This window comes from Balaenoptera acutorostrata, chromosome 9, assembly GCF_949987535.1.
Source record: "Balaenoptera acutorostrata chromosome 9, mBalAcu1.1, whole genome shotgun sequence".
Lineage (NCBI taxonomy): Eukaryota > Metazoa > Chordata > Mammalia > Artiodactyla > Balaenopteridae > Balaenoptera > Balaenoptera acutorostrata.
Window position 1 is genome coordinate 90,512,553 of NC_080072.1, and position 72,089 is coordinate 90,584,641.

Below are 72,089 nucleotides of genomic sequence, written 5' to 3' on the forward strand. Positions count from 1 at the left end.
TGAACACTTTCAAGGTTTTATTACAACGAGGCTCCTTTTTTCTACACAAACGAGTGATTGCAAATGAATATTTGGGGGTATATATGTGTGTGCTGTTTATTACTAACTCCACAAGATGGACTTGTACATGTCATTTGAGACTCCAGGTACGTGTAACTTGCCAGATTTTGTCTCAGGGATGTGTGTGGCTTCCAGCTTCCTTACAGGCTGTGTGCAAATCTTTCACACACACCACAGTATTTTCTTGGTGGTTGCGAGTGTATCAACATCCTTTAGGAATGAAGTTCTTTATTTTTTTCAAATTTATTTATTTATTTATGGCTGCGTTAGGTTTTCGTTGCTGCATGCGGGCTTTCTCTAGTTGTGGCGAGCGGGGGCTACTCTTTGTTGCGGTGCATGGGCTTCTCATTGTGGTGGCTTCTCTTGTTGCGGAGCACAGGCTCTAGATGCGTGGGCTTCAGTAGTTGTGGCACATGGGCTCAGTAGTTATGGCTCACGGTCTCTAGTGCACAGGCTCAGTAGTTGTGGCACACAGGCTTAGTTGCTCCGTGGGATAGGGGATCTTCCTGGACAGGGCTTGAACCCGTGTCCCCTGCATTGGCAGGTGGATTCTTAACCACTGTGCCACCAGGGAAGCCCAGGCATGAAGTTCTTTACCTGAATTTGTAGACCCCAAGGGGATCCATAAGTAAGTACCAGGAGTCTGTGATTGTTGTTCTCTAGACACTCATGCACTTAGAGTATATTTAATTGTAATATTGCTCACTAAATAAAGTTTTGGTCAGATGTTCATGATGTTCCTAAGTTTTTGAACACAAACTTTCACTGTTATTTATCATTCTTTCATTATAGTGATGGCTGTTATTAATAAATACAAGGTACTACCTACTTACTTTTAACTCCTTATTCTATCTTAAAGATACAAATGGGACTGCCTTTAGTGGTTATCAGGATTTATTTCCTTTTGCTAATAGGCAAAGTGGTGCAGTAGACTAAGAAATCTTACACCTGACTAACAAATGGTGTAATCATGGATCATTTAATTAGTCTGAGCCCCATTTTCCTTCATTACAAAATGAGATTGGACTAGATTATCTTTAAATTTGTGAAGTTATCTAATATCAGATAACTTCAGACACTTTTTATTTTGTGGGGGAAATAAATAGTACATAAATCATATCAGGGAAATTTTAAAAAGATAAATTAATTCTAATCCAGTCTTCAGTGTAGCTGTGAATCCTCGTTTATTTTCTAGAGGCTTCTTCAATATAGTGTAATCTATTCAACTAATTTGGCCTAACTATATGTTAATAGCATCTTTTAAAAATGCACTGGATGGGGGACCTTCAAGATGGCGGAGGAGTAAGACATGGAGATCACCTTCCTCCCCACAAATACATCAAAAACACATCCACATGTGGAACAACTCTCACAGAACACCTACTGAACACTGGCAGAAGACCTCTGACTTCCTCAAAGGCAGAAAATCCCCACATACCTGAGTAGGGCAAAATAAAAAAAACAGAGGCAAAAGAATAAGGACAGGACCTGCACCTCTGGGAGGGAGCTGTGAAGGAGGAAAAGTTTCCACACCCTAAGAAGCCTCTTCACTGGCAGAGACGGGGGTTGGGCAGGAGGGAAGCTTTGGAGCCATGGAGGAGAGCACAGCAACAGGGGTGCAGAGGGCAAAGAGGAGAGATACCCGCAGAGAGGATTGGTGTCGACCAGTACTCACCAGCCTGAGAGGCTTGTCTGCTCACCTGCCAGGGCGGGTGGAGGCTGGGAGCTGAGGCTTGGGCTTTGGAGGTCAGATCCAAGGGAGAGGACTGGGGTTGGCTGTGTGAACACAGCCTGAAGGGACTAGTGCGCCACAGCTAGCTGGGAGGGAGTCTGGGAAAAAGTCTGGACCTGCCTAAGACGCAAGAGACCATTGTTTCGGGGTGTGTGAGGAGAGGGGATTCCTTCCCTGTCTGCCCACGGAAGGCAGAGCACCACCTAAACGAGCTCCAAAGATGAGCGTGGGCCACAGCTATCAGCTTGGACCCCAGAGACAGGCATGAAATGCTAACGCTACTGCTGCAGCCACCAAGAATCCTGTGTGCAAGTGCAGGTCACTATCCACACACCCCCCGGGAGCCTGTGCAGCCCGCCACTGACAGGGTCCGGTGATCTAGGTACAACTTCCCTGGGAGAACACGCAGTGTTCCTCAGGCTGTTGCAAAGTCATGCCAGCCTCTGCTGCCACAGGCTCGCCCCACCTTCCAATTATGACTACCGTACAATTCCCTCCCCCCAGCCTGAGTGAGCCAGTGCCTGCTAATCAGCCACTGCTTTAACCCTGTCCTGTCTGGGTGGGAACAGATGCCGGAGGGCAACCTACATGCAGAGGCGGGGCCAAATCCAAAGCTGAATCCCAGGAGCTGTGTGAACAAAGAACAGAAAGGGAAATTTCTCTGTGCAGCCTCAGGTGCCGCAGATTAAATCCCCACAATCAACTTGACATACTTTGCATCTGTGGAGTACCTGAATAGACAATGAATCATCCCCAAATTTAGGCGGTGGACTTTGGGAGCAACAGTAGACTTGGGGTTTGCTGTCTGCGACTGATTTGTTTCTGATTTTTATGTTTGTCTTAGTATAGTTTTCAGCACTTGTTATCATTGGTGGATTTGTTTATTGGTTTGGTTGCTCTCTTTCTTTTTTATTATTATTAAAAAATTTTTTTAATTTATTATTTTTATTTTTTATTTTTTTCCTTCTTTTTTTCTCCCTTTTCTTCTGAGCTGTGAGGCTGACATGGTCTTGGTGCTCCGGCCTGGTGTTAGGCCTGAGTCTCTGAGGTGGGAGCACTGAGTTCAGGACACTGGACCACCAGAGACCTCTCGGCCCCATGTAATATCAATCAGTGAGAGCTCTCCCAGAGATCTCCATCTCAACAATAAGACCCAGCTCCACTCAATGACCAGCAAGCTCCAGCACTGGACACCCTATGCCAAACAACTAGCAAGACAGGAACACAACCTCACACATTATCTGAGAGGCTACCTAAAATCATACTAAGTTCACAGACACCCCAAAACACACCACCAGACGTGGCCCTGTGCACCAGAAAGACAAGATCCAGGCCCACCCACCAGAACACAGCCACCAGTACCCTCCACCAGGAAGCCTACACAAACCACTGAACCAACCTTACTCACTGGGGGTAGACACCAAAGATACAGGAACTACGAACCTGAGGACTGCAAAAAGAAGACCCAAACACAGTAAGTGAAACAAAATGAGAACACAGAGAAATATGCAGCAGATGAAGGGGCAAGGTAAAAGCCCACCAGACCAAACAAATGAAGAGGAGATAGTCTACCTGAAAAAGAATTCAGACTAATGATAGTAAAGATGATCCAAAATCTTGGAAATAGAATGGAGAAAATACAAGAAACGTTTAACAAGGACTTAGAAGAACTAAAGAGCAAACAAACAATGATGAACAACACAATAAATGAAATTAAAAATTCTCTACAAGGAATCAATAGCAGAATAACTGAGGCAGAAGAACGGATAAGTGACCTGGAAGATAAAATAGTGGAAATAACTACCACAGAGAAGAATAAAGAAAAAAGAATGAAAAGAATTGAGGACAGTTTCAGAGACCTCTGGAACATTAAATGCACCAACATTCAAATTATAGGGGTCCCAGAAGAAGAAGAGAAAAAGAAAGGGACTGAGAAAATATTTGAAGAGATTACAGTTGAAAAGTTCCCTAATATGGGAAAGGAAATAGTCAAGTCCAAGAAGGGCAGAGTCCCATACAGGATAAATCCAAGGAGGAACATGACAAGACACATTTTAATCAAACTATCAAAAATTAAATACAAAGAACAAATTTTAAAACTAGCAAGGGAAGAGCAACAAATAACATACAAGGGAATCCCCATAAGTTTAACAGCTGATCTTTCAGAAGAAACTCTGCAAGCCAGAAGGGAGTGGCAGGACATACTTAAAGTGATGAAAGGGAAAACACCTAAAACCAAGATTACTCTATCCAGCAAGGATCTCATTCAGATTCGACTGAGAAATTAAAACCTTTACAACAAGCAAAAGCTAGGAGAATTCAGCACCACCAAACCAGCTTTACAACAAATGCTAAAGGAACTTCTCTAGGCAGGAAAAACAAGAGAAGGAAAAGACCTACAAAAACAAACCCCAAACAATCAAGAAAATGGTAATACGAACATACATATCAATAATTACCTTAAATGTAAATGGATTAAATGCTCCAACCAAAAGGCATAGACTGGCTGAATGGATACAAAAACAAGACCCATATATATGCTGCCTACAAGAGCCCCACTTCAGACCTAGGGACACATACAAACTGAAAGTGAGGGAATGGAAAAGGATATTCCATGCAAATGCAGATCAAAAGAAAGCTGGCGTAGCAATTCTCATATCAGACAAAATAGATTTTAAAATAAAGACTATTACAAGAGACAAAGAAGGACACTACATAATGATCAAGGGATCAATCCAGAAGAAGACATAAAAATTGTAAATATTTATGTACCCAACATAGGAGCACCTCAATACATAAGGCAAATGCTAACAGCTATAAAAGGGGAAATCGACAGTAACGCAATAATAGTAAGGGACATTAACACCCCACTTTCACCAACGAACGTATCATCCAAAATGAAAATAAATAAGGAAACACAACTTTAAATGACACATTAAACAAGATGGACTTAATTGATATTTATAGGACATTCCATCCAAAAACAACAGAATACACTTTCTTCTCAAGTGATCATGGAAAATTCTCCAGGAGAGAGCATCTTTTGGGTCACAAATCAAGTCTTGGTAAACTAAAGAAAATTGAAATCGTATCAAGTATATTTTGCGACCACAGTGCTATGAGACTAGATATCAATTACAGGAAAAAAACTATAAAAAATTAAGACACATGGAGGGTAAACAATAAACCACTAAATAACCAAGAGATCACTAAAGAAATCAAAGAGGAAATCAAAAAGTACTTAGAAACAAATAACAATGAAAACACGACAACCCAGAATCTATGGGTCACAGCAAAAGCAGTTTTAAGACGGAAGTTTATAGCAATACAATCCTACCTCAAGAAACATGAAACATCTCAAATAAACAACCTAATCTTACACCGAAAGCAATTAGAGAAAGAAGAACAAAAAAACCCCGAAGTTAGCAGAGGAAAGAAATCATAAAAATCAGATCAGAAATAAATGAAAAAGAAATGAAGGACACAATTGCAAAGATCAATAAAACAAAAAGCTGGTTCTTTGAGAATATAAACAAAATTGATAAATCTTTAGCCAGACTTATCAAGAAAAAAAAAAGGGAGAAGACTCAAATCAACAGAATTAGAAATGAAAAAGGAGAAGTAACAACTGACACTTCAGAAATACAAAGGATCATTATTATAGCAACTATATGCCAATAAAATGGACAACCTGGAAGAAATGGACAAATTCTTAGAAAAGCACAACCTTCCAAGACTGAACCAGGAATAAATAGAAAATATAAACAGACCAATCACAAGCACTGAAATTGAAACTATGATTAAAAATCTTCCAACAAATAGAAGCCAAGGACCAGAGGGCTTCACAGGCAAATTCTATCAAACATTTAGAGAGGAGCTAACACCTATCCTTCCCAAACTCTTCCAAAATATATCAGAGGGAGAAACACTCCCAAACTCATTTTACCAGGCCACCATCCCCCTGATACCAAAACCAGACAAAGATGTCACAAAAAAAGAACTATAGGCCAATATCACTGATGAACATAGATGAAAAGTCCTCAACAAAATACTAGCAAACAGAATCCAACAGCACATTAAAGGATCATACACCATGATCAAGTGGAGTTTATCCCAGGAATGCAAGGATTCTTCAATTTATGCAAATCAATCAATGTGATACACCATATTAACAAATTGAAGGATAAAAACCATATGATCATCTCAACAGATGCAGAAAAAGCTTTTGACAAAATTCAATACCCATTTATGATAAAAACTCTCCAGAAAGTGGGCATAGAGGGAACCTATCTCAACATAATAAAGGCCATATATGACAAACACACAGCCAACATTGTTCTCAGTGGTGAAAAACTGAAACCATTTCCACTAAGATCAGGAATAAGACAAGTTTGCCCACTCTCAGCACTATTCTTCAACATAGTTTTGGAAGTTTTAGCCACAGCAATCAGAGAAGAAAAAGAAATGAAAGAGTTCAAATTGGAAAAGAAGAAGTAAAAGTGTAACTGTTTGCAGATGACATGATATTATACATAGAGAATCCTAAAGATGCTATCAGAAAACTACTAGATCTAATCATTGAATTTGGTAAAGTAGCAGGATACAAAATTAATACAAAGAAATCTCTTGAATTCCTATACACTAATGATGAAGAATCTGAAAGAGAAATTAAGGAAACACTCCCATTTACAACTGTAACAAAAAGAATAAAATACCTAGGAATAAACCTACCTAAAGAAACAAAAGACCTGTGTGCAGAAAACTACAACACACTGATGAAAGAAATTAAAGATGATACAAACAGATGGAGAGATATACCATGTCCTTGGATTGGAAAAATCAACATTGTGAAAATGACTATACTACCCAAAGCAATCTACAGATTCAATGCAATCCCTGTCACACTACCAATGGCATTTTTCACAGAACTAGAACAAAAAATTTCACAATTTGTGTGGAAACACAGAGACCCTGAATAGCCAAAGCAATCTTGAGAAAGAAAAATGGGCTGAAGGAATCAGTCTCCCTGACTTCAGACTATACTACAAAGCTACAGCAATCGAGACCATATGGTCCTGGCAGAAAAACAGAAATATAGATCAATGGAACAGGATAGAAAGCCCAGAGATAAACCTACGCTCATATGGTCACCTTATCTTTGATAAAGGAGGCAGAATATACAATGGAGAAAAGACAGCCTCTTCAATAAGCGGTGCTGGGAAAACTGGACAGCTACATGAATGAAATTAGAACACTTCCTAACACCATACACAAAAATAAACCCCTTAATGGATTAAAGACCTAAATGTAAGGCCAGATACTATCAAACTCTTAGAGGAAAACATAGACAGAACACTCTATGACATAAATCACAACAAGACCCTTTTTACCCACCTCCTAGAGAAATAAATAAGAACAAAAATAAACAAATGGAACCTAATGAAACTTAAAAGCTTTTGCACAGCAACAGAAACCATAAACAAGACCAAAAGATAACCCTCAGAATGGGAGAAAATATTTGCAAATGAAGCAACTGGCAAAGGATTAATCTCAAAAATATATAAGCAACTCATGAAGCTCAATATCAAAAAAACAAACAACCCAATCTAAAAATGGACAGAAAACCTAAATAGACATTTCTCCAAAGAAGATATACAGATGGCCAACAAACACATGAAGGGATGCTCAACATCACTAATCATTAGAGAAATGCAAATCAAAACTACAATGAGGTATCACCTCACACCAGTCAGAATGGCCATCATCAAAAAATTTACAAACAATAAATACTGGAGAGGGTGTGGAGAAAATGGAACCCTCTTGCACTGTTGGTAGGAATGTAAGCTGATACAGCCATTGTGGAGAACAGTATGGAGGCTCCTTAAAAAACTAATAATAGAACTACCATACGACCCAGCAATCCCACTACTGGGCATATACCCTGAGAAAACCATAATTCAAAAAGGGTCATGTACCACAATGTTCATTGTAGCACTATTTACGATAGCCAGGACATGGAAGCAACCTAAGTGTCCATTGACAGATGAATGAATAAAGAAGATTGTGGCACATATATACAATGGAATATTACTCAGCCATAAAAAGAAACAAAATTGAGTTATTTGTAGTGAGGTGGATGGACCTAGAGTGTGTCATACAGAGTGAAGTAAGTCAGAAAGAGAAAAACAAATGCCGTATGCTAACACATATATATATATAGAATCTTAAAAAAAATGTGGTTCTGATGAACCTAGGGGCAGGACAGGAATAAAGATGCAGATGTAGAGAATGGACTTGAGGACACGGGGAGGGGGAAGGGTAAGCTGGGACGAAGTGAGAGAGTAGCATTGACATATATGCACTCCCAAATGTAAAATCGATACCTAGTGGGAAACAGCTGCATCACAGAGGGAGAGCAGCTTGGTGCTTTGTGACCACCTAGAGTGGTGGGATTGGGAGGGTGGAAGGGAGATGCAAGAGGGAGGGGTATGGGTATATATGTATACATATAGCTGATTCACTTTGTTATATAGCGGAAAGTAAAAACATTGTAAAGCAATTATACTCCAATAAAGATTATAAACAAAATAAAATAATATAAATGCATTGGATACTAGTGGCTTCTTACCATATGTATTATCTACTAATAGAAATAGAAATTTTAAACTCTTCCTCTTTGTTCTTTTAGTGGTCTGTATAATTGGCTAAGTTACAGATCATAAGAAAAATCTTCACAGTTTATTAGTAGACTCTAAATCAATTTTGAACAAATTCATAAGTTGCTTGCATATTTTTGAGATTAATCCTTTGCCAGTTGCTTCATTTGCAAATATTTTCTCCCATTCTGAGGGTTATCTTTTGGTCTTGTTTATGGTTTCTGTTGCTGTGCAAAAGCTTTTAAGTTTCATTAGGTTCCATTTGTTTATTTTTGTTCTTATTTATTTCTCTAGGAGGTGGGTAAAAAGGGTCTTGTTGTGATTTATGTCATAGAGTGTTCTATGTTTTCCTCTAAGAGTTTGATAGTATCTGGCCTTACATTTAGGTCTTTAATCCATTACAAATTACGTAATTTGTAAATATAGAAAGTGTAAATATAGAAAATACTTAATATTCCTGCTGTGGAATTAGCAGTTGGAGTTCATCTCAACTATTGAGAAATTTATGCAGGATGGATTTAAAAAAGCATTATAAATTAATGAGTTTGTCCTTAGAGTTTAGTAAGCACAAAACTTATTTCAAATTAATATGGTCAGTTGTCTTTGATTTTTAATGAAATTCCTCTCTGAGGCTGATTTATTCATGAAACCACTACCAGGCCCAGGGTGGTGGGCTCCCTGGTGGTTGGCATACTTGCTTGTTTGGGAAGGTCCAGACACTCGCTTGACAAAACAAGCAACACTAGTGAGGCCTGGAGCTCAGTATATAGTCTCTATTCACTTCCATCCTTGTGGACATGAGATCTAGGATTGGCGGGGGGGAGTGTTTGCTCTGGACCACAGCTCAGCTACCCAGAGCAGAGAGCTGTTCTCAAGACAGTGTTTCCGAAACTTCCCTGATGGAAAGAATAATGGAAGGTGCTTGGAAGACAGATGGCTCCCCAGGCCACTGTCCTGCAGGGTATGGGTTGGGGCCTGGGAATCTGTATCATTAATGAGAACTTCTGGTAATTTCTTTCATCAAGAAGTTTGGGAAAACATTTTGATACATGTCCTCTTTCTTCCTTTTTTTTTTTTTTTAACTCCTATTACATTTTTCTAAATGTCATAAAACAACTACATGATTATTGCCATCAGTGATGCTCTTACTTTCTGAATATCTCCTGAGTCGCTGCCCCCACATCCACCATTCATTTTACACACCATCACCAGTTTATTCTTCTGGAAATTCAGTTCTGATCACTATTTTCCTGTTCAAGGAATACCTAGGCTGCTCTTTGGCCTGTAGAATTATTTCCAGATCCCTCAGCCTGGGACTAATGGAACTCTGTAATTTGTTCCCAGACTGTCTTTACAAATTCTTTCTTACCAAGTTCCTTTATATACTTTAGGATTCAGGCAGGTGTGGCCATTTGATTTCCGCTATACACATTCTTTAATGCCCTGGCTCTTTGCCTTGGCTTATACTGTTCTCTCTGCCTGGAATACTCTTCTTATGTATGTATGTCCATATCTTATCTATCTTTCTGGGGCTCAAAAGTTACCTCTTTTCTGAGAGTGACTTCATTTCATCAGTCAAAGAATAAGAATTTACTGACAGTTGACTGTACATAAGGCATTGTGCTGAGTTCTTTATGTGTTTGTCTCATTTGATTCTCAAAATAAGCTCATGAGAGAACTTTCCCTCCTCCAGACCTCATCCCCACAGTAGAGTTGCTCCTGATCTCCTTGGATTCCATATTTGCGAATTCACCTACTCACTCACATTTATTTCTAACCCCATAACCAGTACTGGTGGGGATTTCGAGGTCATTTTGGGACATGTGTGGAGTGGTGGAAAATTCTAATTGCTCGACATGCACTTCCCAGCTGACGTCAAACAAGGAGATGCTCTGCCTTCTTGTTTCAGGCCACGTTTCTCACATTTTTGTTAGTAGTTTTGCTCTTTAAAATGGTCCCAAGCCTAGTGCTGAAGTGCTGCTTAGAGTTCCTACGTGGAAGAAGGCTGTGATGCACCTTATAAGGAAAATCCGTGTGTTAGATGAGCTCTGTTCAGGCATGAGTTACAGTCTGTTGGCCATGAATTCAATGTTAATGAATCAACAATACAGTCCATCCAGAAACAGGAAGGGGAATTTCACTGATCTGTATATGAGACTGCTCTGGAAAGTGCTAAAGTAATGGCTCCGTGTGTGATGAAGTTATGGAAAAGAGAGAAAAGCAGCTAAATTTATGGATTAATGAGATGATGACCCATAAGAAAAGCATAGTGGACGGCACTGTTTTGAGGCTGAAAGCCAAAGAGATTTATGGTCCCCTATGGTCCCCCAAGGGTTAGGCAAACATTAAACCCTTCTTGCTAGTGTTGTCTTGGCTGGCTCACACATTCCAAAGGCGATATGGCATGAAAGATGTTAAACTTGCAGGCAAGGCAGGTTCTGCAGATCAAGAAGCTGCAAAATAATTTTAAAAATTCATGCTAAGTATTATACAGGAAAAGGATAAAATGGAAAAGCAGATTTTCAATGCTGATGAGACTGGCTTGTTTTACAAGGAAGTTGGCAAACCTATATAATGCAAATGGCATTTCAGTTGATGAAAATGTGATCTGAGCCTCCGGGGATCTAATCCTGTATTTCTCCTGGGAGCCGTAGTTTAGTATTTGCTAATTCAGTGTTCACAGAGACTTTATAGAACGTAGTTGCTGTGAATAATGAGAAGCATTGTAGTTTGTTTTTAACTTCCTTTATAAAATTCATAACTTTCTACCTTGTATTATAGATTTTATATTCTGTACCAATTCCCCTATAGTACCATTTTATAAACTCCTCGTGGGGAGGATCCAATAATCATTCTATCAGCAACAGTTTTGGAGTGTCCATTATGAGTCTACAAGAGGCAGTGGATAAGATTGCATCCCTGCCCTGGGTTAGCTTGTAGTCTAGCAAGAGAGACAGACAAGTCAACAGATGGTTGTCGCAATAATTCAGAAAGGCACAGGAGGCTGGCTGTGATTCAAGGGAAAACATGTAATTTAAAAGTCTAAGCATTGAATGAATGGGTCTGCCATCTAAATATCTTCTTAATGTATGCTTTACCATTATTTGATTAAGTCTTTGCCTCTAAGTAACTCATTCTATCTCTTTATCTTCCTGAAGACCTATACTAAGTAATGCATGTTTTTGGTAACTATCAAGGTAGTTGATTTACATTTTTTAAAACTATCACTGACAAGAGGAACATAGCTTCTCTTAGGTTTTGGAAGAGGAGAACTGTACATGGTCTGCCTTGCAAAGTTGCCAGCTTGTGAAATAAGAAGGCAGCACCCACGTGGGTAGAGCCATAGGGCTGTGCCAGACAACTGGGCATCCGTGCACTCCAGATAGCAATGCCTGATGCTAAATCGACTAACAGGGGCTTGGCCTTATGAAGCCAGGAAGGTATCAGCATCGCTGGGTGAGCATTGCAGGGCGCCTCGTTCCAGTGGCCTTGGCCTTACACACCAGCCCTAACTAATCACTGTGGTTTGGATCGAGAGTTTATAGTCAGATAACAAATGAGTCACTTCTTTCCCTTTCCTATTTTGGCATGAATTGAAAATAATTAGTGATCTATTCAGCAATTCCAAATACTTCTGCTAGTCTATTTGGATGGAGACTTTAATATATTTGCTAGAAGAACTCTGACTGATGTCCAACAGAGGCTGTATTTTAAAGTCATTTCTTTTATCTCTTAAAGAAGGAAATTGGACAGAAACATCAATTTTAAGGGAGAAGAGGGGAAGAAAATGAAATGGACCCTGAGCTAGCCTTCAGGAATTTTCTTCTCAGTCTTCTCTCCCATAGATTTTAGACTCACCTACTCAGACCTTGACCTGATCCCTAGACCCTATCAGACTCTCTCCTTCCGTGACCATGTTATTCTCCTTCTTCTCCCCAGGCTGCTAGGAAAACCCCCTTGGCCATTCTAGTCCTTGTCGTCAGTGAAAAGACCACTGATTAGGCACCTGCTCTGCCCAATTGTTGTGAAGTTTGCTCCAATGATGAATATGACCTGGCCTCTGACCTGAAGGAATTTATTGTCTAACTGGGAAAAGTCACATAAACGAAGTGATTATAATGCTCTGTGATGAATAGAGGAACCTATAAAATATTATAAAGTCAATGATGCGATTGCTTCATCTCACTTGGAGGAAAATCTCAGGCTGCCCAGAAATGCCTCCCTCCCCTTGGCTTTGGGTTGTCTCTCAATATAGTCATCCCTGGGTATCCACAGGGGATTGGTTCCAGGGTCTGCATGGATACCTAAATCTGTGGATACTCAAGTTCCTTATATAAAATGATATGTGCATATAACATATGCACATCCTCCCATATACTTTAAATCATCTCTAGATTACTTATAATACCTAATGAAATGTAAATGCTATGTAAATAGTTGCTGGTGGGTGGCAAATTTAAGTTTTGTTTTTTAGAACCTTCTGGAACTTTTTTTGAATACTTTCAATCTCCAGTTGGTTGAATCTGTGAATGGGGAACATGCAGATAGGGAGGCTGACTGAAATCTGTTTCTTTCTCTTCCCAGTCCTCTCCAGCTATGGCTCTTGGAAGGGCTGCTTTACTTCTGCTCTATTGCTCTCTGTCCCATTGGCCTCTCTGAAGCACATTCCAAAGCCATAAGTCAAAGTTGATTCTTTCCTTTTGTGAAGCTGGCCCTTTTCTCCCATTGCTCTTGACTAGGATTGGAGTCTATTCCCACTTGGGGCCTCATTGGTTACAAATCTGTTTGTTTTCCATGTATAATCTCATCTCCTCAAAAGGATTATAAATTCCTGAAGGCAAGATTATGCCACTTACTTCATTAATATATCTCTCATAAAAACCAACATAATTTTTGAGGCCATAGAAGTAGCTCCACAACAATTTTTGAAATTTAGTTTTATCAGTATGGCCTCGGTATTCAAATGGCTATTCAGACATACTGAATCTGAGGAAAGCCAATAATGCACAGAGGGGTGGTCTAGGGAGATTTTTCAACTAGAAATTATTTTGTTTGTATTATTTTTCAAAAGCTGATTATTTTTTATTTGACCCTGTAAAAATACCTATTGAGTTTTAGAAAATAAACCATCTAATTTCACATCCCCAGTGGTTCACACACTGTGCCCACTTTGAGCAGTCCTTCAAAAATAATGTGATGTTTTATCATTTACTGACACAAAAGAAACGGAATGAAAAATCTCCCCAACAGTTGATATTCTAAACTGGAACTCTTAAAAGATGGAGGAAGTCTCAGAGTTCAAAATGTTTATCCATTTCATCTGACTTTAGCCTCTGTGGAAAAGAGGCAGTATTCACACAGTCTTTCAAAAATATTTCTCTGTGTTTGGTGCCTTCTGTGTTCAAGACTTCTCATTATCCCCTTCAAGGTTTTCTGTGACCTGTCAATTATCTAAAGGCTTTTTCCCTACTTTGTAGAGATTGTCCATTTCCCTTATACTCCTTGCATCTTTGAGTGTGTGTGGGGGGTGCATGAATGTGTGTGTGTGTGTGTGAGTTCCACTCTGGCTTTTCACCTATTCATCAGCACCCTGTAAGAGTATGGACAGGTCAGATTAAAATTAGAGCTATCTGATATATTATTTTCATGGTTGTAATGAAAGTTTTGGTAAAGAAAGGGATTAAATGATTGATTTCCATGCCATGTTCACTCTTGGTAATTTGAAAAGCATGTGAATTGTACTTTTATTCTCCCAGTGAGAGAGAAAAGTTTCTTTTGTATATAAGCCTTAATTTTTCTCTTGAATAGGATTTCTTAATAGAACATAAGATGGTTCATTATCCACATTTTGTACATTTCCCCATTGTTGGATTCCCTTCTCAACTCAACCATGATGTTTTTTTCTATTTCTCTCTTTAAGCTAATTCTCTTATGTAAAAATTTCCCAGGGTCTCCTAAAACATAGTATTTTCATGTGTAGTGCTTTGTCCTCCCACTGTTTTCACCTGGAGAGCAAGGAGTATTCTTCTTGGAACCAAACCCAACACTTCCATGCTGTTCTTTGGGCCACATCCTCCACTTTCTCCAGCAGTTATTTTAAGAGAATAAAATCAACTTTGTTACAGAGTAAGGAAGCATTTTCTAAAGTGGTCTTGTGTATTCTAGTTCAGCAAGATGCTTCACTGGAAAGATTCTGTGGTCATGTAACTCTGGACACATGCCGTACTTACTTTATCCCCTTCTTGGAGATTTCTAATGCACTTATTAGAATATATTAAATATACTAAAGCCTCTGAGAAATCTTGCCTTTGACAAACTTGTTTAGTCTTGTTTCCTTGTCATTTCCTGAATGTGTTTGATCACCTACTGAGCCCTTCCTATAGCACATGTTATCGTCTGGCCAAACATACTTTGGGAGATACTGGGAAAGGAATTAGGGACTACGGCTCAGTAAGCCTGGATAAAGCACAGGTATGCAATGGCTTACTCCTATAGCTGGCTTCTCAGGTCCTATCTGTTTTATCAGTGAAATGCAAACTTCATGGGGGCAAGGACTTCTATCAGTTTTTATCCATTCACTGCTGAATTTCCAGTGCTATAACAGGGCCTCCCATGTATTTGCACTCAATACCATTTGCTAGGTGGAAGGATGTGTGCATCTCTGGATTACTCTCTTAGCTTAGTCCCAGGGGCAGCTCTAGTTTTGGATTGAAATTGGACATTTAGAGTTGTCTGAATTCTTTAACCAGTTGTTTCATCTCCCAGTTTTAACAATCAGAACTTCCTGAATTCTTCAACTTAGTAGTTGTGTGCCACACATTTACCCTATTCATAGCTTTCCATCACCATCATATTTTGACAAGTCTTCCTGTGTATTTGGGGAAATTCCTTTGTTATGAGCCTTGCCTCCCAGTGTAGGAGTCAACACTCACATTTTCTGAATCTCTTCCAGCAAGATGCATGACAAACATAAGATCAGAGTGTTGTGAGGAAACAGGGTGTGTTGCGGAGCAGGTGGTCCAGCTGAGGTCAGCTTCTGATGCCGAACTAGGAGCATCGGAGGGGCCTTCGGGACAAAGGGCAGGTCAGCAATTGCCTGATCAGGCCAGTTCTGCAGGGTGGTCTGAGCCTTGTTCCTGGAATCTCAGCCAAGAGCCTGGTTCTCCAGGTCCCCAGAACCAAAATCATTCCCATATGCTTGAATGTCCCCACTAAAGTTGTCTTCCACTACAGTAGAAACGTGACATCTGTCTAATAATTTCACAGGTCTCAAATTCGTTTCAGAAGACTTTGTCTCATTGCTAAAGATTTCTATGCCTTATATTTGCCAACACCACTTTTCTTATTTCACTGACCTTCATTAATTAATTGCATACACACACGCACACACATTCTTCCTTTGCCTCTTTCTGCTGCCTGTTTTTCTAGGTATTGATCATGCTGTATGTGTGACTTTCCCTTTCTGAAAGCCAATTGTCCATGATTTGCTTTTTATAATGGGTCGTTTGTTTCCTTTTGATAACTGAGACACATGAAAGGATTCCTAACCCCTCTTAAATTATTTCTTACTGTGCCTCTCCTGCACTCCAGAGATTCTTCTTCATGGAAGTGATTATGCATAGGAACTGCAGAATTCTATTTCCTCATAGTTGGAATAATCTAAGTTAAATTTCAATAATTTAGTTTAATATCCCAGTCATTACATCTGTCAAACACAGCTGGGAAGAGAATAGGGAGACAAGATCAGTCTTGGCTTCCAGTAAGAATGACTCAAAGTAACTGACTTAAGTAAGAGAGAGATTTTTTTAAAAACATCTTTATTGGAGTATAATTGCTTTACAATGGTGTGTTAGTTTCTGCTTTATAACAAAGTGAATCAGTTATACGTATACATATGTTCCCATATCTCTTCCCTCTTGCATCTCCCTCCCTCCCACCCTCCCTATCCCACTCTCTAGGTCGTCACAAAGCACCGAGCTGATCTCCCTGTGCTATGCGGCTGCTTCCCACTAACAATCTATTTTACGTTTGGTAGTGTATATATATCCATGCCACTCTCTCACTTTGTCCCAGCTTACCCTTCCCCCTCCCCATATCCTCAAGTCCATTCTCTAGTAGGTCTGTGTCTTTATTCCCGTCTTACCACTAGGTTCTTCATGACCTTTTTTTTTCCCCTTAGATTCCATATATATGTGTTAGCATACTGTACTTGTTTTTCTCTTTCTGACTTACTTCACTCTGTATGGCAGACTAACTCCATCCACCTCACTACAAATAACTCAATTTCGTTTCTTTTTATTGCTGAGTAATATTCCTTTGTATATATGTGCCACATCTTCTTTATCCATTCATCCGATGATGGACATGTCCTGGCTATTGTAAATAGAGCTGTAATGAACATTTTGGTACATGACTCTTTTTGAATTATGGTTTTCTCAGGGTATATGCCCAGTAGTGGGATGGCTGGGTCGTATGGTAGTTATATTTTTAGTTTTTTAAGGAACCTCCATACTGTTCTCCATAGTGGCTGTATCAATTTACATTCCCACCAACAGTGCAAGAGTGTTCCCTTTTCTCCACACCCTCTCCAGCATTTATTGTTTCTAGATTTTTTAATGATGGCCATTCTGACTGGTGTGAGATGATATCTCATTGTAGTTTTGATTTGCATTTCTCTAATGATTAATGATGTTGAGCATTGTTTCATGTGTTTGTTGGCAATCTGTATATCTTCTTTGGAGAAATGTCTATTTAGGTCTTTTGCCCATTTTTGGATTGGGTTGTTTGTTTTTTTGTTATTGAGCTGCATGAGCTGCTTGTAAATTTTGGAGATTAATCCTTTGTCCGTTGATTCGTTTGCAAATATTTTCTCCCATTCTGAGGGTGGTCTTTTCATCTTGTTTATGGTTTCCATTGTTGTGCAAAAGCTTTTAAGTTTCATTAGGTCCCATTTTGTTTATTTTTGTTTTTATTTCCATTTCTCTAGGAGGTGGGTCAAAAAGGATCTTGCTGTGATGTATGTCATAGAGTGTTCTGCGTATGTTTTCCTCTAAGAGTTTGATAGTGTCTGGCCTTACATTTAGATCTTTAATCCATTTTGAGTTTATTTTTGTGTATGGTGTTAGGGAGTGTTCTAATTTCATTCTTTTACACGTAGCTGTCCAGTTTTCCCAGCACCACTTATTGAAGAGGCTGTCTTTTCTCCACTGCATATGCTTGTTTCCTTTATCAAAGATAAGGTGACCATATGTGCGTGGGTTTATCTCTGGGCTTTCTATCCTGTTCCATTGATCTATATTTCTGTTTTTGTGCCAGAACCATACTGTCTTGATTACCGTAGCTTTGTAGTATAGTCTGAAGTCAGAGAGCCTGATTCCTCCAGCAGAGATGTTTTTTTCCTCTTGAAAGACAAGAGTAGAAGTAGGCTGTTGAGGATTAGTATGGTGACTTCATACTAACTGGACCCAATGTCTTTTCTGGTCCACTACCTTTAGTAAAAGGCTTCCATTTTCAGGGTAACCTCATTCTCACAACATGGTTGCAATAGCTACAGCTTTCTCATTCTCCCTACCATCTGAGTCAATCCCCATTTCAAGAAATCATACTCAATGACTTTCATTCATATCTCTTTGGTCATTCATATCTACAAGAGACACTTAGAAATTTAGTTTTATAATTGGGCAAACTGTCACATCCAATGATGCAGAGCTCTGTTCTCATACAAAGGAAAAAGAAGGGAATGTATATTGAGAAAGCAATGAACAGTCTCTGCTTTAGAGATGGACTTTAAAAAAAGTTTGCTGTTTTCCAGAAAGATGCTATGGACTATAAATCCAATGTAAGAGTGTTGTGATGATTTCTCATAAAACATATCTTTTACAGAAAAAACTGTGAGTCAATTCTTTGTGTTTGAAGGACTTTCCCGGAATTTGTGTGGTCTCATGGTCCAGAAGGTGGGCACTGATTACCTGTATTAACAGCCGCTGTGAACAGTGTTGTCCTATGAAATCAAAGCCACACTTAGGTTGTTGTTATAACTTCTGAGATGCTTTCAAAAGAAAGCACAAGATGCAAACCAAACTCCAAATGAAGCATTTTAATAATGTGGCAACAAAATTAATTCTTAAAGACAAGATTCAAAATTCAAGGAATTTTGAGCTTTTAAAAAAGATTTATATCTTTTGAACACAGAGTCAGCTCTCTTTTGGGCTCATTATAAAGACCAAATCATGGTCACCTTCACAGAAAATAGTTTTGTTATTTCTTCTTGTTCCTTGGTAGATACTGGGAGGTCAGGTCAGGTTGATCTAATTCAGGGGAGGTTCTGCTCAAAATAAAGACAGCTGATGCAGAGAAGAAACAGCCTACGCTGATGTTGCCTCGGATAAGCTATGTTGGCATAAGTGTTCTTTTGCCATTTTTAAAGTGACTGGTTCAAAGCTCAAAACCACAAACAGACCCTGGGATTTACAGCATATGGGATATTATCTCTTATGACTTAGTGAGGAAACACTGGATTTCAATCCAGTGATTCTTTGGAACACTTCTGTGATGTAATTACTTATTTTCTTATTCTGCTTATTTTTAACCAATCAAAAGTCAGCTTAAAATTATTCATAGTACCTGGATATCCAAGATTCAGAATACCAAGTCATTTTTTTCAGAGTTATTTATCTGAGCTAATAACAAAGAATTCAGACTAAACTGCTGTTTAGTTCTTGCCTTTTCACCTCTTTCCTCCTACATATTCCATCCTTGTAATAAACAACTGGTTCTGCTCAGCCAATGTGATGGATCCATAACCACCCTCCTCTTCCCTTCCTTTTGTGGTTTGCTGCTGTATAAAAGAAGGACACAGTGATGACTGCCTCATAAACAATAAACACTGGCTTTTACCAAAATGGAGAAAGAATGATATCCAACAGGGGTCATGCCTCTGTGCCTCATTGTAGAGAAGAGGAAACACATCAGCATTATACCTTGGGAGGATGTAAGTTTCCAAAGAGACTGGTGATGGTGGCATGGGTGCGTGCTGGGTGGATTGAGGTGCGGCTGGAGTCAATGTAGCATGGAGGAGGTTGGGTACGGCAGTGACTGGCCATCTTCCCATCACAGTCACCCTACAGGGCTGTCAGCAGAAGCCCTCTCTCTTGTTTCAATTAGGCAGATGTTTAATTAGCCCAGTCTTCCTTAATACTCTTGGAGGTATTCAAAGGACATCCTGGGCCCTGGAGAAGCAAAATATTCTTTCAGCACCACTGGTGACTTTTCTTTTTTCTTCTTTTTTTAAAAATTTTGTTTATTTTATTTATTTTATTTTTGGCTGCATTGGGTCTTCCTTGCTGCATGTAGGCTTTTCTCTAGTTGCAGCGAGCAGGGGCTACTCTTCATTGCAGTGCACGGGCTTCTCATTCTGGTGGCTTCTCTTGTTTCGGAGCACAGGCTCTAGGCACGTGGGCTTCAGTAGTTGTGGCACGAGGGCTCAGTAGTTGTGGCTCACGGGCTTAGTCGCTCTGTGGCATGTGGGATCTTCTTGGACCAGGGATCGAACCCGTGTCCCCTGCATTGGCAGGCGGATTCTTAACCACTGCGCCACCAGGGAAGCCCTGGTGACTTTTACATTCAAACCCAGACAAAGCTCAGCTGAAGTGGAGAACTACTCACTTATCCAAGGGGTCAGGCTTAGGGCTGGCTGTGAAGCTGTTTCTCTGTGTGGTTTGAATGCATCCTAGTCAGAGTAGAGTTGCAATTGCAGTGGGAACAAGATAGTAAGGAGAGAGGGTGGGGTGTTGCAGGCAGTTTGGTCACGTGTACATACAGGGTGGCAGGTGTATCAGTGTAGTCATGTGCTCGTGGCCACAAAGAAGAGGCAAGAGTAGAAGGTCAGCTTCAACTCTGTGTCAGCATAAGGCAGGCTTACAGCAAAGCCATCTTTCACAGTTCTGAAAATCAAAGTCTATGCGCTTTCTGAATCTGCCTTGGCAAATCCTATTTAAGTTATTTTACTCCTTTACCAGTAATTTAATGTGCAAAGAAAAAGATGCAGTAAAAATATAAACAGTAGGTGTTATAAAGCACTTTAAAAGGAAAGAAGCCATTCCCCAGACATCTTAATGAGGAAGATAAAAGAGCAACACAATTTTTAGAGTATATATTTTATGCAAAAATTTTACTTGCAGTCGTCTAATGAATATGTCAAGCTAAAGCAGTGATTATTTTGTTTTGAATTAAAATTAATTTGTCTATTTATTCAAACTCTAAATTATGTGGGAGGAAAAGTATGGAGCTTAAATCATCCTCTAATTTTGGAGTAACTTTTTTACTGTTTATTCATGAAGCACTTTCAGCAAGGCACCCACAGCCTTTTAAATAACTGAAAGAAAATAAAGCTCAAGATGAAGCAGAGTAGAAACTCGGAGCTTAAGTTCTGGTTCTGGCCTCCTGTTTTTGTCTTCTTGGGTTTAGATACTGACTTAGTACACAGACAGTCTAGTGATGGAGAAAATTGATATGAGTAGCATGATAAACATTTGGAGGATCAAGATCCTTAAACTATAAAGTATTTCAGAATGTGGAAGATCAGGAAGAAAATGGATTACGATGGCTTGAAAGCTCTGATAAAATGATGATGATAAAGGTTTTAGAACTATATTTTTCCTTTTCAGAGCACAGATTATGAAGTTCCTAGGAACAACTATGAGATTTCTTTATCTAAAATACTTTAGCATAGTATTTTTTCTGGCTAAGTCATTGTTTTCCTCATAAAATTTTAATTTTTATCTGGGCTTGATTGGCACCTTTTTCAATAATGTTGACATGACCTTCTATTATTCTGTGTGTGTGTATAATGTATATATATCTCTTTGGTATATAGAAGTTTATACACAGAAATTACATAGAAGATATATTTAGAAGCAATAAAATCTTCATTTATAAATGCGAAATCACCCTGGAATCCGGAAGACTAAAAGGACAATTGTAAAGGAGGAGTAGGAATGTCTGGCACATAGTAGGCCAGTATTGAGTAATAAATGGTTGTTGATTGAATGAATAAGGGAAACTCCTCCTTCATTAAAAGCCCTTTGCGATTAGTAGTGAAAAAACATGATGGCATATAATAACCACTTCTTTCTACATAATGTGATTCTTAGAATATCCTTGGGAAATGAGTAGGTCAGATGTCATTGTTATTCCTATTTGCTGATGAGGAAATTGCAGTTTGAAGTTTGAAAAGACTTGTTAAGAACTGGTAAGTGACAAGGCTGAGGCTTGGCTTCAGCCAGATGATTCTAAATTCTCTGCATTTTGCTACTGTTGATTTCTGTCCCATGTGTGCGTGTGTGTGTGTGTGTGTACAGTGAAGTAGCCCAGTTTTCAGTGATTGCTACTGCGAGTGTAACCGAAAGTGGGGTGCAGCTCCGCGCTGCTCAAATGCCAATAAAGAGGCAAGGTTGGTGTAAAGGAAAATTTGCTTCATTTCAGATGCCGGCAACTGGAGGGGTGGGCAGACTCCTGTCCAAAGGCCGACTCCCCCCCACCCCCCGCCCTGACAACCAGGGGCACGAGCTTTTATAGACAGAGGGAGGGGGCTACATGCAGAAAGAGTCAGCTCTGACAGTCATCCTGAAATTGGTCATCGGTGGTCTGACCAGCGTCATCTTGATTGTTTTAAGTAAAATTAATCTTCAGTTCCAGGGTTGTGTTTTTCCAATTTCCTTGAGGCCAGTTCTCAGAAATGTGGCAGCTTATGTCATGGCTACAGTCTGGTCATCATGTAGTTAATTTCTTCCACCTGATGGAGGTTTCAGTATCTATAAGACAGCTCACAGGGTATGGCTCAGAATATTATCTATAGCCCTTGAGAAGGAACTAAAGGTCCTTGACTTTGCTTACTGACTAAACTATTATTGTTTTGTCCTGTTTTTCTTTGCTTCTGCATTGTCTCACTTCTCCGATTAAACTTATTTTTGGCTAAAGTTTTTCCACAGGCAAAAGGCAGGCTGAGGACATGGGTGAGGGGGGAAGGACCATAGGATCCTGCTCCATCTCACCAGGGTCTGAATGTTTGTGTTCTCCCCAAATTCATATGTTGAAAATCTAATGCCCAAGGTGATGGTATTGGGAGCTGTGGCATTAGGAGGTTTAGGAGGTGATTAATGTCTTATAAAAGAGGCCTCAGAGAACTCCCTCACCCTTCTGCCATGTGAGGATACGAGGAGAAGTGTGTGACTTGGAAGAAAGCCCTCACCTGAACATGCTGACACTCTGATCTCGGACTTCTAGCCTCCATAACTGTAAGAAATAAATTTCTGTGTTTTGTAAGCCACCAAGTCCATGGTATGTGGGTATAGGAGCCAGAGCGGACTGAGAGAGCTATCTAACCACAGTGCAAACCAGTCAACTCTTTGTTGTCAGGCCACATGATTTACATTTGATCACATTTTCCAGCTTCCTTTTTTTGCCCCTAATTTTGTAATGTCTATCCTGTGTCACGTTACTGGCTCTGGAACAGTTGCTGAAAAAGGAACTTGTTGAAATGAAAAAAGGGGATGATAAAAGAGAAACGATGAGTTTTACTACAAAGCTACAGGTCCAGGGTCTTTGTGTTGGAGACTTTTCTTAGGCTAGAACATCCACCTCCTGTGTCTGTCCTACACACATGCACAGTTCAGAAGGACATGAAAGAGTTTAACAGTAACAAACATTCAAGTGCCCACTCCTGCCTTCTGCTCAGTGATGGCTCTCAGTTCTTCATGTGGAAATGGCCATTGGAACAACAAGTAGGACAAAGAGACAGCAAGGAGTTTCTCAGCAGAAACAGCAGCTTGAAGAAGTAAAACAAATTCACACACCAGGGTTATGTTGTTCCTGGACATTGGAGAGAATAGGTGAAAAGGAGAGATCTGTGTTCTACCAGCAAGAGTCTCTGTCTGGTCTCTTCTTTCTGAGTGTGACCTTTCTCTGTGTCATGCAACCTATGGAGACAATAGAGCATAATCTAATTTTTCACGTGATGACTCCCACTTTCCCTTTGTTGTCACACATTTGTATGACTTAAGATCTGCAGATATATTATACTCTTTACCTTTTCCACAATCCAGGAGTTGACCACAGGGAGAATACAGTAACATTTTGTGTTTATGTAATATATTGTACCTGCGAACAATTTTTGCTTTGGAGATAGATAGTTCAGCAATGTGTCAGCCTCTGCCTCCTGGACTCCAGAAGCAATAGCTGAAGTGCTGACTGTCTTGGGAGCTCCTGCCTCTAAGGTGAAGAACTGGAAGGAGCTGCTAAGCCTATTTCAGGAACCTGGTTCACTGGAGGGTTGCCTGAGCTCCTGGAGGCCCATGTGAACAGGGAGATGTGGCTTTCTTACTTGTACCAGCAAGGCATAATATCATTTGAACATTGTCTGGGTAAATTAAAGGGTTTAAACCCCAGAATAATCTCTAGACATGGATACAAGTAAACAAATAAGCATAGTCATCCATTAACATATAAAATGAAATACTAAGCATTTTTACTTAATGCAACAGGAAAAGAAGGAAAAATGAACAGAGAGGACATATAAAAAACAGATAGCAAGATAATGGATTTCACCCAATCATATCAGTAATTACATCATATGCAAATGCAACAAATACTCAAATTGAAAAGCAAAGATGGTCAGATTGAAAAAGTAAAGACCCAATTATATGTTGTTCACAAGACATTCACTTTACATATAAAGACACTGGCAGATTGAAGCAAAAGTACAGAAAAAATATTTATCATGCAAACACTAATCATAAGGAAGCTGGTTTGGCTCTATTAATATCAGACAAAGTAGGCTTCAAGATGGAGAGTTTTATTAGAAGAAAGAGGAGCATTTTATAATTATAAATAAGTCAATTAATCAAGAAGACATAACAATCTTAAATATGTATACACCTAGTAACACATAAAGGTAAAGGTGACAGAATTTAATAGAAAAAATAGAAAAATCCAAAACTATATTCAGAGATTTCAACATTCCTCTTTCAGCAATTGATAAGAAAGTAGGCAAACACTCAGAAAGAATATAAAAGAGAACATAAAGGATATAATTAAGCAACTTGACTTAATTAAACTTTACAGAATGCTGTATGCAAAAATTACAGAATACTCATTATTCTCAAGCAAATATGGAACATTCACAAATATAGACCCTATGCTGGGCTGTACAATGAGCCTCAATAAATTAAAAAAATCTTACAGACAACAATAGAATTAAATTCAAAATTAATAACAGAAAGTTATCTGTAAAGTCCTCTTTATTTATTTATTTGGAAATTAAATAATTCATTTCTTGATAACTTGTGGACAAAAGAAGAAATCATAAATAGAAAATATTTTGAACTAAATGTGAATCAAAATAGAACATATAGAACCATCTAGGTTTTTATCCAGCCATAAAAAAGAATAAAATAATGCCATTTGCAGCAACATGGATGGACCTAGATATTATCATACTAAGTGAAGTAAATCAAACAGAGAAAGACAAATATCAGATGGGTGGGCCAGAAAGTTCCTTTGGTCTTTAAGTAAAAATAAAAGGCACATTTTTCATTTTCACCAAGAACTTTATTGAATAACATATTCACCATTTTGTCCCACTACCTTCTGCTAGTTTTCAGGCAACTTCACAATTCCATCTTCCCAAAACTTTTTATCTTTTTGAGCAAAGAACTGTTCCAGGTGCCTTTTACAGCATTCCAAGGAATTGAAAATTTTTTTCATTAAAGGAATTTTGTAGGAACCAAGATGGCAGAGCAGAAGGATGTGCTCTCACTCCCTCTTGCAAGAACACCAGAATCACAACTAGCTGCTGGGCAGTCATTGACAGGAAGACACTGGAACTCACCAAAAAAGATACCCCACATCCAAAGACAAAGGAGAAGCCACAATGAGATGGTAGGAGGGGCACAATCACAGTAAAATCAAATACCATAACTTCTGCATGGGTGACTCACAGACTGGAGAACACTTATACCACAGAAGTCCACCCACTAGAGTGAAGGTTCTGAGCCCCACATCAGGCTTCCCAACCTGGGGGTCTGGCAACGGGAGAAGGAATTCCTAGAGAATCAGACTTTGAAGGCTAGTGGGATTTCATTGCAGGACTTCGACAGGACTAGGGGAAACAGAGACTCCACTCTTGGAGGGCACACACAAAGTAATGTGCACATCAGGACCCAGGGGAAGGAGCAGTGACCCCACGGGAGACTGAACCAGACCTACCTGCTAGTGTTGGAGGGTCTCCTGCAGAGGCAGGGTGTGGCTGTGGTTCACCGTGGGGACAAGGACACTGGCAGCAGAAGTTCTGGGAAGTACTTCTTGGCGTGAGCACTCCCAGCATCCACCATTAGCCCTACCAAAGAGCCCGGGTAGGATCCAGTGTTGGGTCACCTCAGGCCAAACAACCAACAGGGAGGGAACCCAGCCTCACCCATCAGCAGTCAAACAGATTAAAGTTTTACTGAGCTCTGCCAACCAGAGCAACAGCCAGCTCTACCCATCACCAGTCCCTCCCATCAGGAAACTTGTACAAGCCTCTTAGATAGCCTCATCCACCAGAGGGCAGACAGCAGAAGAAAGAAGAACTACAATCCTGCAGCCTGTGGAACAAAAACCACATTCATAGAAAGATAGACAAGATGAAAAGGCAAAGGGCTATGTACCAGATGAAGGAACAAGATAAAACCCCAGAAAAACAACTAAATGAAGTGGAGATAGGCAACCTTCCAGAAAAAGAATTCAGAATAATGATAGTGAAGATGATCCAGGACCTCAGAAGAAGAATGGAAGCAAAGATCGAGAAGATGCAAGAAATGTTTAACAAAGACCAAGAAGAATTAAACAACAAACAAACAGAGATGAACAACACAATAACTGAAATGAAAACTACACTAGAAGGGATCAATAGCAGAAGAACCAAGGCAGAAGAACGGATAAGTGACCTGGAACACAGAACGGTGGAATTCACAGCTGCGGAACAGAATAAAGAAAAAAGAATGAAAAGAAATGAAGACAGCATAAGAGAACTCTGGGACAACATTAAACACAACAACATTTGCATTATAGGGGTCCCAGAAGGAGAAGAGAAAGAGAAAGGACCTGAGAAAATATTGCAAGAGATTATAGTTGAAAACTTCCCTAACATGGGAAAATAAATAGCCACCCAAGTCCTGGAAGTGCAGCAAGTCCCATACAGGATAAACCAAAGGAGAAAGATGCCAAGACACATAGCAATCAAATTGGCAAAAATTAAAGACAAAGAAAAATTATTGAAAGCAACAAGGGAAAACGACAAATAACATACAAGGGAACTCCCATAAGGTTAACAGCTGGTTTCTCAGCAGAAACTCTACAAGGCAGAAGGGAGTGTCATGATATACTTAAAGTGATGAAAGGGAAGAACCTACGACCAAGATTACTCTACCTGGTAAGGATCTCCTTCAGATTCGATGGAGAAATCAAAAGCTTTACAGACAAGCAAAAGCTAAGAGAATACAGCACCACCAAAGCAGCTTTACAACAAATGCTAAAGGAACTTCTCTAAGTGGGAAATACAAGAGAAGAAAAGAACCTACAAAAACAAACCCAAAACGATTAAGACAATGGTAATAGGAACATACATAGTGATAATAACCTTAAACGTGAATGGACTAAATGCTCCAACCAAGAGACACAGGCTTGTTGAATGGATACAAAAACAAGACCCATCTATATGCTGTCTACAAGAGACCCACTTCAGACCTAGGGACACATACAGACTGAAAGTGAGGGGATGGAAAAAGATATTCCATGCAAATGGAAATCAAAAGAAAGCTGGAGTAGCAATACTCATATCAGATAAAATAGACTTAAAATAAAGAATGTTACAAGAGACAAGGAAGAACACTACACAATGATCAAGGGATCAATCCGAGAAGAAGATATAACAATTATAAATATATATGTACCCATCATAGGAGGACTTCAATCCTTAAGGCAACTGCTAACAGCTATAAAAGAGGAAATTGACAGTAACACAATAAAAGTGGGTGACTTTAACACCTCACTTACACCAATGGACAGATCATCCAAAATGAAAATAAATAAGGAAACAGAAGCTTTAAATGACACAATAGACCAGATAGATTTAATTGATATTTATAGGACATTCCATCCAAAGACAGCAGATTACACTTTCTTCTCAAGTGTGCACGGAATATTCTCCAGGATAGACCACATCTTGGGTTACAAATCAAGCCTCAGTAAATTTAAGAAAATTGAAATCATATCAAGCATCTTTTCTGACCACAACACTATAAAATTAGAAATGAATTACAGGGAAAAAAGCATAAAAAACACAAACACATGGAGGCTAAACAATACGTTACTAAATAACCAAGAGATCACTGAAGAAATCAAAGAGGAAATCACAAAATACCTAGAGACAAATGACAATGAAAACACGATGATCTAAAACCTATGGATGCAACAAAAGCAGTTCTAAGAGGGAAGTTTACAGCTATACAAGCCTACATCAAGAAAGAAGAAAAATGTCAAATAAGCAATTTAACCTTACACCTAAAGGAACTAGAGAAAGAAGAACAAAAAACCCCTAAAGTAAGCAGAAGGAAAGAAATCATCAAGATCAGAGCAGAAATAAATGACATAGAAACAACAACAACAAAAAAAACCAAAAGCAAACATCAATAAAATTAAAAGCTGGTTCTTTGAGAAGAGAACCAAAATTGATAAACCATTAGCCAGACTCATCAAGAAGAGGGAGAGGACTCAAATCAATAAAATTAGAAATGTAAAAGGAGAAGTTACAACAGACACTGCAGAAATACAAAGCATCCTAAGAGACTACTACAAGCAACACTATGCCAATAAAATGGACAACGTGGAAGAAATGGACAAATTCTTAGAAAGGTATAACCTTCCAAGACTGAACCAGGAAGAAAGAGAAAATATGAACAGACCAATCACAAGTAATGAAATTGAAACTGTGATTAAAAATCTTCCAACAAACAAAAGCCCAGGACCAGATTGCTTCACAGGTGAATTCTATCTAACATTCAGAGAAGAGCTAACACCCATCCTTCTCAAACTCTTCCAAAAAACTGCAGAGGAAGGAACACTCCCAAACTCATTGTATGAGGCCACCATCACCCTGATCACAAAACCAGACACAGACACTACAAAAAAAGAAAATTACAGACCAATATCACTGATGAATATAGACGCAAAAATCCTCAACAAAATACTAGCAAACAGAATCTAACAGCACATTAAAAGGATCATACAACATGATTAAGTGGGATTTATCCCAGGAATGCAAGGATTCTTCAATATATGCAAATCAATCAATGTGATAAAACATATTAACAAATTAAAGGAGAAAAACCATATCATCATCTCAATAGATGCAAAAAAAGCTTTTGACAAAATTTGACACCCATTAGTGATAAAAACACTCCAGCAAGTAGGCATAGAGGGAACTTACCTCAACATACTAAAGGCCATATATGACAAACCCACAGCCAACATCGTTTTCAATGGTGAAAAACTGGAACCATTTCCTCTAAGATCAGGAACAGGACAAGGTTGTCCACTCTCACCATTATTCTTCAACATAGCTTTGGAAGTTTTCACCACAGCAATCAGAGAAGAAAAATAAAAATAAAAGAAATCCAAATTGGAAAAGAAGAAGTAAAGCTGTCACTGTTTGCAGATGACATGATACTATATATAGAGAATCCTAAAGATGCCACCAGAAAACTCCTAGGGCTAATCAATGAAGTTGGTAAAGTAACAGGATACAAAATTAATGCACAGAAATCTCTTGCATTCCTATACACTAATGATGAAAAATCTGAAAGTAAAATTAAGAAAACACTCCCATTTACCATTGCAACAAAAAGAATAAAATACCTAGGAATAAACCTACCTAACAAGACAAAAGACCTGTATGCAGAAAATTATAAGACACTGATGAAAGAAATTAATGATGATACAAACAGATCGAGAGATATACCATGTCCTTGGATTGGAAGAATCAACAGTGTGAAAATGACTATACTACCCAAAGCAATCTACAGATTCAATGCAATCCCTATCAAACTACCACTGGCATTTTTCACAGAACTAGAACAAAAAATGTCACAATTTGTATGGAAACACAAAAGACCCTGAATAGCCAAAGCAATCTTGAAAAAGAAAAACGGAGCTGGAGGAATCAAGCGCCCTGACTTCAGATTATACTACAAAGCTACAGTAATCAAGACAGTATGGTACTGGCACAAAAACAGAAATATAGATCAATGGAACAGGATAGAAAGCCCAGAGATAAACCCACGCACCTATGGTCAACTAATCTATGAAAAAGCAGGCAAGGATATACAATGAAGTAAAGACAGTGTCTTCAATAAGTGGTGCTGGCAAAACTGGACAGGTACACGTAAAGGAATGAATTTAGAACACTCCCAAACACCATACACAAAAATAAACACAAAATGGATTCGAGACTTAAATGTAAGACCAGACACTATAAAACTCTTAGAGGAAAACATAGGAAGAACACTCTTTGACATAAATCACAGCAAGATCTTTTCTGATCCACCTCCTAGACTAATGGAAATAAAACCAAAAATAAACAAATGGGACCTAATGAAACTTCAAAGCTTTTGCACAGCAAAGGAAACCATAAACAAGATGAAAAGACAACCCTCAGAATGGGAGAAAATATTTGCAAACGAATCAATGGACAAAGGATTAATCTCCAAAATATATAAACAGCTCATGCAGCTCAATATTAAAAAAAGAAAGAAACCAATCCAAATATGGGCAGAAGACCTAAATAGACATTTCTCCAAAGAAGATATACAGATTGCCAACAAACACATGAAAGAATGCTCAACATCATTAATCATTAGAGAAATGCAAATCAAAACTACAATGAGGTATTACCTTAACCAGTTAGAATGGGCATCATTAGAAAATCTACAAACAACAAATGCTGGAGAGGGTGTGGAGAAAAGGGAACCCTCTTGCACTGTTGGTGGGAATGTAAATTGATACAGCCACTATGGAGAACAGTATGGAGGTTCCTTAAAAAACTAAAAATAGAATTACCATATGATCCAGCGATCCCACTACTGGGCATATACCCAGAGAAAACCATAATTGAAAAAGACACATGCACCCCAATGTTCATTGCAGCACTATTTACAATAGCCAGGTCATGGAAACAACCTCAATGCCCATTGACAGATGAATGGATAAAGAATTTGTGGTACATATATACAATGGAATATTACTCAACCATAAAAAGGAACGAAATTGGGCCATTTGTGGAGACGTGGATGGATCTAGAGACTGTTATACAGAGTGAAGTAAGTCAGAAAGAGAAAAACAAATATCGTATATTAACGCATGTATGTGGAACCTAGAAAAATGGTGCAGATGAACCGGTTTGCAGGGCAGAAGTTGAGACACAGATGTAGAGAACAAACTTATGGACACCAAGGGGGGAAAGCTGTGGGGCAGGGGGTGGGGATGGTGGTGTGATGAACTGGGCAATTGGGATCGACATGTATACACTGATGTGTATAAAATTGATGACTAATAAGAAGCTGTTGTATAAAAAAATAAATAAAATAAAATTAAAAAAAAAAAAAGAAGAAGACTGGTCAGCAAAGCCTGAAATATCTGTAGTCTGATCTTTTGCAGAACTGTTTGTGGACCCCTGTGGATGTAGACACATCAACAAATACAGATATAGATACAGAAATACAGTATATGATAATGACATTTCACAATTTTACTCTGGGATGACTTATGAATAATAAATCTGAATATTAGATATGATTTTTTCTGTAAATAGAATAAATTTCTTAGCAAATTTTCAACCCTTAAAAAAAGAAAAAATAAATTTGTAAAGACTGAAATAAATGGAAATCCGAAGGTGCAATACGGCGGATGAAACAGAACTTCCCAGCCAAGCTGTCAGTTTTTGCCTGTTCATCAAAGAAACATGCAGTCTTGCATTATCCTGATGGAAGATTATACATTTTCTGTTGACTAATTCCAGATGTTCTTCATCGAGTGCTGTTTTCAGTTGGTCTAATTGGGAGCAGTACTTGTTGAAATTAATCATTTGGTTTGACAGAAGGAGCTCATAACAGAGGACTTCCTTCCAATCCCACCATCTACACAATTTTTTGGATGAAGACTGTCCTTTGGTGTTGTTGGTGGTGGTTCATTTTGCTTGCCCCACGATCCACATTATTGTACATGATCCACTTTTCATCACCCGTCACAATTTGTTTTAAAAAAGGAATGTTTTTGTTACATTTAAGTAGAGAATTTTATGTGAAAATAAGGTCAAGAAGGTTTCTTTCACATAAGTTATGTGGAACCCAAATATCAAAGCGATTAACATAACCAAGCTGGTGCAGATGACTTTCAACCCTTGATTTGGATATTTTGAGTATGTCGGATATCTCTCGCGTGGTATAACATTCATTGGTCTCAATCAATGTCTCAATTTGATCACTATCAACTTCAACTGGTCTACAAGACCATGCAGCATCGTCCAGCGAGAAATCTGCAGCATGAAACTTCGCACACCACTTTTGACATGTTCGATCAGTCACAGCACCTTCTCCGTACGCTGCACAAATCGTCTTTTGTGTTTCAGTTGTGTCTTTACCTTTCTTTTTTTTTTTTTTTTTTTTTTTTAAATTTTTTTTTTATAGCTACTTTTTAAAATTTTTATTTATTTATTTATTTTTGGCTGTGCTGGGTCTTCGGTTCGTGCGAGGGCTTTCTCTAGTTGCGGCAAGTGGGGACCACTCTTCATCGCGGTGCGGGGACCGCTCTTCATCGCGGTGCGCGGGCCTTTCACTATCGCGGCCCCTCCCGTTGCGGGGCACAGGCTCCAGACGCGCAGGCTCAGTAGTTGTGGCTCACGGGCCCAGCTGCTCCGCGGCATGTGGGATCTTCCCAGACCAGGGCCCGAACCCGTGTCCCCTGCATTAGCAGGCAGATTCTCAACCACTGCGCCACCAGGGAAGCCCTCTTTACCTTTCTTGAAATAATAAAGCATAATATGCTGAAAGTGCTGCTTTTTCTTCCATCTTCAATGTTAAAATGTCTACACAAAAATTCACCAATTTTGAAAAGTTTTTTTAAAATGCACACTGATATGACAGCTGTCACAGTACAATCTAACAAAATTTTTTTGAATGAAGTTAAAGACAACTAAGCACTACTAGAGCCATTGTATGGAAAAAACCGAACGAACTTTTTGGCCAACCCAATATAGTATCAGTTACATGTGGAATCTTAAAAAAAATGATACAAGTGAACTCATTTACAAAACAGAAACAGACTCACAGATTTTGAAAACAAACTTATGGTTACCAAAGGGGAAGGGTGGGGAGGAGGGATAAATTAGGAGTTTGGGTTTAACATATTCACACTACTATATATAAAACAGATAATCAACAAGGACCTACTGTATAGCACAGGGAACTCTTCTCAATATTCTGTAATAACCTATATGGAAAAATAATCTGAAAAAGAATGGATATATGTATATGTATAACTGAATCACTTTTCTGTACACCTGAAACTAACACAACATTGTAAATCAACTGTACTCTAATATAAAGTAAAAATTAAAAAAAAAAACTAAAGTAGGGCTTAGAGAGAACTTTATAGCTTTAATACTTTTACCAGAAAAGGAGAAAGATTTAAAATCAATGATGAAGTGTTCACATTAAGAAGCTAGGAAAAGAAGAGCAAATTAAATAAAAACAAAGGAAATAATAAAAGCACAAGATGTTATCAATTAAAATAGAAAATGTAGGAACAATAGAAAAAAACGGTGAAGCTAAAACTTGGTTATTTGAAAAGTTTAATAAAATTGATAAACACCAGGTGGACTTACCAAGAAAAGAGATAAAATGAAAATTTTGGAATATAAGGAATTGATGAAACAAAATTACTGCAGAGCCTACAGACACTCAAAGAATTAAAAGGGAATATTATGTACAATTTTTGCTAGTAAATTCAACAACATAAATAAAATGAGCAAATTTCATGAAAGGTATAAATCAACAAAACTGACACAAGAAGAAATAGAAAATCTGAATAGACTTATATTTATGAAAAATATTGAACTCATAGTTTAAAATCTTTCTCTAAAGAAAGTCCAGCTGGTTACATGAATGAATTCTACCAAATATTTAAGGAAGAATAATGTCAATCTTAAACAATTTCTTTCAAAAAAATAGATGAGGGCCTAATAATTCCCAATTCATTTTATGAGACCAGAATTACCTTGATACCAAAACTAATCTACAAAGCAACCCCACTCATGAATATAGATGCGCAAACCCTATTGAGTTATTAGCAAATTGAATTCAGTGACATATGAAAAGGATACTACATCATGATCAACTGGTTTTTATTTTTTAAGTATAAGATTGATTCAAGATTTGAAAATCAGTTAATGTAACTTACCATATTAAAAAACATAAAGGACAAAAATCACATAATCTCAATAAAGAAAATTTGTCAAAACTTAACATCTGCTTATTAAAAAAACTCTCAGTGGACTGCACATAGAAACATTCTCAGTTTGATAAAGGGCATCTATAAACAACCTACAGCTTACATTATACTTAATGGTGAAATTTGAAAATATGTCCACTCACACTATTTCTATTTGACATTGTATTGAGGGTCCTAGCCAGAGTAATAAAGCAAGTAAAAGAAATAAAAGGGATATAGATTGAAAAAGGATGCAAAAAATTATCTTTGTTCAGAGACAATCTTTTGTTTACAAAAACAATCCTAGAGAATCTACTTAAAACCACTAGAGCTTCTAAGAGAGTTCAGTAAGGTTGTAGGACTCATAGTCAATATACAACAAGTAACTGCTTTTCTATGTACCGGCAGTAAACTGTAAAATGAATATTTTAAAACAATATCATTTAGAATAGTGTGTAAAACCATAAGACAAGATTAAATTTAACCAAAGATGTGCAAAACCTACAAAACTACAAAAATATTCCTTAGATAAATTAATGGAGAACTAAATAAATGAAGCAGTATACTATAATCATGGATTGGAGGACTCAATATTGCTAAGATAATGATTCTCCCCAAATTAATCTATACCTTCAACATGACTCCCATCAAGATCTGGTATTTTTTTTTTTTGGTAGAAATTAACAGGTTGTTTCTAAAATTTACTTAGAAATATAAAGAATGTATAATAGACAAAATAAGCTTGAATAAGAAGTATTATAAGACTAATTTATATAGATACAGTATGGTGTTGTTGTAAAGAAAGACAACTAGATAAATGCAACACAATGAGTTCAGAGTAAAACTACACCTCTAGATGAAGGGCCTAAAGCAATTCAATAACAAAAGGAAAGACTTTTCAACAAAAAATGCTGGAACAACTATATAGAAAAGTGACTTTCAACCTATATCTCACACTATACAAAAAAATTAGTTAGATTTGGGTCATAGACCTGAAGGTAAAATGGGGGTGAAAATTGGTTTTGGAGGGTGAAAAAAATTTTTAGCTATTATAATAGTTTGTGGCCCTCCAAAGAACTGTAGTACAAAAACAGATATACAGTATACAGTGGTATTAATATTTCATGTTGGGGGGTTGGGGTGATTAGGAAAAAATATCTAGAAAGACTCCCTTGGAAGTGTTGTGGGTTGAGTTGTGTCTCCAGAAAAGATACGTTCAAGTCATAGCACCTGGTACCTGTGAATGTGATTTTATTTGGAAATAGGGTCTTTGCAGATGTAACTAACAAGTAAATGAAAATGAGGTCACATCGGAGTAGGGTGGGCTCTAGTTCAATATGACTCCTTGTAAGAGGAGGAGAGACATGGAGGCGGACACACAGGTGAAAAGTGTGAAGACAGATGCAGTGCATGGAGGAAGCTGTTTATAAGCCAAGGAATGCCAAGGCTTCCTGGAAAACCACCAGAAGCTAGTAAGAAGCAAGGAAGAATCCTGGCTCTGCTGACATCTTGATTTTGGACCTCTAGCCTCCAGAACTGTGAAAGAATAAATTTCTATTGTTTTAAGCCACTCAGTTTGTTACTTTGTTATGGTAGCTCTAGGAAATGAATACAGGGGTGATAATATAAAAAAGGTTGGGAAACACTGTTCTAGAGGAAAGTATAGGATAATACATTTGCAACTTTGGGTTAAGTAAAAGTTTCTTAGATGGATCCAACAGAGCACTAGCCATCATGGAAAAAATAATGGAAAATTGAACTTTATCAAATTAAACACTTCTGATCATTAAAAGATATTTAAAGACTGTGGTTAAGAAAATGAATAGTGAATTAACAGACTAAGAGAAAATATTTGTCATACATATATCTGACAAAGGACATGTCCAGAATATATAAAGAACTCCTACAATTCAAAAATAAAGAGGCAATCCAATTTACAAATGAACAAAAGACTTGAATACATAGTTCACAAAAGAAGATATTTGAATAGCCAATAGCACATTAAAAATGCTCAATGTAATTAGTCACGAGAGAAATGAAAACTGAAACTATGATGTAATACTACAACACATCCACTTGTATGGTACAGTTAAAAAGATTGATGACACATGATTTACAACAGTCAAGATATGGAAGCAACCTAAGTGTCCATCAACAGGTGAATGGATGAAGAAGATATGTGTGTGTATACATATATATATACGTATATACACATATATATATGTGGTGTGTGTGTATACATATATATACATATATATATGTGTGTATATATATGGTATATATAATGGACTATTACTCAGCCATAAAAAAAGAATGAGATTCTGCCATTTGCAACAACGTGAATGGACCTAGAGAGTATTATGCTGAGTGAAATGTCAGAAAACAAAAAATACTCTATGTTATTTACATGTGGAATCTAAAAAATAAAACAAACAAATATATATAACAAAACAGAAACAGACTGACAGATATAGAGAAAAAACTGGTGGTTACCAGTGGAGAGAGGGAAGTGAGAGGGTCAATATAAGGGATAGGGGATTAAGAGATACAAATTACTAAATATAAAATAGATAAGCAAAAATGTTATATTGTACAGCACAGGGAAATATAGCCATTGTTTTGTAATAACTTTAAATGGAGTGTAATCTATAAAATATTGAATCACTATGTTATACATCTGAAACTAGTGCAATATTATAAATCAAATATGCTTCAATGAAAAAACAAAGACCAATGAACCCAAATGTTGGCCAGGATGTGGAGCAAGTGGGAGTGTAAATTGTGTAACTCTTTTGAAAATGTCTCCCATTTTCTCATAAAGTTAAGCATATACCTATCCTATGTCTTAGCAATTCCACTCCTATATCTACTAAAGAGAAATAAAAACATATGTATACAAAAGACCTGCACACAGATGTTAATAGCCCCAAACTGGTAATAAGCCAAGTGTCCAAGAGAATGGATCACTACATTGTGACGCATGCTACTCATTAATAATAAGGAAGAAACGACAGTCTCAACCACATAGATGGATCTTGAAAACATGCTGAGTGACAGAACCACACACAAAAGTGTACATACTGTACTCTCCCATTTATACAAAACTCTGGATCAGAAAAAAAAGATCCTGGAGTGAGAGTTGAGGAGGATTTACTTCAAAGGAGCACAACTTTCTAAGATGATGCACTCTTTGACATGCTGATAGGAATGTAGGTTACATGTGTGTATGCATGGTTAAAACTCATCAAACTAATAAAGCAGTTAATATCTATGCATTTTACTGTATATAAATTCTCTCTCTCTCTCTTCCTCCCTCCCACTCTATCAATAGACAGACAGACAGACACACGTGACTCTGCAGGAAGGTTACAGCAGCTGCCTAAGCACTATATACAGTTTGCTCACAAGAGCTTTGTCACCTTACTTTTTTCTTTTGGACCCCAGTTTTCTCATGCAAAATGAGGAAACTGGCCTTTCAGAACTGTAGTACATCTGGATATGCTTTTCAACTCTAACATTTTGTGTGGTTTGCTATTTGAATTGCTTCACTTCATCAGCCCATCTGTTTGGAAACTCCTGGAACCCAGTTGCACCCCGAACGAATTAAAGTAGAGCTACTGAGGTAGAGGTAGAAGAGCCCAGCTGTTTCTTGTTCCAGGTGGCAAAGAACAAAATAAATGCGTTTTCATCGATTTGGCTGTCATTGTGGAGGAGCCCAGTCAGGTGAGCGGATACCTAAGTTGAGGAAGCCTGGAAATTCCCCAGTGGGACCCTGTTTGCATTTTGCAAGCTGTATGGATACAAGGGCAACTGTAATGCCAGGACGCTGTGGCTGACGCGCAAATGTAAAGCATACGTTCTTCCCCGGCCAGACCACCGTCCTGGGAGCCAAAAGTCTTTGACACTCCTGGTTGATGTGCAGGTAAATCAAAGGAAGCACATTGTGAACCTGCGTAAGGAAAGTCAATTCATATAGTCAAGTCTTAATAAAAGAAATATGGGAAGTCCAGGGTTTAGAAACTCCTACATTTTTTCCCCCTATGGAAGTTTTGTTTTTAACATCTTTATTGGACTATAATTGCTTTAAAATGGTGTGTTAGTTTCTTCTTTATAGCATAGTGAATCAGCTATACGTATACATATATCCTCATATCCCCTCCCTCTTGCGTCTCCCTCACACCCTCCCTATCCCACCCCTCTAGGTGGTCACAAAGCACCAAGCTGATCTCCCTGTGCTATGCGGCTGCTTCCCACTAGCTATCGGTTTTACATTTGGTAGTGTATATATGTCCATGCTACTCTCTCACTTTGTCCCAGCTTACCCTTCCCCCTCCCCATATCCTCAAGTCCATTCTCTATGTCTGTGTCTTTATTCCTGTCCTTCCCCTACGTTCTTCAGAATCATTTTTTTTTAGATTCCATATATATGTGTTAGCATACAGTATTTGTTTTTCTCTTTCTGACTTACTTCACTTTGTATGACAGACTCTAGGTTCATCCACCTCACTACAAATAACTCAGTTTCGTTAGAAATTCCTACATTTTATAAGAAAGTTGACAGTATTGAAACAAACATTTTCCACAAGGCATTCCAAAGTTTCTCTTTAAAAGCCTGCATTTGGCATGATCACTACATTTGTTTTCTTTCCAGTTCTTTTTCAGAATGATTTTCCTAAGGAGAGTGGCAACCTACTTTACCGTTCCTGTTTCCCTTTTATCTTTTATGGAAAGGGTACTTTACTTTCTAGTTCTTTTTATATAGCTGATTTTATAGCTGATTTTAATTAATGGTGATAGCTACAGTTGTTCTCTCCAGCTCAAAGACCTGGTTGGAGTGAAGCCACAGCTAGTAACTAACAGGAACACATCATTATGGCTCAAAGTTAACATTGCAGGGAACAAACTGAGCTGTGAGTTTACAAAAAAAATCTCACTTACTCTTTTAACCCTATTTCAGCAGCATTTCAAAAGCAATCTATTTCATTGGCAGGTGGTACGATGTGGATTATTTAACATTTGTTAACTTTTATTTTATTTTTAATTTTTTTAACATCTTTATTAGAGTATAATTGCTTTATAATGGTGTGTTAGTTTATGCTTTATAACAAAGTGAATCAGTTATACATATACAGATGTCCCCTTATCTTTTCCCTCTTGCATCTCCCTCCCTCCCACCCTCACTATCCTACCCCTCTAGGTGGTCACAAAGCACCGAGCTTATCTCCCTGTGCTATGCAGCTGCTTCCCACTAGCCATCTTGTTTACGTTTGGTAGTGTATACATGTCCATGCCACTCTCTCACTTCGTCACAGCTTACCCTTCCCCCTCCCCGTATCCTCAAGTCCATTCGATATTAAGTCTGCATCTTTATTCCCATCTTGCCCCTAGGTTCTTCTGACTTTTTTCTTTTTTTTATTTAGATTCCATATATATGTGTTAGCATACGGTATTTGTTTTTCTCTTTCTGACTTACTTCACTCTGTATGACACTCTCTATGTCCATCCACCTCACTACAAGTAACTCAGTTTCTTTCCTTTTTATGGCTGAGTAATATTCCATTGTATATATGTGCCACTTCTTCTTTATCCATTCATCTGTTGATGGACACTTAGGTTGCTTCCATGTCCTGGCTATTGTAAATAGAGCTGCAATGAACATTGTGGTACATGACTCTTTTTGAATTATGGTTTTTCTCAGGGTATATGCCCAGTAGTTGGATTGCTGGGTCATATGGTGGTTTTATATTCAGTTTTTTAAGGAACCTCCATACTGTTCTCCATAGTGGCTGTATCAATTTACATTCCCACCAACAGTGCAAGAGGGTTCCCTTTTCTCTACACCCTCTCCAGCATTTATTGTTTGTAGATTTTATGATGATGGCCATTCTGACCGGTGGGAGATGATATCTCATTGTAGTTTTGATTTGCATTTCTCTAATGATTAATGATGTTGAGCATTCTTTCATGTGTTTGTCGGCAATCTGTATATCTTCTTTGGAGAAATGTCTATTTAGGTCTTCTGCCCATTTTTGGATTGGGTTGTTTGTTTTTATGATATTGAGCTACATGAGTCGCTTGTATGTTTTGGAGATGAATCCTTTGTAAGTTGCTTCATTTGCAAATATTTTCTCCCATTCTGAGGGTTGTCTTTTCAACTTGTTTATGGTTTCCTTTGCTGTGCAAAAGCTATGAAGTTTCATTAGGTCCCATTTGTTTATTTTTGTTTTTATTTCCATTTCTCTAGGAGCTGGGTCAAAAAGGATCTTGCTGTGATTTATGTCATAGAGTGCTCTGCTTATGTTTTCCTCTAAGAGTTTGATGGTGTCTGACCTTACATTTAGGTCTTTAATCCATTTTGAGTTTATTTTTGTGTATGGTGTTAGGGAATGTTCTAATTTCATTCTTTTAAATGTAGATGTCCAGTTTTCCCAGCACCACTTATTAAAGAGTCAGTCTTTTCTCCACTGTATATTCTTGCCTCCTTTATCAAAGATAAGGTGACCATATGTGTGTGGGTTTATCTCTGGGCTTTCTATCCTGTTCCATTGATCTATATTTCTGTTTTTGTGCCAGTACCATACTGTCTTGATTACTGTAGCTTTGTAGTATAGTCTGAAGTCAGGGAGTCTGATTCCTCCAGCTCCGTTTTTCTTTCTCAAGATTGCTTTGGCTATTCAGGGTCTTTTGTGTTTCCATACAAATTGTGAAATTTTTTGTTCTAGTTCTGTGAAAAATGCCAGTGGTAGTTTGATAGGGGTTGCACTGAATCTGTAGATTGCTTTGGGTAGTAGAGTCATTTTCACACTGTTGATTCTTCCAATCCAAGAACATGGTATATCTCTCAATCTGTTTGTATCATCCTTAATTTCATTCAACAGTGTCTTATAATTTTCTGCATACAGGTCTTTTGTCTCCTTAGATAGGTTTATTCCTAGATATTTTATTCTTTTTGTTGCAATGGTAAATGGGAGTGTTTTCTTAATTTTACTTTCAGATTTTTCATCATTAGTGTATAGGAATGCAAGAGATCTCTGTGCATTAATTTTGTATCATGCTACTTTACCAAATTCATTGATTAGCTCTAATAGTTTTCTGGTAGCATCTTTAGGATTCTCTATGTATAGTATCATGTCATCTGCAAACAGTGACAGCTTTACTTCTTCTTTTCCAATTTGGATTCCTTTTATTTCTTTTTCTTCTGTGATTACTGTGGCTAAAATTTCCACAACTATGTTGAATAATACTGGTGAGAGTGGGAAACTTTGTCTTGTTCCTGATCTTAGTGGAAATGGTTTCAGTTTTTCACCATTGAGGATGATGTTGGCTGTGGGTTTGTCATATATGGTCTTTATTATGTTGAGGAAAGTTCCCTCTATGCCTATTTTCTGGAGGGTTTTTTTATCATAAATTGGTGTTGAGTTTTGTCAAAAGCTTTCTCTGCAGCTATTGAGGTGATCATATGGCTTTTCTCCTTCAATTTTTTAATATGGTGTATCACGTTGATTGATTTGCATATATATATGTTTTTTTTTTTAGGAACATATTTGCAAAAGCAGCAGAGTACACCCAGAACTGTCTGTAAAGGACAAAAGACTTAAAAATGACCACGGTTAACAATTTGATGAAAGTTCATAAAAATGCAATTGACAAGAAAATTTAGTTATTTCTGAGATATACATTGTAAAGTAATAACTAGAATTATGGCTTATAACATTATACCAGAACATGTAAGATTTTTAGACATTTCATGTAATATCTGAAACATTTATATTAACGTATTTCCATACAAATAACCTAAAGAAAGTTTAGCATTAGTTGTTTTTTAATTTTGTTTGTTTTATTATACTGCAGGTTCTTATTAGTCATCAATTTTATATACATCAGTGTATACATGTCTATCCCAATCGCCCAATTCAGCACACCAGCATGCCCACACCACCACGGTTTTCCCCTGTTGGTGTCCATACGTTTGTTTTCTACATCTGTGTCTCAACTTCTGCCCTGCAAACCGGTTCATCTGTACCATTTTTCTAGGTTCCACATACATGCGTTAATATACGATATTTCTTTTTCTCTTTCTGACTTACTTCACTCTGTATGACAGTCTTTAGATCCATCCACGTCTCAACAAATGACTCAATTTCGTTCCTTTTTATGGCTGAGTAATGTTCCATTGTATATATGTACCACATCTTCTTTATCCATCCGTCTGTCGATGGGCATTTCGTTGCTTCCATGACCTGGCTATTGTAAATAGTGCTGCAATGAACATTGAGGTGCATGCGTCTTTTTCAATTATGATTTTCTCTGGGTATATGCCCAGTAGTAGGATTGCTGGATCATATGGTAATTCTATTTTTAGTCTTTTAAGGAACCTCCGTACTGTTCTCCATAGTGGCTGTATCAATTTACATTCCCACCAACAGTGCAAGAGGGTTCCCTTTTCTCCACACCCTCTCCAGCATTTGTTGTTTGTAGATTTTCTGATGATGCCCATTCTAACTGGTGTGAGGTGATAGCTCATTGTAGTTTTGATTTGCATTTCTCTAATAATTAGTGATATTAAGCAGCTATTCATGTGCTTCCTGGCCATCTGTATGTCTTCTTTGGAGAAATGTCTATTTAGGTCTTCTGCCCATTTTTGGATTGGGTTGTTTGTTTCTTTAATATTGAGCTGCATGAGCTGTTTATATATTTTGGAGATTAATCCTTTGTCTGTTGATTTGATTGCAAATATTTTCTCCCATTCTTGTCTTTTCGTCTTGTTTATGGTTTCCTTTGCTGTGCAAAAGCGTTTAAGTTTCATTAGGTCCCATTTGTTTATTTTTTTTTATTTTTCCATTAGTTTAGGAGGTGGATCAGAAAAGATCTTGCTGTGATTTATGTCAAAGAGTGTTCTTCCTATGTTTTCCTCTAAGAGTTTTATAGTGTCTGGTCTTAAATTTTGGTCTAGAATCCATTTTGAGTTTAATTTTGTGTATGGTGTTAGGGAGTGTTCTAATTTCATTGTTTTACATGTAGCTGTCCAGTTTTCCTAGCACCACTTATTGAAGAGACTGTCTTTTCTCCATTGTATATCTTTGCTTCATTTGTCATAGATTAGTTGACCATAGGTGCGTGGGTTTATCTCTGCGCTTTCTATCTTGTTCCATTGATCGATATTTCTGTTTTTGTGCCAGTACCATATTGTCTTGATTACTGTAGCTTTGTAGTATAGTCTGAAGCCAGGGAGTCTGATTCCTCCAGCTCCGTTTTTTCCCCTCAAGACTGCTTTGGCTATTCGGGGTCTTTTGTGTCTCCATACAAATTTTAGGATAATTTGCTCCAATTCCATAAAAAATGCCGTTGGTAATTTGATAGGGATTGCATTGAATCTGTAGATTGCTTTGGGTAGTATAGTCATTTTCACAATATTGATTCTTCCAATCCAGAACATGGTATATCTCTCCATCTGTTGGTATCATCTTTAATTTCTTTCATCAGTGTCTTATACTTTTCTGCATACAGGTCTTTTGTCTCCCTAGGTAGCTTTATTCCTAGGCATTTTATTCTTTTTGTTGCAGTGGTAAATGGGAGTGTTTCCATAATTTCTCTTTCAGATTTTTCATCATTAGTGTATAGGAATGAAAGATATTTTTGTGCATTAATTTTGTATCTTGCAAGTTTACCAAATTCATTGATGAGCACTAGTAGTTTTCTGGTGGCATTTTTAGGATTCTCTATGTATAGTGTCATGTCATCTGCAAACAATGACAGTTTTACTTCTTCTCTTCCAATTTGTATTCCTTTTATTTCTTTTTCTTCTCTGATTGCTGTGGCTAGGACTTCCAAAACTATGTTGAATAATAGTGGTGAGAGTGGACATCCTTGTCTCATTCCTGATCTTAGAGGAAATGCTTTCAGTTTTTCACCATTGAGAATGATGTTTGCTGTGGGTTTCTTGTATATGGCCTTTATTATGTTGAGGTAGGTTCCCTCTATGCCCACTTTCTGGAGAGTTTTTATCATAAATGGGTGTTGAATTTTGTCAAAAGCTTTTTCTGCATCTATTGAGATGATCATATGGTTTTTATTGTTCAATTTTTTAATATGGCATATCACATTGATTGATTTGCGTATATTGAAGAATCCTTGCATTCCTGGGATAAACCCCACTTGATCATGGTGTATGATCCTTTTAATGTGCTGCTGGATTCTGTTTGCTAGTATTTTGTTGAGGATTTTTGCATCTATGTTCATCAGTGATACTGACCTGTAGTTTTCTTTCTTTGTGACGTCTTTGTCTGGTTTTGGTATCAGTGTGATGGTGGCCTCGTAGAATGAGTTTGGGAGTGTTCCTCCCTCTGCTATATTTTGGAAGAGTTTGAGAAGGATAGGTGTTATCTCTTCTCTAAATGTTTGATAGAATTCGTCTGTGAAGCCATCTGGTTCTGGGCTTTTGTTTGTTGGAAGATTTTTAATCACAATTTCAATTTCAGTGCTTGTGATTGGTCTGTTCATATTTTCTATTTATTCCTGGTTCAGTCTTGGAAGGTTGTGATTTCTAAGAATTTGTTCATTTCTTCCAGGTTGTCCATTTTATTGGCATAGAGTTGCTTGTAGTAATCTCTCATGATCCTTTGTATTTCTGCAGTGTTAGTTGTTACTTCTCCTTTTTCATTGTTAATTCTATTGATTGAGTCCTCTCCCTTTTTTTCTTGATAAGTCTGGCTAATGGTTTATCAATTTTGTTTATCTTTTCAAGGAACCAGCTTTTAGTTTTATTGATCTTTGCTATTGTGTTCTTCATTTCTTTTTCATTTATTTCTGCTCTGATCTTGATGATTTATTTCCTTCTGCTAACTTTGGGGTTTTTTTTGTGGTTATTTCTCTAATTGCTTTAGGTGTAAGGTTAGGTTGTTTATTTGAGATGTTTCTTGTTTCTTGAGGTAGGATTCTATTGCTATAAAGTTCCCTGTTAGAACTGCTTTTGCTTCATCCCATGGGTGTTGCGTGGTCGTGTTTTTATTGTCATTTGTTCTAGGTATTTTTTGATTTCCTCTATGACTTCTTCAGTGATCTCTTGGTTGTTTAGTAGTGTATTGTGTAGCATCCATGTATTTGCATTTTTCACAGATTTTTTTCCTGTAATTGATATCTAGTCTCATAGCATTGTGGTCGGAAAAGAGACTTCATACGTTTTCAATTTTCTTAAATTTACGAAGGCTTGATTTGTTACCCAAGATATGATTTATCCTGGAAAATATTCCATGGGCACTTGAGAAGAATGTGTATTCTGTTGTTTTTGGATGTTATGTCCTATAAATATCAATTAAGTCCATCTTGTTTAATGTGTCATTTAAAGTTTGTGTTTCCTTATTTATTTTCATTTTGGATGATCTGTTCATTGTTGAAAGTTGGGTGTTAAAGTCCCCTACTATGATTGTGTTACTGTCCATTTCCCCTTTTTCAGCTGTTAGTATTTGCCTTATGTATTGAGGTGCTCCTATGTTGGGTGCATAAATATTTACAATTGTTATATCTTCTTCTTGGATTGATCCCTTGATCATTATGTAGTGTTCTGCTTTGTCTCTTGTAATAGTCTTTGTTTTAAGTCTATTTTGTCTGATATGAGAATTGCTACTCCAGCTTTATTTTGATTTCCATTTGCATGGAATATCTTTTTCCATCCCCTCACTTTCAGTCTGCATGTGTCCTTAGGTCTGAAGTGGGTCTCTTGTAGACAGCATATATAGGGGTCTTTTTTTTGTGTCCATTCAGCCAGTCTATGTCTTTTGGTTGGAGCATTTAATCCTTTTACACTTAAGGTAATTATTGATATGTATGTTCCTATTACCATTTTCTTAATTATTTTGGGTTTATTATTGTAGGTCTTTTCCTTCTCTTGTGTTTCCTGCCTACAGAAGTTCCTTTAGCATTTGTTGTAGAGCTGGTTTAGTGGTGCTGAAATCTCTTAGCTTTTGCTTGTCTGTAAAGCTTTTAATTTCTCTGTCATATCTGAATGAGATCTTTGCTGGTTAGAGTAATCTTGGTTGTAGGTTTTTCTCCTTCATCACTTTAAATATGTCCTGCCACTCCCTTCTGGCTTGCAGAGTTTCTGCTGAAAGATCAGCTGTTAACCTTATAGGGATTCCCTTGTATGTTATTTGTTTGCTCTTCCCTTGCTGCTTTTAATATTTGATCTTTGTATTTAATTTTTGATAGTGTGATTAATATGTGTCTTGGCGTGTTTCTCCTTGGATTTTTCCTGTATGGGACTCTGTGCTTCCTGGACTTGATTGACAATTTCCTTTCCCATATTAGGGAAGTTTTCAACTATAATCTCTTCAAATATTTTCTCAGTCCCTTTCTTTTTCTCTTCTTCTTCTGGAACCCCTATAATTCGAATGGTGGTGAATTTAATGTTGTCCCAGAGGTCTCTGAGACTGTCCTCCATTCCCTTCATTCTTTTTCTTTATTCTGCTCTATAGTAGTTATTTCCACTATTTTATCTCCAGGTCACTTATCCTTTCTTCTGCCTCAGTTATTCTGCTATTGATCCCTTCTAGAGAATTTTTAATTTCATTTATTGTGTTGTCACTGTTTGTTTGCTCTTTAGTTCTTCTAGGTCCTTGTTAAACGTTTCTTGTATTTTCTCCATTCTATTTCCACAATTTTGGATCATCATTACTACCATCACTGTGAATTCTTTTTCAGGTAGAGTGCCTATTTCCTCTTCATTTGTTAGGTCTGGTGGGTTTTTACCTTGCTCCTTCATCTGCTCTGTGTTTCTCTGTCTTCTCATTTTGCTTAACTTACTGTGTTTCATGTCTCCTTTTCGCAGACTGCAGGTTCGTAGTTTCCGTTGTTTTTAGTGTCTGTCCCCAGTGGCTAAGTTTGGTTCAGTGGGTTGTGTAGGCTTCCTGGTGGAGGGGACTAGGGCCTGTGTTCTGGTGGATGAGGCTGGATCTTGTCTTTCTGGTGGGCAGGTCCACGTCTGGTGGTGTGTTTTGGTGTGTCTGTGGCCTTATTATGATTTTCGGCAGCCTTTGTGCTAATGGATGGGGCTGTTTTCCTGTCTTGCTAGTTGTTTGGCATAGGGTGTCCTGCACTGTAGCTTGCTCGTCATTGAGTGGAGGTGGGCCTGGGCATTGAGATGGACATCTCTGGGAGATTTTGGCAGTTTTATATTACATGATGCTGGGAGGTCTCTTGTGGACCAGTGTCCTGAACTTGGCTCTCCCTTCTCAGTGGCACAGCCCTGATGCCTGGCTGGAGCACCAAGAGCCTGTCCTCCACACGGCTCAGAATAAAAGGGAGAAAAAAAAAGAAAGAAAGAAGAAGATAAAATAAAATAAAATAAAGTAATATAAAATAAAAAAGTAATTAAAATAAAAAATAATTATTAAGAAAAAAAATTTTAAATAATAAAAAAAAAGGACAGACAGAACCTTAGGACAAATGGTAAAAGCAAAGCTATACAGACAAAATCACACACAGAAGCATACACATACACACTCACAAAAGAGAAAAAGGGAAAAATATATATATATTGTTGCTCCCAAAATGCACCTCCTCAATTTGGGATCATTCGTTGTCTATTCAGGTATTCCACAGTTGCAGGGTACATCAAGTTGACTGTAGAGATTTAATCTGCTGCTCCTGAGGCTGCTGGGAGAAATTTCTCTTTCTCTTCTTTGTTCCCACAGCTCCTGGGGTTCAGCTTTGGATTTGGGCCCGTCTCTGTGTTTAGGTCGCCTGAGGGCATCTGTTCTTCGCTCAGACAGGACGGGGTTAAAGGAGCAGCTGCTTCGGGGGCTCTGGCTCACTCAGGCCGGGGGGAGGGAGGGGTACGGATGCGGGGCGAGCCTGCGGCGGCAGAGGCCAGCGTGACGTTGCAGCAGCCTGAGGCGCACCGTGGTTCTCCCAGGGAAGTTGTCCCTGGATCACGGGACCCTGGCAGTGGCGGGCTGCACCGGCTCCCGGGAGGGGCGGTGTGGAGAGTGACCTGTGCTCGCACACAGGCTTCTTGGTGGCGGCAGCAGCAGCCTTAGCGTCTCATGCCCGTCTCTGGGGTCTGCGCTGATTGCCGTGGCTCACGCCCGTCTCTGGAGCTCGTTTAGGCGGCGCTCTGAATTCCTTCTCCTCACGCACCAGGAAACAAAGAGGCAAGAAAAAGTCTCTTGCCTCTTTGGCAGCTGCAGGCTTTTTCCCGGACTCCCTCCCGGCTAGCTGTGGTGCACTAGCTCCCTTCAGGCTGTGTTCACGCCGCCAACCCCAGTCCTCTCCCTGCGATCCGACCGAAGCCCGGGCCTCAGCTCCCAGCCCCGCCCGCCCCAGAAGGTGAGCAGACAAGCGTCTCAGGCTGGTGAGTGCTGGTCGGCACTGATCCTCCATGCGGGAATCTCTCCGCTTTGCCTTCCGCACCCCTGTGGCTGTGCTCTCCTCCGTGGCTCCGAAGCTCCCCCCTCCACCCCCCGCCATCTCTGCCCGCGAAGGGGCTTCTAATGTGTGGAAACCTTTCCTCCTTCCCAGCTCCCTCCCACTGGTGCAGGTCCCGTCCCTATTCTTTTGTCTCTGTTTTTTCTTTTTTCTTTTGCCCTACCCAGGTACGTGGGGAGTTTCTTGCCTTTTGGGAGGTCTGAGGTCTTCTGCCAGCGTTCAGTAGGTGTTCTGTAGGAGTTGTTCCACACGTAGATGTATTTCCGATGTATTTGTGGGGATGAAAGTGATCTCCGCCTCTTATTCTTCCGCCATCTTGAAGCTCCTCCCATTTGTTAGCTTTTAAATACTTGAGGCAATTCCTTTATTGTAGCTCAGTGGTTAGATTTGCATTACATTCAGACCCCAGTGCTTGGTATAATATTATCCGTCATATATTTTTAAACTTAAATTACATTCCAAACTCCTTTTTGAGATTAAGCCCATGACAACAACAAGTATCTGATGAATTGTTCTTACAATGAGGTGACATACATTCAGCTGAGAGAGAGTAAACTCTCCTCCAGCATTCTATAGCATATTGTACCATCCATATGGCCTGGAATTAGAGCTGGTGAGCTTTCAGAAGTGCAAGGCTACATCACCCAAACCTGCTGGTAGTTATGCTGTCAGCTCCCCTTCCCATCACTCAGTTCCCAAGTTCTAACTCTCAATTCTCTCCTGGGAAGTTATGACAGTCATTTTGGTTGGGTCTCAGGAGGAAGAGGAGACATATTCCTCCAGTTAGTATACCGTGTGTTCCATCTATGGTCCTGTGGCTACTTTTGACTGACCTCTACTGTGGGCTCTGTTGCATCTTCTGTTGACTGTAACTTCTTCTCTTTCTCTATTTCTTAACAGAATGCCACTTGGTGTAGGCACAATGTAGGCACTCAGTTTGTATTTGATGAATAAATTGAATACCTGCTTGTTCTGTATAGTTTCCCTCTTCCAAGGAATTTATGGAGTCCTCTCCTAGGAGGCACTGAATTCCATATGATGCTGTGTCCTTTCTGCTGGACCTTTGCCAGTCACCCAAACACTAAGTGTATATGCCAATATTTTCTATTGAGGCTTTATAAATTTGTTCTTAGTGTTGGCCAGAATATCCTGGTTGCTATAAGTATAACTAGTATCTTTACAAATATGCCCTCAGGCATGTGCTATGGGAATCTTCTAAAATATTTTTCTCTAGGAAATCAACATTTATTGATCCAGGCAATGTGCTCTACATACATCATCTGGGTGCTCAACATTCAGTATGTCATTCAATACAAATAAGGAAATTATCCCCATTTAATAAGATAGGAAACAGAGAACCTAAGCAGTTAAGTAACTGATCCAAGCATTCAGTATAGACAGTGTGCTACCAATGTTCTTTTCCAGTACTTCTCAGCCACTAGTTTCTCTGACAAGGGTTATTTGAAGATGACAAAAAGCTTATTAAGTATTAAGTACACAGTGCTGATGGACTTGAGTGATACCACTCTGTTCTCTAGGCTTTATAGGGGAGATTGTTAGACTAGTCAGGTCTGGGTGCCCTGACATCTTGGGAGGACAGTGTGACCCATCACTCTCCAGGCCTTTTCCTGACCCTTAAAGTCACATTCTGTTAATCACTTTCCTTTATAACCACTCATAAACGTTTCTCTCTTGAGTTAAGTGTCTGCAATCTCCGTTTGGTTTCCAAATTAAGAAGCAGGCTGCACATTTCCTATGCACTCAGAGACTGCTGTGTGATGCCCTTACTTGCCTGCTTGTAATTATTCCCAGGTTTCTGTGATATTCCATTATCTTGGTTTGGGGCTTAAGGTAGAGATGCATTACCATTACAACAATGTCATCTGGTGAGATACATTTTTTATAGTAGCCAGTACCAACTCTTAGGAAACCATGGGGACAAAAGGATTCACTCAGGAGGAAGTGATAAGTAAAGTTCTTTGACGATAGGAACTGTGTCACATCATATTTACCTGTGTATCACTGGCATCTGGCACAGTTCCTGGCACATAATTATCCAGAACTGTTGGTATCATAAAGAAATTAGATGTCATTGTTTGGTACATTAGAAATCAGTTGTCAAACTTTAGTACCCAAGTGAGAGGAGCATCTGTTTCTAGAAACCAAATTTACTCCCTAGTTCCCACTTCCATGTATTTAAGATAGAGCGAGATAATAAAATTGACATTAAAAAGGCCATTTTCTCTTACTGTTATTCCATTTTCTTACATGTTTCAAAGATGGCCTGTTGTTTTTCTGAGTGCTCCTATGTTTTCATTTTATACAAGACAGTACATTTGGGGAGTTACAGAAATTTAAAACTATGAAAATTCATGTGAATTCTGGAAACCTGAGCCTGGACAGAACTAGAGACATAGAATATGCAGTTATATAGGAAAATTAAATAAACAAGTCTGCTTAGAAGGGTAGAGGGTTATAAATCCTTGGTGCTCAGATGTGTCTTTCTGCCCGGTCTCACCTGGGAGTTGGCTAATGAGCAGAGCTTCTCCAGGTCAGGGCCAGGTTTCACTGATATTTGTTTCTCCAGCTCTTCACTAGTAATTTGAACATAGTTGGTGCTTAATAAGTGTTGCTTGGATGGATTTATAGGGAATTAATGAAAAAATTGAAATTAAGTTCCTTTTAATTAAAAAAATAATCAGGATCAAGAAGCCTGGATACATAAGAGATCTATTTCTTGAATGTATATACTTTTTAGATGTTAGAGGATGAAGAGAATAACTGATGTATTTGGGTTAAGGTTTCTGTCCTCTGAAGGTAAGAGCAGAAATGCCCTTCAGAGTGTGCATGGTCCTGCCATCTGTTTATCTAAATGCACCCTCACCCGATGTGCTTAAGGAATATATGTGTTAAGGGATGATGGATTCCATCTGCCTACTTATAAAATTCTCAATTTCATGTATTTAGACCAACGGTTCAGTTCTGGATTCATGGAAAATCTTAAGCATAGAATATTAAAAACAGAGAACAAATCGCAGCTCTGGCAGCCACAACTATTTACACTGTTGTCACATCCTAACTTTGGCAGAGGCCTGACATTGCTTAGAATTGCACTTGATAAGAAATAACGTACAGGCAGAAATATAAACTAGGCTCCTAGAGGGGTAACACAGGACTAGCTTTGTGTTAACAAAAAACCACCTGGGCTTAGATCATTAAATCCTCAGTCAAAGCAATAATGATTTCTGTTAATACTTCCAAAGCAAAATTTGGGGCATGCCAGGAAGAATGTGGTCCAAAGATAATATTCTTTTTTCCTCTGAGTTATGGATGGTTGGTTGCCTTTTTTTTGGTCCTCCCTCCCCCATCAACATTTATCATCTATTTATATCTATCAATCTATCTCTCTATCATCTATGTATCTAATATTTATCTATCATCTATGTGTCATCTAGCTATGTATATATCCATGTATGTATGTATGTATCTATCATCTATGTATCTATCTATGTATTTGTCATATATCTAACTATCCATAGATCTATCTACTAAATAAAGTGAGATGAAAACATTTACAAAGTCATATGAGTGTAAGAACATGATATTTAGGAATCAGGCCAACCTTGACTTCTTTACTCTTGGCTCAAACATGGCTCAAACACTAATATTTGTTTAGTTTCCCTTGCTTAAAACAGTTATTTTCTCACAGTGTGTATTGCCCATCTGAGTCAACCCCTCCTCATTTTTCATTTGCTTAAATATATTAAATAGTTTACATTGTATAACACCTTTATGTTTAGGTAGGTATTCATAAAGATTTATTAAATGAAAGATTACAGGAATAAAAGATTGAAACAAATAGCATCAGAGGGCAGAGAGCAGAAGCAAGAAGAACTACAATCCTGCAGCCTGTGGAACAAAAACCACATTCACAGAAAGATAGACAAGATGAAAAGGCAAAGGGCTATGTACCAGATGAAGGAACAAGATAAAACCCCAGAAAAACAACTCAATGAAGTGGAGATAGGCAACCTTCCAGAAAAAGAATTCAGAATAGTGATAGTGAAGATGATCCGGGACCTCAGAAAAAGAATGGTGGCAAAGATCAAAAAGATGCAAGAAATGTTTAACAAAGACCAAGAAGAATTCAAGAACAAACAAACAGAGATGAACGATACAATAACTGAAATGAAAACTACACTAGAAGGAATCAAGAGCAGAATAACTGAGGCAAAAGAAGGGATAAGTGACTTGGAAGACAGAATGGTGGAATTCACTGCTGCAGAACAGAATAAAGAAAAAAGAATGAAAAGAAATGACAGCCTTGTAGACCTCTGGGACAACATTAAATGCAAAAACATTTGCATTATAGGTGTCCCAGAAGGAGAAGAGAGAGAGAAAGGGCCAGAGAAAATATTGGAAGAGATTATAGTTGAAAACGTCCCTAACATGGGAAAGGAAACAGCCACCCAAATCCAGGAAGCACAGTGAGTCCCATACAGGATAAACCAAAGGAGAAACACACCTAGACACATAGTAATCAAATTGGCAAAAATTAAAGACAAAGAAAAATTATTGAAAGCAGAAAGGGAAAAATGACAAATAACATACAGGGGAACTCCCATAAGGTTAACAGCTGATTTCTCAGCAGAAACTCTACAAGCCAGAAGGGAGTGGCATGATATACTTAAAGTGATGAAAGGGAATAACCTACAACCAAGATTATTCTACCCGACAAGAGTCTCATTCAGATTCGATGGAGAAATCAAAAGCTTTACAGACAAGCAAAAGCTAAGAGAATTCAGCACCACCAAAGCAGTTCTACAACAAATGCTAAAGGAACTTCTTTAAGTGAGAAACACAAGAGAGGAAAAGGACCTACAAAAACAAACCCAAAATAATTAAGAAAATGGTCATAGGAACATACATATCGATAATTACCTTAATCGTGAATGGATTAAATGCTCCAACAAAAAGACACAGGCTTGCTGAATGGATACAAAAACAAGATCCATCTATATATTGTCTAGAAGAGACCCACTTCAGACCTAGGGACACATACAGACTGAAAGTGAGGGGATGGAAAAAGATATTACATGCAAATGCAAATCAAAAGAAAGCTGGAGTAGCAATACTCATATCAGATAAAATACACTTTAAAATAAAGAATGTTACAAGAGACAAGGAAGGACACTACATAATGATCAAGGGATCAATCCAAGAAGAAGATATAACAATTATAAATATATATGCACCCAACATAGGATCACCTCAATACATGAGGCAACTGCTAACAGCTATAAAAGAGGAAATCGACAGTAACAAAATAATAGTGGGGGACTTTAACACATCACTTACACCAATGGACAGATCATCCAAAGTGAAAATAAATAAGGAAACAGAAGCTTTAAATGACACAATAAACCAGATAGATTTAATTGATATTTATAGGACAGTCCATCCAAAACAGCAGATTACACTTTCTTCTCAAGTGGGCAGGGAACATTCTCCAGGATAGATTACATCTTGAGTCACAAATCAAGCCTCAGTAAATTTAAGAAAATTGAAATCATATCAAGCATCTTTTCTGACCACAACACTATGAGATTAGAAAGCAATTACAGGGAAAAAAACGTAAAAAACACAAACACATGGAGGCTAAACAATATGTTACTAAATAAACAAGAGATCACTGAAGAAATCAAAGAGGAAATCAAAAAATACCTAGAGACAAATGACAATGAAAACACGACAATCCAAAACCTATGGGATGCAGCAAAAGCAGTTCTAAGAGGAAAGTTTATAGCTATAAAAGCCTACCTGAAGAAACAAGAAAAATCTCAAATAAACAGTCTAACCTTACACCTAAAGGAACTAGAGAAAGAAGAACAAACAAAACCCAAAGTTAGCAGAAGGAAAGAAATCATAAAGATCAGAGCAGAAATAAATGAAATAGAAACAAAGAAAACAATAGCAAGGATCAATAAAACTAAAAGCTGGTACTTTGAGAAGATAAACAAAATTGATAAACCATTAGCCAGACTTATCAAGAAAAAGAGGGAGAGGACTCAAATCAATAAAATTAGAAATGAAAAAGGAGACGTTACAAGAGACACCACAGAAATAGAAAGCATCTTAAGAGACTACTAGTAGCAACTCTATGCCAATAAATTGGACAACCTGGAAGAAATGGACAAATTCTTAGAAAGGTATAACCTTCCAAAACTGAACCAGGAAGAAACAGAAAATATGAACAGACCAATCACAAGTAATGAAATTGAAACTGTATTAAAAATCTTCCAACAAACAAAAGCCCAGAACCAGATGGCTTCACAGGTGAATTCTATCAAACATTTAGAGAAGAGCTAACACCCATCATTCTCAAACTCTTCCAAAAAATTGCAGAGGAAGGAACACTCCCAAACTCATTCTATGAGGTCACCATCACCCTGATGCCCAAACCAGACAAAGATACTACAAAAAAAGAAAATTACAGACCAATATCACTGATGAATATAGATGCAAAAATGTTCAAGAAAATACTAGCAAACAGAATCCAACAAAACATTGAAAGGATCATACACCATGATCAAGTGGGATTTATTCCAGAGATGCAAGGATTCTTCAATATAGGCAAATCAATCAATGTGATACACCATATTAACAAATTGAAAAATAAAAACCATATGATCATCTCAATAGATGCAGAAAAAGCTTTTGACAAACAACACCGATTTATGATAAAAACTCTCTAGAAAGTGGGCCTAGAGGGAACCTACCTCAACATAATTAAGGCCATGTATGACAAACCCACAGCAAACATCATTCTCAATGGTGAAAAACTGAAAACCTTTCCTCTAAGATCAGGAACAAGACAAGGTTGTCCACTCTCGCCACTATTATTCAACATAGTTTTGGAAGGCCTAGCCATGGCAATCAGAGAAGAAAAAGAAATAAAAGGAATACAACTTGGAAAAGAAGAAGTAAAACTGTCACTGTTTGCAGATGACATGATACTATACGTAGAGAATCCTAAAGATGCCACCAGAAAACTACTGATCAATGAATTTGGTAAAGTTGCAGGATACAAACTTAATGCACAGAAATCTCTTGCATTCCTATACACTAATGATGAAAAATCTGAAAGAGAAATTAAGGAAACACTCCCATTTACCATTGCAACAAAAAGAATAAAATACCTAGGAATAAACCTACCTAGGGAGACAAACGACCTGTATGCAGAAAACTATAAGACACTGATGAAAGAAATTAAAGATGATACCAACAGATGGAGTGATATACCATGTTCTTGGATTAGAAGAATTAATATTGTGAAAATGACTCTACTACCCAAAGCAATCTACAGATTCAATGCAATCCCTATCAAATTACCAATGGCATTTTTTCAGCAGAACAAAAAATCTTAAAATTTGTATGGAGACACAAAAGACCCCGAATAGCCGAAGCAGTGTTGAGGGAAAAAAACGGAGCTGGAGGAATCAGACTCCCTGACTTCAGACTATACTACAATGCTACAGTAATCAAGACAATATGGTACTGGCACAAAAACAGAAACAGATCAATGGAACAAGAGAGAAAGCCCAGAGATAAACCCACGCACCTATGGTCAACTATTCTATGACAAAGGAGGCAAAGATATACAATGGAGAAAAGACAGTCTCTTCAATAAGTGGTGCTGGGAAAACTGGACAGTTACATGTAAAAGAATGAAATTAGAACACTCACTAACACCATACACAAAAATAAACTCAGAATGGATTCGAGACCTAAGTGTAAGACCGGACACTACAAAATTCTTAGAGGAAAACGTAGGAAGAACACTCTTTGACATAAATCACAGCAAGATCTTTTTTGATCCACCTCCTAGAATAATGGAAATAAAAACAAAAATAAAGAAATGGGAACTAATGAAACTTCAAAACTTTTGCACAGCAAAGGAAACCATAAACAAGACGAAAAGACAACCCTCAGAATGGGAGACAATATTTGCAAATGAAGCAGCTGACGAAGGATTAATCTCCAAAACATACAAGCAACTCACGCAGCTCAATATCAAAAAAACAAACAACCCAATCCAAAAATGGGCAGAAGACCTAAATAGACATTTCTCCAAAGAAGACATACAGATGGCCAAGAAGCACATGAACAGCTGCTCAACATCACTAATTATTAGGGAAATGCAAATCAAAACTATAATGAGGTATCACCTCACACCAGTTAGAATGGGCATCATCAGAAAATCTACAAACAACAAATGCTGGAGAGGGTGTGGAGAAAAGGGAACCCTCTTGCACTGTGGGTGGGAATGTAAATTGATACAGCCACTATGGAGAACAGTATGGAGGTTCCTTAAAAAACTAAAAATAGAATTACCATATGATCCAGCAATCCCACTACTGGGCATATACTCAGAGAAAACCATAATTGAAAAAGACGCATGCACCCCAATGTTCACTGCAGCACTATTTACAATAGTCAGCTCATGGAAGCAACCTAAATGCCCATCGACAGATGAATGGATAAAGAAGTTGTGGTACATGTATACAATGGAATATTACTCAGCCCTAAAAAGGAACGAAATTGGGTCATTTGTGGAGACGTGGATGGATCTAGAGACTGTCATACAGAGTGAAGTAAGTCAGAAAGAGAAAAACAAATATTGTATATTAACGCATGTATGTGGAACCTAGAAAAATGGTACAGATGAACTGGTTTGCAGGGCAGAAGTTGAGACACAGATGTAGAGAACAAACGTATGGACACCAAGGGGGGAAAGCGGCAGGGGAGTGGCGATGGTGGTGTGATGAATTGGGCAATTGGGATTGACATGTATACACTGAAGTGTATAACATTGATGACTATTAAGAAACTGCTGTATAAGAAAAATAAATAAAATAAAATTTAAAAAAACCCCAAAACTTTCTCCGATATAAACTCTACCAACGTTTTCTTAGATCAGTCTCCCAAGGCAATAGAAATGAAAATAAAAGTAAACAAATGGGATCTAATCAAACTTATTAAAAAAAAAAAAAGAAAGATTGCAACAAATAAATGAACTTAGTAACCATAGTTGAATACTGTAAACTGGTGTAGGTGTAATAGAAATTGTGCAGATTTTGGAACCAAGCAGGAGGATATGTGGACTCTAGTACTTACTAGCTGTGGGAATGTGGACAAATGGCAGACCTTCTCAAAGCTGATTTCTTCATCAATGAAACATTTTAAATAAGAATGCATTTTGATCGTCAAAGCTGGTTCCCTGGCATCTCCTAATTATCTGCCTTCATTGCCAATTCTATCCCCTTTTACCATTATGAATATTCAGATTTAGTATAGTCCCAGGGAAGTTTCACTATAGGTTAGAATTATATGTTTAAGAAAATACTCTGATTAGGAAGCTACCCCTGAATAATCATTCCACTTGTGTGGGAATGATCTGATCTTAGGCAAAGGATCAGATTTAAGAAAGCGGTGCAAATCTTAATCTGAGCAAAATATGATCCCAGTAAGCTTAATTCCCAAGACTGATGCCTTAGATCTGTTGAACTGAAATCAAAGTGAAGTGTACACATCCTGGGGCCTCCTGTGAGGCTTGGTTCTGGGTCGGGGTGTGTGTGAATGCAGGGGCGAAGAGCGGGGGCATTCAGACTGGACCTCACGTTTGCAAGATCCACCAATTTACAGTTTTAGTTACTGTTTTACAAACATACAATCATTGTAATATGTGTTAAAAGTGCTGATTTTTTAAATAAAACTTTTAAGGTAATATTCCACAAATTTTGTAACTCTTTTTTGGCATTCATGTTTAAAAAATAAAGTTAGATCCTCATATAAATGGCTTTCTTTCTTTCAAGTCTTGAAAGCTCAATCCTGTGTGAGGCCACTTTTGTGCTTATGTGATCAACTTTTTCACAAGATGATGTGCTCTGTGACATGCCATAGAATTGCTTGGATTCCTTTTACCTCTGAGAAAACGAGGGCAAAGATTTCTTTGCCACATTGTTTTTTAACCAGCCAATCACTATCCAGTAGTAGGATCAGTGAAGGTTAAACCTGATGTGAAATTGAGTGCTCTTGACATGTTGCACAGCTATACCTAGTCCCTGAATGCCAGAGCCAGGAGTTCCCTGGAACTATCTACTAACTGGGTGTTGACATGCAGAAGCCTAAGCTCTTAAGAAATTTCATGTGAAACATTTGTTTCTGGCAATGGTGGTTTGAACCAAATTGACATATTTTAGGAAGATGTTTTCAAAATATGTGGACTTGTCTATTTTTCCACATGTTAATTTTGCTTTATGTACTTCGATGTCAAATGAGTGTGTATATTTATAAATTTAGAGTGTTTCTATCTATCTTCCCGATGAAGAAAACATTTTGCCATTATGAAATGACCCTCTATCTGTAGCAATGCTTTTTGCTTTAATGTAATTTGTTACCTTTCTCTATAGCTTTTCTAGATCTTTTGGGTTTCTCTTGATTGAACTAAAAATATTTTGTGATATTCCAGAAGTGGAGACCATAAGACTCATGAAAGGCCAGATTAACCTTATTTTATTCAAATATATTCACCACTGATGCCCTGTGAAGTGAACAACCATAATATTTTGTGCTCTGTACCCCTAATCCATATGGCTATTGTAAGAGCTGCCTATTCTCACATGACCTTATCCCTGGGAGTGGGCATTTGACCCAAAGTGAGGCAGTACCATTTCTTCCCCCCAGATTTTGAGTAGAACTGAGAATTTCAGTCCTTATTTTGTGCTAGAAATTGTAAGAAGTAATACCTGGGAGATTTTGGTACCCATGTTTCCCATGATGGGAATGTCAATGAAAGAGAATAAAACTTACCTGTAGAAAGAAACAGATGAGGGGTAGAGAGAAGGGGTAGATGGGATCCCATTTGGGTTGCTAGTTCCAGTATTTCCTGAAGCCAGCCATATATATGATATTGCAAAGTCGTATTTTGTCTCAATCTTTCCTGGATTCTGAGACAATAACGCCAATCTCTAGCTCAAATTAGTTGAATTGAAATTTAATAGAGAGAAATTAGATTTCTATCATTTGCAACCAAAAAAAAAGTCTTTATTAATATGTTCATTGATGATTTAGCCATTTTGGCTATAGGAGGATATTAGGCCATGGTTTTCAGAAAAAGAATTTCAGCTGGAGGCTCTGTGGTACCAGTTACAGCTTTGCTCTGGGATTTTAAGAAACAAGATGGCAGGCAGTGCCACACAAGGATTAGCACAGTCAATGTAACTTCTTTTAAGCAACGATGTCTGGGAAAAGTGTTTTATTCCATAGGGTGCACACACAAAGCCTCACCTTTGGCTTATTGCATAACCTGAAATCAGTGAGCACCAGTCGTGAAAAATCACCCTACAGGCATGATCCCAAACTCTCTAGGCAAATGGAACAGTCAAGGGGATAAAAAACAAAAAAAATGAGCATGATTAGGTAATAACTAAATGAGTTTGGATTACTCTCACTTTGAAGCTTTATTGTTACCATAGCAGTATTTGTGGGTATTTACCAAATCTTATTTCTTCCTCTTTGAATAAATGAAAATTAGTTTCAGTGGTTGAGATCTGCTTTGCTCTGTGAAGTCTTGATCTGTTACTCTTGCTTCTCTCTCTGGATTCATAGATAGCTGCCTGGTTCCTATAATACTACTGGAAGCACAGCCTGCCAAGGGGTTGGTACCACTTCCTGTGGCAGCAGAAAAATAGCACAACCAATAAATCAGAAACATTCCAAACTGACTCTGAGTCCAATATTTGTATTTATTTAATTATAAGAATATTATGTTTTTCTTTTTGTCAGGAATAAGAGAGAATGTTTTAGGAGTTGGTGAAATCGTAGGAAATGAGGCCAAGACATAAATCAGTCCTGAATTACTCTTTTCATTTCTGCCTTTTACCCTGGCCTGTCAAATTAGCAGAAATTAGAAATTCAGATTATATAATATAATTGGACTTTAGATAAATATTTACTTCAGTAATCCCTTATGAAACTGTATTTGCAAACTTTATTTCACTCATTTTGAATATGAATGCAAATTGCATGACTCAAGCTGGCACTGGAAACCCACCAAAGTACACAAAAAATAATGTGACAATAATGATGGAATAGTTCCTTATTTAGCTACCATAATTAGAAAATGAGATATGGTGTCTAAGTACATTTTATAAATAACTGAATATTATTTTTTAAATCACTGAACCTTAAAAATATTTTTATAAAACATTTCTAAGACAGATTACATATTTCCTTGTCTTACCTTGTAGGATAGGAACTACAATAAAATTTATTTATTCAGTAAATATCTATTAAGCACCTACTATGTGCCGAGCACCGGGAGAGGTCCCCAAGCTATGAAGAAGAGCAAGACACACATTGTCCTTGACCCCATGGAGGTACATCTTAGGCATTATTTAATGACTCATTTGTTATTATGAATATGCCGTATAAAAGTGATGTTTTCAAGTGCTTTTGACTTAGGACTGAACATATTTTAACAGTTAATTTTGTTGCAGTCTAATCCCAGAACTTTTTTTTGTCTCATGACTTCTAATTTTGGAGTTTTGTAAGATTTCCTACAAAATTAGGTTACAAAAAGTGTTCTATATTTTCTTTTTCGCTTATAGTTTTATACAACTGGAGTCAAGCTCTGTATATTATACAAGGAAGAGATACAATTTTCCTTTGGAATTTTAAAAATTGTGGTATAATTGACATATCACATTATATTAGTTTCAGGTATACAACATAATGATTTGATATTTGTATATGTACATTGCAAAATGATCACCAAATAAGTCTAGTTAACTTGGGTCATCCCACATAGTTACAAAAAAAATTTTTTTTCTTGTGATGAGAACTTTTAAAATCTACACTTTTAACAACTTTCAAGTATAATACAATATTAACTGCAGTCACCATGTTGTATATTACATCCCCATGACTTATTTATTTTATAACTGAGAGTCTGAGCCTTTGGACACTCCTCACCCATATCAACCACCCCCTGAGGGGTACAGTTTTGTTTTTTTCCCCTATCATCAGCCAGTTTTTCTGTTAACACTTATTTAACCATTTATCTTTTCCTGTAGATCTGTGGGGCCAACATTGTCAGTTGACAGTACTCCATGGATCTATTTCTGTTTTCCATTCCTGTTCCACTGTTTGGCTCTCCTTGTGCTTCTGCAATCCTGCTTCTTATTACCCTGGTTTTGTAGGATGACCTAACCTCTAACAAGCTAACCTCCTTTCTTTTCCCTTCCTTTTCATAGTTGACTTAACTATTAATATATCTGTGCTCTTCCCTATAAGTTTTAGAAAGTCAAGTTGCCCCAAGATCCTATTGTAATTTAGATGCGAATTGCATTAAAGTTAGAAATTAATTTTGGGGAGAACTGACATCTTTACTACAACACATCAATCCTCCAGGAACATGGTGTTTTTGTTTCATTCATTTATATCTTCTTAATAATTACTTTTAGAACTTTTGTTTTTTGTAAATGTCCTATGTATTCTGTTAAATGACATCCTAAATATTGTATGGGTTTTATTGTACTTGTAAATGGTATAATATTCTCTAATTGATTATTACAGGTGTATAGAAATTCTATTGAATTTTGTAAATTGATTTGTCTGGCAATAAAACTGACTTCTCACATTACCACTTTGATTTGTTGATTCTGTTGGGTTTTCTGGTTATATGATTATATTACCTTCATATAATGGGAGTTTTAGGTATTCTTTACAATCTTTATATCTCTGAGCTTTTTTCTTTGTCTCATAGCTAACTAACCAGGACTCTGAAGAACATAAACAGTAATAGTAAGCATCCTTGGTTTTCTTCTAATCTTAGTGGGAAGTTTTAAAATTCCTCTGCTAAGAATAATGTTTGTTTAGGTTTTTGGTACATGGTCTTTATTAAGTTAAGGAAATTCCCTTTTATTCCTAGTTTTCTGAGAAGTGTTCTAGAAATTGTAAATAGTTATTAAATTTTATCAAGTTCATTTTTCTACATCCCTTGAGATAGTCATATGATTTTTCTCCTTTAGTTCATTAATATGGTGAATTACATTGATGTATTTCTTATATTGAACCAACCTATGTTTCTGGAATAAACCATACTTAATCATAATGTAGTATTTTTAATACACTCTTGGGTTTGCTTAGCAAATTGTTTTATTTAGCATCTTGTACTAATGTTCCTGAATTGCCCTAAAATTTTCTTTCTCTGGCTTGTTTTTACCTGAGAATCAAGGTTATACTACTCTCATAGAATGAGTAAAACAGTGTTTCCTTTTTTCCTACATTTTATAATGACATATAAAATAAGGATATGTTCTTTGAATATGTGATAAAACTTAGCTATTCAGTTATCAGGGATTGAAGCTTTTGTTGCATGGAGGATTTCATTATCATTTCACTTTTTATTTTTTAAATTTAAGTATAGTTGATTTACAATGTTGTGTTAGTTTCAGGTGTACAGAAAAGTGATTCAGTTCCATTTCACTTTTAAAATTACTGTTTGTTTATTCCAGGTTTTAATTTTTTAACAAATTTTGACATTTTATATTTTCCTTTTTGTCTACATTACCAAATTAGTTACTGTATGATTATTATTCCCTTAATTTCTGTTGCAACTATTGTTATTCTTTTTTTCACAATGTAATACTTTGCTATATTGTGTACTTTTGCAATATATACTACATAAATTTATGAACTAGAGATAGTATATGATACACACAATACTATACAAAATACTACATATAATATATGCACAATATGTGATGTATATTTCAAACAAATGTAAATATACATTGTATCACATATGATACTATATATTTCTATATACTAGCTCCATTACCATAAGTACAATATATAATAGAAATGTAAGTGTAATATATGTACTGCATATAGTATAAATGAACGTTAGAGGTTATTATATACATTATTCAAAGTTATTACTTTTCATTCTGTAATTATTTATCTCTGCACTAATGTTCTCTTTCTCTCTCCACGCCCCACCTCCACACTCCCACTCTTACTAATGCTTTGTTTATATTACACATTTTTTCGTATAACCAGTTTCAGGCACAGTTAATCTCTACTGTTCTTTTGTTCTATCTTTCACTGAGTTCTCCTTTTATCCTTACTGTTTCCTATTTTGTTCCTTTGGGTGTGTGCTCCTTGCTCTTTTTAACAGATTCTTGAGTACTTAGTACTTGTTTTCAATTTTTCCTGTTTGTTGGCAAGTGTATTTCAAACTAGAAATTTCCCTTTAAGTACTTGTTTAACTGTGTTCCAAAATTTTGACATATTCCTTTGTGTCTCAGTTCTGAGTATTTAGGAATTTTCTTTATGGTATTCTTTACAATCCCAAGGTTAGTTGATAGTATGTTACTTCATTACCAAGCATATGAGATTAGAAAAAATCCTGTTGTTGGATTCTAATTTTATTGTATGATGAACAGAAAATATAGTCTGTATGATGTTAATTTTTTGAAATTTAATACATAAAGAGTTTTATGTATAGTCCATATTTGCTCAAAAACAATGTTCATCTCCATTTGGTATAAATTTCTATACGTCTATTGGTTTATGTTTATCAAGCATGTTATTTAAATCTGCTATAGTCCTTTGCTTGTTTTTACTTGATTTAAAATTTCTGAAAGGATTGTGCTAAAATCTACAATTATTGATTTTAACTCTGTATAACAATGTTTTATATATTTATATATTTACCTTAGGCATGTATAGGCTCATTATCCTTATACCTTTTGATTTATTATTCCTTTTACTAACATATACCATCTCATATAAACCACACTTGGAGATAACAAGGAAGTGAGAAAATTCTAGATGGTACAAACATTAAGGGATTTGGTGGCCAATCATATATGAAAGAGAAGGTGGCTTCATGAATTACTCTCCAGTTTTTAGCTTGGATATCTGGGTGGATGACAATATAATTACTGTGATAAAATACACAGAATGTTTTAAGGGCAGGAAGGGGTGAAAAAGATGAGATGAGCAAACATTTATTCATTCATTTCTTTCCTTGTTAAGTAAATATTTACTGAGTGCTTATCATATGTCAGGCATTATACTAGGCACATTTTTGCAGAAAGTTTTCAGGGAAGGTTTAAGATGAATCAGTCCTAAGGCTCCATAAAGGTTTCCACACAGAACACCGAAGTGTAGGGACAAATCATGATGTAGATATTCATATGCAAGAAGTTGAATGTGGTGGGTTTTATATAGTGCATAATAGAAGTCAGTTCAACAAACTCTCCAATCATCTTTAGGGAATTTTTAAGGCATAAATAGATTTAAGGCAGCAGATTAGCATTCTTTACAAACTACAACTTGATCCCAAAATTTTAAAAAAATTCAATTTACTGTTGTATCTGCAATAATCCCAGCTGTTAGCACAAGACTTGACCTACAGTCAAGTACAGTCTCTTAAAAGCAGCGGTTTTCAAACTTTAGTTAGCCCATGAATTACCTGGATGCTTGGTAAAAATGCAGTTTCCTAGACTCCAACCTCAGGAGATCTGGAATCAGCCAAAGAGTCTATCTACATTTAACAAGCTCTTCAGCTTTCCATGATACTAAAACTATATTTTGAGAAATGCTGCAGTAAACTTTACTACTTCAAATTATAGAGTGTTAATAAACAAACAAAACCTCCCAAAACTTACTGCCTCCCACACTAGGAATAGACAATTGGAATACCTGTAGACTTATTTAGATGTGATCTTGTTTTTCAGGTGCTGAAAATTTGCTTCTTAAATACATTTAGAACAATTTTTGCAATGTATTAATAACCTAAGGGAAATATTTTTCATAGAAAATATGAAGAACATAATTTTCTTACATTTCCAGCTGTACAGTCTCCAAGCTGGTCTAATTTCTATACTTGAGTAAAGGCTTTATTTTCTACTCAGTTATTCCTTTTAGAATAATCTCAGCCTCAGTGACCTCACACATTCTTTACTAGCTCATTCCATTGTGGAAGGGGGGCATCTTGTTGGTAGTTTCCTGATTTAGGGAAAAGAAAGTAGTGAGCAATCTTTCTAGTTTTCTTCCTTAGCTGAGAAGATTAAATTTACTCATTTTGACCCTGCTAAAATCTTATTTTCCCCTTCATGTATCAAATATATGCAGCAAGGCACCGTGCCCTTTGATTTCTGTAATCATCCTGGGAGTATTTTTGGGGAAAACACCATGTCACCCCTTATCCATAAAGAGATAATTTTTTCCTCCCCCACTTAGGAAAACTCCCTTGAAATTGCTTCCCGTTGACAATTGAAACAAGTTTGGAAAGCTATTCAACTTTAATAATAAGAGATTCTATGTAGATTAAGACCTGCTTAAATTCAGAACTGTTTTAGGATTAAGAGGCAGAAGTATAACTGAAAATAAGGCTAAAATTGAATCTAATTTAATATCCGTGGCATTAAAGGGATAAAGTCAATCATCATGTATTAGCAGACATAGACCTTTGGACTAGGATAACATGATTGACCCCAAACTGAACATTCAATAGATAATGTAATGAATAAGCATATATAATAGGCCATTGTGTTTAAAGTTAGAAAATTATTAAAAATTATGGGCAAGCAATGTACAAGTGATTTTTCATAAAATATCCTGAGCTGACAACTAGATTAAATGGAAAAACACATAGAAGATTGGAAGAGGGCCATTGTGAATGGAAAAGTACACACTGAAACAGAAATTAGAGTCATCAGACATGAGGCTGTTGGAAGACCTGGATTTAACCCAACAGCAAATGAAGAGACCCTGCTGTGGCAGAAGGAGAGCAAAGAGACACACAAGGCTGGAAACCGAGGAGGACACAGAGGTGTTAAGGATTCGGAAGCCTAGCAGCGCACAAGTATTTCCCATAATGAAAACAACTGTCGTGTTTGATGACTGTATTTAGTATTTGTAGCCTACATTGTCTCTCTTATCTGCTGATCAAGTAATGCCTGATCAAAATATTAATAATCTTTGCTCAGTGTGAATTGTTGATAGAAGGCCTAGGTCGCAGCTTGTGATACTGCCAGCCTTTTCTAAATATTTATTAACCACTTGGTTGATTAATTGTTCTGCAATTTTGATGGGGACTAGTATTGACTTTCCCGTCCTCTCATTTTCATATTCCATTTGATTCTTTTCTTTGAAAAGCAGAATAACATGTGCCAGTCTTAAGTTCTGGTTATTAGATCATGCATATTAAAAGCATAGGGAGATACCACAAACACGTATTAGAATGGGTCATATTAGAAAGATTGACCATAACAGTACTGATGAGGCTGTGCAGTAACTGAAACTCAGCCTCTGTTGGTGGAAATGTAAAATGAGTAAAGACCACTTTGAAAAACACTTTGGCAGCTTCTTAAAAAGTTAAATGTCCACACTTACCAAAGGATCCAGCCATTTCATTCTTAGGTGTTTACCCAAGATAATGGAAAGCATGTAACATAAGACTTGTGTGCAAATGTTCATAGCAGCTGTATTTGTAACAGCTGGAAACTGGAGACTATCCCAACACCCATCAATAAGTGAATGGATAAACACATATTTTATATGGATAGATATGGTGTATCTATGCAGTGGAATACTACTTGGCAATAAAAAGGAAAGAACTATTGATACATGCCACGACATGAATGAATCTCAAAATTTCTGAATGAAAGAACCAGAAAAAAAAGAATGTGCTCTATTATTCCTTTTATTTGAAATGCTAGAAAAAACGAACAAATCTATTGTGACAGAAAACAGTTCAATGGTTTCTAGTGCCAGAGGTGGGCAGGGAGAGAAGGGAGAAATTACAAAGGGACACAAGGAAACTTTTGGGTTGGTAGATATGTTCTTGATTATGACAATGGTTTCATGGATGTACATATATGTCACCAGTCATCAACTCTCATACTTTAAATATGTGTAGTTTATCATAAGTGAAATAGGCCTCAATACAGTTGAACAAAAAGTAAAAAAAAAAAAGTTACCATAAGCTTTCACCATCAGTATCAGGAAAAAATAGAATGCATTTGGTTAACGTATGCATAGGTGGCCCAACAGTACGTGTGGAAGCCATAAGGGTTTCATGATCTCCATTCAAATTGGTTTCACCTGTAATATTTTTAGCTAACAAATGTATATATAATTTGCTGGCAAGCAAGGTAAATTGTATGGTGACCGTAAAAGCTTTGGTATGGTGATAGCCACAAAAGCAAATAACTAAGTAAGTAAGTAAGATTGTCATGGTTGGTATATAAAAATAGCACCACCTGAAGTGAGGGCAGACCTGTGTTCTAGTTGGATCTTCCTCTGACACATTATTGACAAGCTGCTAGTGCTGGGCTGGGGGAGATTCTGTTTTCTGCTCTGAAATTGATGATTATGTATACAATTGCATAGAGAAATAGATGTGTGAAAACCCTCATTCTTGTGAAACTTCTTTGCTCTAACTTCTAGCATAGGTTGTTTGCCGTTTAGACCCCAAATGTATTCCCCTTCGGTGGCTTTTAAACCTGTGGTCCTGATTTCAAGTGCAGATTCTGAGATCACTGCCAAGATATTCAGGAAGTCTGAGGTCAGGGAGGGGAATATGCATTTTATAAATAGGTGGTGTGACGCAGAGGGGCTGAACATCATGCTTTATCTGCAGCCAGATAATAAAAAGGATATCTCATCTCTATCATTTCTCCAAATTATAGATTATTAAAGCTATTACACAACTCCTCAGTAGTATCCCAGCTTTTAAAATTAGAGGCAAAAGTCTTTCAATGTCATATCCCTTCAGGAGGAAAAAAATTTAAACCAATTTTATTGTTTCATCTACCAGAAAAGTCAGTCAAAAATAGAAACATTTTTCACAGCATTTATTGCTCTATCATCAGCCTTTGAGTTTATAGATTACTGAAATAAATGCACTATCAGAGGATGGACCCCTGGTCTGCATCTGCTATAATTTAATTACTCTGCAGGCGTAATAACCTTGATAAGCTTGTGCATTAGCAATTCAGTTTCTAATGTGGGTTGGTTAAGGAACTGAGTACCCTAAGTACAGATTCCAGAACATGCTAGAAATAACCACTACAAGATGTTCTGGAACTGAGCTATAATATTAGCTTAATAGACATTGGCAGGCATTCTTTTATTTGATAAAACAAATAAGGCAGTGGAATTTATTGTACTATTCAGTAGAGGGAAAAAATAAAAAACCTGTACAGAGAAAACAAAGAACCTCTTTTGCTTTTAATAGAGGCATTAAAATATGTGCCTAATAAAAGGGGCTGCTTTCACATCTTGACCTCAGCATCCTCATGGACCTCCTCCTCTGCCCCCTTCCCCAGCCCTCTCTTCAGCCAATCAATTGCAACGTTCTTATTGAATTGACCTGCATAGCATCTCTCAGTTTGTTCTTGTGTCTCCATTCTCACCTGGGTCAGGCTTTCCTCACCTCTCACCTCACCATGTACCACAGCCAAAGCTAACGCAGAGTGAGTCTCAAAATGTGGTCTTCAGACCAGCAACATCACTTGGGAACTTGTTAGAAGTGCAAATTCTCAGATCCCTCTCCAGACCTCCTGAATCAGAAATTCTGGGGGTGGAGCCCAGAGACTCTGGCTTAACGAGCCCTCCAGGTAATTCTGATACATGCTCAGTGAGAACCATTGCTCTAACCATTCTCCCCTTTGTCAAGTTCTCCTCTCAGCCACAATTATTTTACTTACCGCTGTTGGATAGTTTCCAAAGCACAGATATGATCATATCACTCTCTAGGGTAAATACCTTCAATCCCTCCTTGTGTTTATACCAGTAAAATGTATCATCTCCTGAGCCCTTCCTTTGTGCTAGGCAGTGCAGCTCCCAGGTGGGCATAATAAATCTGTGAGAAATGGGTGATGAATGGATGTCTGGCCACCTGTTCTTTTGTGGTGTCAGGGTGCAGTGGGCCCGTCAGTAGTTCTTAGCCCTGGTTACACATTAGAATCACCTTGGGGGCTTAATAAAACCACTCGACCCAAGAACAATTAAACGGGTCTTACATCATATTTTTAAAAGCTCCCTGAAGTGATGTGCGTGAAACTGGGCTTGAGAGCCACCAATCTCTGTGACTCCTGCCTTCTGGACCTGTTTCTCCCACAGTGAGAGTTGCTTTGTCGTCATCTGCAGCACCTACTGCCTTGCTCCTGGCTCCGTCATCAATCTTGTTCTTAGACAAAGGAATGTAAGAAACCAGGGTGCAGTGGCTGAGCTGATTCAGCATCATGTCATCCACTACCTAACTAATGTCTTGAATTTAGAAACTGCCCTGGCTTCCCTATAGTCTGCTATCTACAGAGCAGCCAGATTGAGCTTGTTTAAATCTAAAATCATGGCAGTCCTCTGCTCACAACCCTCCAGTGGGCTTCCCATCTCGCTGACAGTAAAAGCAAAAGTTCACTCAATGACTTATCTATCTTCTTTTCACTCTACCCCGTACACCCATTCGCCCTCTGGCCTCAGCAGCTACAATTCTCCCTCCAGCCACATTGACCTCCTTGCCTTTCCTTGGACACACTCCTGCCTCAGGACTTTTGCACGTGCTTGTTCCTCTGCCTCTAGTCATTCTCCCCCACTGAGTCACATACCTTCCTCCTTTACTTCTTTCAGGTCACAGCTGTCATCTTCTCAGTAAGACCTACCATGACCAGTCTAAAATTTCGAACGACTTCCCAGTGTTCCCTAACTTCCTTCTTTGCTTTATTTATTTATTTATTCAGTATTATGTATTTTATTTATTTTCATTTTTTTAATACATCTTTATTGGAGCAAAATTGCTTCACAATACTGTGTTAGTTTCTGTTGCACAACAAAGCTAGTCAGCCATATGCATACACATGTCCCCATATCCCCTCCCTCTTGAGCCTCCCTCCCATCCTCCCTATCCCACCCCTCTAGGTCATCGCAAAGCACTGAGCCGATGCTTTATTTATTTATAGTGTTTATTATTTACCTCTGAGTGCAACTCCATAAGGGAATTTTGTCTGTCTTATTCCTTGCTGTATCCCCAGTACTTAGAACAGGACATGACACATAGTGAGTAGTTAATAAATATTGATAGAAAGAATGAAAGTCTAGCTCTCATGGTCAGGCTGCCAGTTTCCTAGCCCACTGTAGAGCCTGGGCTCTGTCTTGACCCCTAGGTGATCTCTCCTCCACCCTGGGCCATCTAAGACAGGATCCCAGCTCTCCTCTGGCCTGGCTTGTGGGAGATGTAGAGCTGCTCTGAACACCACCCAAGTTTGCATGCTCACAACTATTGCCACACCTCCTAGCCCTGCCTTTACCCTGCCTGTTGTATTCCTCTGTTAGCCCACATCGGCTCACCCAATTCTGTTGCCTATTTGGACGGCTGCCTATCTCTAGGTGCCATATGTAGTCTATACTAATCTGGTGGGGGACATCTGTGGGTGGGCCTAGTGTCCATGTTCTTAGCCTGTTCCATTTATGTCTTGAGCACCAATCTCCTTTTCTTACAGAGGATCTGTCATGTATTGGAAACATTCAACCGAGATCAATCATTATATTTATTTATCTATCTGTTGTCCATCTCCCTTGACTGTGAGCTCTAAGAGAGCAAGGATTTTCATCTATTTTTTATTCATTGTTGTTTCTCCTGTGCCTAGAACAGTGACTGACAATATTTATATACTATAGTCACACAATATATAAATATCTGTTGAATGAATGAATAAATGAATTCCACTGCTATTGTTTAAGAACTTTGCTGCCACTGCTGAATTCTCAAGTTATGAAAATTAAGTAAGAAAATCAGCACAAAGCAATGATTCTGTTTGAGAGAAGTTACGAAGTAAGCTGCCATGATTTTTGATTAGTTCTTCATCATTCAAACCCTCTGTTGCTTGGTCCTGAAAAGGGAGTAAGCAGGAAATAAATCAAATGTGTGGAAAGTCACTTTAGGAGTGCTAAAAAAGGTATAAAATAACATTAATGGAGTTTCACAGCCATAATACAAAATCAACAAGCATCTATTTTAAAATTTGAAAAATTGGCTTCTAGAAGTTTCCAAACATCCAGATGTTAGATGAGATGTAGTACAAGCAGCTATGTAATTGACATTTTAACTTTTCATGGTGAGACTCAGCCTTAAGGAAATTAGAAGAGAAACAAGCTATTTTCTCTTATGTTGAAAAAATGGCCATTTTGGATATCTTCCTATGACGATATTTCCCAGGCCCCAACAGCCTTGGGAACAAAACCAAAACCAAACCAAACGAAACCAAAATAAAATAAAATATCCGAAGCTTCTGATGGTTCCAGAAGTGCTGGTTCTCCCTCTTGCCTCAGATGGGAAAAAGAACAATAATGACAATGACTCTTGTTTGGAGGTGCTGTGAGGGAGACTTACATACATCATCTCACTTGGTCATCCCAACTGCCTACTGAGAAAGAAGTCATCATCCCCAAGTAAAAGATAAAGCAAGATCTTAGTGACTTTCAGGGGGAATTAGTGGAGCCAGGAAGGAAAAACTCTTCCTTGCCCCTGGCTTCCATTCATCGCCCACCTCCCAGTCTCCCCCTCC